Source organism: Lissotriton vulgaris, chromosome 4_1 (assembly GCF_964263255.1).
Source record: "Lissotriton vulgaris chromosome 4_1, aLisVul1.2, whole genome shotgun sequence".
Taxonomy (NCBI): Eukaryota; Metazoa; Chordata; class Amphibia; order Caudata; family Salamandridae; genus Lissotriton; species Lissotriton vulgaris.
The window spans coordinates 22963683-23035771 of record NC_141691.1 but is presented as its reverse complement, the minus strand read 5'-3'; positions in this window follow the sequence as shown (position 1 = coordinate 23035771).

The window sequence follows — 72089 nt, the reverse complement described above, 5'->3', positions numbered from 1 at the left end:
AGAAGTAAAGTTCTACCACCTTCAACAGCAGGACAGGTACAGGTACAAATGTGTTCTTGTCCACAATTGTCTCTCTGACCAGTTCCTCAATCTTGGGGATCAAATCAAGACAGAGGCTTCTTCTTTTTTTTTTTTTTTTTTTGTCCTCATTTGCCTTACCCACTGCTTAGGAAATGCCAACCACCTTGCGTGTCCCCGACCAAGAGAGGGAACCAAGAAGATGAAACCCATCTCTGGAACTGGACTCCGAGATATTTTACTGGTGGCAGAGAAGTCCCAAGGAGAAGGGAAATGTAACTTCTTAAGCTGACTCCATCTAGGTATGTCTCAACCTGCAGGACCAAAACACCGTATCGGGGCCAGACCCGGTCCAAGGAGTAGTGTTGGCATAATCATAGGACCCGGGGAAAAAAAAAAAAAACCCCGGAACACTATCTCCACTGTGTCAACAGATCCCAAAAAAGCCAGATTACGATTATTGCAAGCTCTAGCCATGTCCACCTTTGATGTTTCGTATAGTGACGTGAGCCAATCCGAATATATTGGAGCAGATTTTTCCACCCACCTTATGCAGATCTGTCTCCTAGCCAACAGAATAGCATAAAACAGAAAAGATCTTGCTTCGCCAGAAATACTGTCCTCGATTCCAAAGATGATTAGTGGCAATGAAATTACTAATGATGTGTTCATAATGCAATTTAAGGTAGACAGCACTTCCTCCCAGAACTGACCGATGTTGGGACATTCCAAGAACATGTGAATATCTGAAGCTCCTGGTAAATTACATTTGTTACACTTCTTGTCTGGGAGAAATTTGGAAAGTCTCTGCGGTGTCATATAAGCCCGGTGTGCTGTAAACAAATGGTTACGCCTCAGCCATGATGGTTTCACCACTTTATAGAGGAGCGAAAAAGATCTTAACCATATCTCCTCACATTGTAAGCCCATTGTCTCGCTCCACAATTCATCTGGAAGGGTGAAATCCCCATCGGTTTCCTCCAGAAGCTGCCAATACCAGAAGGCCACCTCCTTACCACCCCTAGGTCTTTCTAGTAGCAGCTGCTCCAGGGAGCTTGATTTCCCGAATAATGCATCTTTGCGCCGCTGGGCTCTCCCCCAGCTTTCCAGCTGAATGAATTTAAATCTAGAGAAAGCTGGACCTATACGCTCATGCAATACATCCCAGGGAAGTATCGACCCATCCACCAATAACTCTCCCCATCTAGTAATTCCTGCTTCCTCTAGTGAGGAAGATAAGCTGTCCCTGAGACACTCCGGTAAACCCGGGGAGTCCCATATGGGAGCGAAGTTGGAATAGTAGGACAGCCCCAATCTACTTCTAATGGCTAGCCAACCCCTAGCCCAAGACTGTATAATTTCAGTCTTATTTTCTTGAAGTATTTCTGACTCCCAAATTTAAATAAAAATCCGTCAGCTGGCAAATTTGCTCCGGTTAACATGGCTTTATACATTGCCACCTCCAGAAGACTCGATGGTGTTTTTAGTAACATCCTGGAGTAGGACAACTGAAAGGCCCAAGCTTAGTATACTAGATCCGGTAGGGCTAGGCCCCCCTTCTCCCTTCTCCTCCTCAACTTCTTCCATGCAATTCTAGTCGCCTTATAATTCCAAATAAAGGAGTTAAGCTCTCGCTGACATCTGTCCAACATCTTCACATCAAACCCCAATGGAATGGCACCAAATATAAATATAAACTTAGGAAGGATAGACATTTTTATTAAGTTGACCCTCCCCATTATGGAAAGTGGCAAGTGTGTCCAAGATTTCAATAGGCCCTTACATTCCCTGGAAACTCGATCTAGGTTAGTTTGGGCAATGGTCCCAATGTCTTGGGTGATTCGGATCCCGAGATAACGCATAGAAGTGGTGATATTGATGCCTAACCGTGGGTCCGGGATATTCCAGACCATAACCTCGGTCTTACTTGAGTTGATATTGTAGCCCGAGATCTTACCAAACTCTTCCGCCCTCTGAATCACGGCAGGGAAGGACAACACCGGGTCCGAGGTAAAGATTAAGATATCATCGGCATATAATGCCGTCCGCCTCTCCCAATCCTTAAACTTGAATGATGGTATATTTTCGTCTGCTCGCAAAGCCTGGGCAAACGGCTCAATGTACAAATTAAAAAGGAGGGGAGAAAGCGGACAACCTTGCCTCGTACCTCTAGTGATCTTAAAGGGGTCTGTCAATATTTCATTAATTAGCAGCCTAGCCGAAGGGGATCGATAGAGTAAGGCAATAGTTCTGCGAAAGCCCTCCCCAAAGTTAAACCTTTTTAACACTTCATTTAGGTAGGGCCAATTGACCCTATCGAAGGCCTTAGCTGCGTCGAGGGTTAAAGTGGCCAGTGGAAGGGAAAAAGCAGAGGCTATATCTATAGCCCCTACCAAATCATGTGTAAGATCTGAAAGATGTCGCCCTTTAATAAAGCCTTTCTGATCGTGATGAATAATGGTGCCCATTACCTTACCCATTCTTGCTGATAGTATTGCGGCAAAGATCTTATAATCGCTATTCAGTAAAGATATTGGTCTATAGGACCCACATTCTGATACGTCCTTCCCAGGTTTGGGTATAAGAACAATAGTGGCCTCGCCCCAAGATTTTTGTGGTGGCTTTCCTTCCCTGAGGATAACATTAAAAAGGGTTGTCATTACTTGGACGATGTTCTCCCCCAATACTTTATAGATCTCCCCAGGGAGACCGTCTGGACCAGAAGCTTTCCCTTTTTTTACCTGTCTTATAGCCTCCTTTACCTCTACCTCTGTTATTGCAGTCTCTAAACTATTGCTCTGTGTTGTTGATAAGGTTGGGAGCACTATTCCATTCAGCCACGTGTTTCGTGCCATCTGATCATCAGGCAGTTCTTCCCTATAGATAGTCTCAAAAAATTCATAAAAGGCTTTACCTATCTCGTGACTAGCTGTCCTAGGTACCGCCTCCCCTTCCACCTTGATTTCTCTAATATATTTCTGAGCTTGGTCCGATTTAGTTTTCCACGCCAGTACTCTACCCGCGGCCTCACCAAACTCAAAATGAGAGATCTTACTTGCCTTCCATCTTTTGTTAACCCTCTCTTGTAGTGTACTTTCTAGTTGGTGCTTTAGCTCGGCCAATTTTAACTGCTCCTCAGGAGATCCTAGAGACTGACCAAAATTGGATTCTATGCCCTTCATTTCTTGTTCCAAACTATTTACTATATCTTTGTATTTTTTACTCCGATATGAGGACCTATTAGTGATGCAGCCTCTCAAAAAGGCCTTAAAGGCCTCCCAAACCACCTCTGGAGAGGAGGACTCCATATTAATTTCAAAGAAAGCATTTGTCTCTGTGGCCAGGAATTTCACTTCATCTTCTTCAAGTAGGAGTGTCCGGTCAAAAGACCAAGAAGGATGTTGCCTCCTACTGTCTGATCTAATTGAAAAAACAAGGGCTGAATGGTCTGACAGGTGAGATGGAAGATAATCAATCGCTATTAAAGCGTCTTTCAGATTATAAGTAAACAGGGCATAATCAATTCTGGATGAGTACTTAAAACGACTATTCCGATATGAGATCCCCAATTTACTGCCTGCTCTTTCCCGCCAAGGGTCCGCCAGGCCTAGCTGGACCATAATAGCTAATAGAGTTCGCCTAGACTTTGGTGAACTACAGGCCCGCAAATTTGCTGATTTGTCTAATTTAGGGTTCAGCACAATATTAAAATCGCCCATCCAAATCACCGGGTCCTGAAAAAGTAGCAAATGGTTTCTGACGGCATCCAAATGCGACGGATCGTCTGAATTTGGTCCATAATAGCCCACCAGGGTGTACCGTTGACCCACCAACTGAACTCTCAATATCAGCTATCTCCCTGTATGATCCTCTATACACTCCAAGATTTGGGCTTTCGCGGCTCTTTTAAAAATAAATATAACTCCCCTAATGTTAGCATTGTGGTCGGTAGAGCTGAATTTATCCACCCACTTCTGTTTTTTAAGTATCTCTACTGCCTCTGATTTAAGAAGGTGTGACTCTTGAATTGCAATAATTTGCGCCGGGGAGTCCCTCAGATACTGCATTATACGCTCCCTCCTACTTCTCCCTCGTAAGCCATTGACATTCCAAGACAAATAGTGGAGAGCTGTCATTTTACCACCGCTACCCCCCTCGTATCAACCTTTCTCAGTAGCTCTTGCGGGAACCTTAATTTTTGCCATTTTTGATGTTGGACAGATGTCAGAAATAATCTTTCCGCAAAATAGTAGGCAGACTTATGAGGATTTTTTACTTTATTCCCCTTCCCCCCCCGCACCCACCCTCCCCTGGAAAACCCTCCCCTACTTACTCTGGCCTGGTGGATGGCCAGTTTTACACCCACTACGACTCTCCAACCTCACCTCTACCCTTTTAGAATAGTCTATTAGAGACCATGCCCAGGCTCAGGCTCAGTATATGGGATAGTGGTTATTTGGGTCTGATATAGGTGAACCGACATTACAAGTTACGTCTGGTCTATACCAATCCTAAATAGCCCTGTATCGCAATAGGTAATAAGCATGGTAGGAAGAAAAATGAATGGGAAAAAAAAAATATATATATATATATATATATTAATTAAAAAGCATCTTAAAAAAAAAAAAAAAAAAGGGGGAAGGGAAACAGTAAAGGGGGTGAGTAGGAATGAGTTATAATAAATAAATAAATGCAAATAAAAAAATAAATAAAAAAAAAAACACATAACTGCACCTGCTACTAGTAATGATATAATAACAAATTCCTTCTCTATCTTTTTCCTAACCTACCCCATGACAAGAGTGAGTGTAGGGGAAACACAAGTTAAATTAAAATCTAATAATGTTTGTGTGTATCCGAGTGTGGCCCTCTCACTGCATTCCTTTCACCTTGTAAGTGTCCCCTGACATCACAATACAAAAGTCTCTTCTTAATAGCGTATTTGTTTTGAATATGACTGCTGGTGCTTCTTCACTTATCCAGTGGTGGTGCATGTTATTTGGACATTGTTGTGCACGTCCTGGAAACTGTTGAGTTCCTGTAAAACAGCAACATGCTCATTGAAAACAGATGGTGTTTCTACCACCATTGTGCTGGGACTGTCAAGGTCAGGTACCAACATCTTACCCCTGAACAGGATCTTGTAAAAAGGCTGTATACAGGCAGATTGTTTAGTGCTCTTTGGATCCATATAGGTGATGGACACAACTGCGATCTGATCCTAATACTTGTGTTGTTAAAGACTGTCTGCAGTTTTGAGGGATGATTATCGCACAGATACATCCAAACTTTGTAAGCCCTGGAGGTGAATTCTGCCCCCTGTTCTGAATGGAATGTCCCATCTGGGTGTGTCCAGATGAAGACTTGGAAGTCTTTTGTAACAGTTCAGGAGTCAGCTGATCACTGTGGCCAAACCAATAGCAATTGAGAGCAGCAATCCACTGTAACTAAGATGTATTTGTAAGCTCCTCATGTTTGTAAGGGGATGCATGAGTCCAGATTAATACATGCCAGAGACGTGTCTGGGATAAAAAGAGGAGTCTCTGATAGCCAGGCTATGGTAGAACCCTTTGTCTGCTGGCACGTGTTGCATTTAAGGACAAAGTCCCTATATTTGTATATCTGGCCTCCAATTGCTTTGCTGCAGTAATTAAATAATTGTAGCTGTCACTCCTGCATGTGTAGATGCCAATCCCTCATGTGCTGCTAGGATCAAACCTAACCTGCAATCTGAATTTGGTATCACTCTATCTCCCACTCCGGGAATATGAGCAAATTGTATGTTTTGTGCACTTAACTGATAGGAATATGTGTCTTCAAGTCCAGTATTGCACTAGAACTCTCAGGCATACACATGGCCATTTTTAAAAGCATACATAGAGAGTAGCCTGCAGTGGTAATTGTAATATGTCTAGATTGGGTAAGCGTAAAACAGCTATCAAAATATTTACACCATGCTCCACAACCCTAGATCAAACGGATACTGTATAGGGCATGAAGTAAGAAATGAAAGAAGTAAAAAACACCTCCTAGGCAATTATATATGGCTGTCCAAACAAATGTGTGTGGGAGAATTAAGAAAACATATACATTTCTGTCTACATAACAATCATTTTAATAATTCATAAAAAATACAATTCAGTTAAAAATTGTGTAATAACACAATACATAATATGTATCAAGCAAACCAATCATAGCATTTCATTAAGATCTAACTAAAAAGAGTTAAAAATACATGTAAAAATATATAGAGGGAGTGGCAGTATCTATAGATATTATCGGTGCGTGTTTCGGCGTACTCTACGCCTTCTTCAGGAGTAGCCACAAATTACCTGGGGGGAAAAAAATATTCAGTAACAATTTCATCTTATATTTTTAACATTATACAATTTTTAACTGAATTTTATTTTTTATGAATTATTAAAATGATTGTTATGTAGACAGACATTTATATGTTTCATTAATTTTCCCATGCACATCTGTTTGGACAACCTGTCAAGCCTGCGGGAAACCGGAGAGTCTATCATAAAGTACCTTCCTTTTTCATACTGTAAGGTAAATTGACATAGATGAAAAATGATTAATTATCAAGTGTTTGCTTCTATTTTTAAATACAAAAAGTGAGTGTTTGAATTTGACCAGAGATAAATCATTGTAAAGTTACCTATTTTAAAGTGGCCGCAGAAAACTAAATGCTCCAAAATGTTGAATGTATCAGGATAAGACACTTTCAGGCGGAAGTAAACCTTTAAGTAATAAAAATAGGACCAGGCTGAAATGATATATTGTCCGATAGTTTAAACTAGGTTACTGCTGTATTTGTCAGTATCCTTAGTCGGATTACCTTGAGTCAGGTAGAGACGCCAAATAAAAAAGGTAGTATTCCACTATTTACGGCCTTCTGACTCAGAGTTACAATGACAAACTATTTAGAAAAAACTGAAGAAGGGGATAAATATAACAGAGGAAAAACAACCCTGTACGTTAATAGAAGCTTACAATAGCCTCCATTGTGAAAGAAACAACCTATTGCTCATTATCCCATATTTGTTAACCTGCAATAGCTTATATTTTTGTTGCTCCAGGACTATTGATGGCTCCCGGCAATCAATAATGGTGGCGATATTTAAATAATTACAGCCTTCCGATTAAAATTGTGATGACAAACTAAATAAATGAAAAAAGAGATAAAAAATGAAATCAAATCGTTGCATGAAACAATGTGGCTACTCGAAAATCTCCGATATTAAAAAATACAGAGTGCGTTAGCCTTAGTGTGTATTTACCTGTCGTGGCTTCGATATACGCGTAACTCTCGGCCTCTCGATTTCAAAATGTAACGACAGAATGTTAAAATAAAAACATATATTTCGAGAGCGAACTATTTAGAAATACAGAGGGCTATAACTATTCTATATTTCGCTTACCAGCAATTGTTTCTATATGAATATTGCTCCAGGGCGAACGATAGCCTCCGGCGTCTGACGTCACAGGAAGAGGAGGGATGCCCAACGGCTGCTCGTTTTCTGGATTCTTAAGTACTGACCGGGCCATTCACGTTCGTTCAGAAAAACTTAGTCAGTCACATGATCATCAGTCATGTGACAGGCATGCCGGCATCCAAAACGTTATCTGGAAATTACCGCTTTTAAAGATACCATACGTTACAGACCAAAGACGTTGGTTTTGTAAAACCCAATGATGATATAGTAGAAATCAGGCTATATGTATATATATATATATATATATATATATATATATATATTCAATGAAAAAACCATAGTTTATAGAGAATATATAGTTAGGAATTAGCATTTACAAAACCTTAAAAATTCACTGAAAAAACCATAGGTTATAAACCATATATAGTTAGGGATTAGCACTTTCAAAACCTTATTTTACTCGCACAAAACCATTGAAATTCCATATATAGTTAGTTGCACTAACTATATATCGCGCACCCGCAATCCACTGCCGATGATGTCACACATTACATCATTCATGACATGGTCAGTGACATCACTGATGACATCACTGATGCCATCTCAAATGACATCACTGATGACAACACTGATGACATCACTGATGACATCTCAAATGACATCACTGATGACATCTCATTTGATATTACTGATCACATCACTGATGACATTATTCATATGATAATTTGATGAACCTCTTCAGACTCTAATAAAACCTTAGATACAATCACTGTAAACAGACAGTCATAGACTGTCACTCATCCGTGGATTTACTCACACACCTAGTCAGTCATGCAAAGAATCATTCACACCTCCATTTCCTCAACTATACAGTTATACAAACTTTACTTATTCAAACATATACTAACACATATTTACTCTCTTATACAATCCCTGATTCAAGTTCACAATGATCCATACAGCCACTCGCACATTCACTGGCTCTTATGCACAGTTATTTATATATGTCAACTCTCACATGTACTGTGTTTTACATATGTACTTACTTTGATATGTAGCACTGAGATATCCATTCACTCACCAATACACTCATGCACACAGTCAACCGCCCATACAGCTGTTTCCACATGCACTTTTGAAACCATACATCTAGTGAATCAACTGCTCACACATCTATGCACAGAGTCATACACCTCCCAGCCACCCACACACACACTCAGTCTCCCATACAAATACTTGGGCAACCAATCAATAACCCATATAGTTACTCATATAGCTACCTATCAACACATGCAACAGTTTACAGAACAACAGACATAATGATGCACAAATTAAGACAGTTTAGTCACTAACCCATGCACTCAGTGAGACACATTTAATCACTCACTCATACAGTCAGTCATGCACCTACTAAATCCTTCATCCAGACACTTATACATCCACTCATTCTTCAATATGTAAGATATATTTTAACTTTACAGAAACAAACAGTCACTGGATGTTGTCATCAGTGATGTCATCAGTGATGTCATTTGAGATGTCATCAGTGATGTCACTGACCATGTCATGAATGATGTAATGTGTGACATCATCGGCAGTGGATTGTGGGTGCGCGATATATAGTTAGTGCAACTAACTATATATGGAATTTCAATGGTTTTGTGCGAGTAAAATAAGGTTTTGAAAGTGCTAATCCCTAACTATATATGGTTTATAACCTATGGTTTTTTCAGTGAATTTTTAAGGTTTTGTAAATGCTAATTCCTAACTATATATTCTCTATAACCTATGGTTTTTTCATTGAATTTCAATGGTTTTTTGAAAGCTAATATCTGTAGCTGTAAAATGTATTCTTCTTTAAATCTTAAAATATATTTTACATGTTTTTAATACATTTTTTTAAATATTTTTTTTTGTTTCGCTCCCAGTCCGCGAACCGGTCAGCTTCCCGTTAGCTCAGTTTAAAGCCGCGGCTCGGTCCGCGAACCGGTAAACGTTCCTTTAGCGTAACTGTTACGTTAGAATGACGTTTTGCCTTGTCGCGTAATACGTCATCGGACGCGCCAAGTTAGCGGACCCGGAAGCGGACTGGAAAGCAAAGCAAAGCGCGAAACGTAAACACAGCAGGTCATGTGACTCGGTAATAACACTTTTCATTGGTTCATTTCACTTTTTTTTAAATTGACATTATAATTAAAAGTTTTGGACCAATAATCTAGACAGCATTGCAGACTTACATTCCCTCTACTTGATGAACCTTTTGCAATTCCTCACAGGAAATCCCGAGATTCTTTCTTTAAAATTTTGGTTTTAAAAACACCAGGTAAGAATTTTTAAGGTCAAACGGCAATTTTTTTTTAAAAGTTACAACGGAATCATTGCAGAATGACCAGCCGTTTCGAGACTTTAAAAAAGCTGTATAATGTCCTGATGTTGTTGAAGGACCATCGTGATAGATAATTGCTACAGTTACAAAAGTCCTTCCTGATATTGACAGCTGAGAAGCCACAAATTTTTTTATTAAAGTTGACAATTTTGATCCATCAGGCCTACATCGTTGGATCATTAAAATAACATACTGGCCATATCTACGTATAAATAATGTTGACATCATTTCAGACTTACATTGACTCGGTAATAACACTTTTCATTGGTTCATTTCACTTTTGGTTTCCTAATGATGTAATACTAGGTCATATGATCTAAAATTAACACTTTTCATTGGTTTAGAACTTTGGCTTTTCCCAAATGATGAAAACCCCTCCTTCTTTCCTCACTCTGACTTTCATCTTGGTGAGAGAAAGACCATTTTACATTCCAGAGAAATGGCTTCAGTTGTTGCTTCTGGTAGTGTTCCCCCACCACCACCTCCACCTTCTCATGGAAAGAAAGGACCACCTACTCAACCAATCTTTCAAGAAGAGGAAGATGAGGAAGAGGAGGAAGTACCTGAATATTTGCCAGAGGAGCCCAGGAGGTACAACAGGAAGGAAAATTTCATCTGGCAATTTTTTAAATTTCCACCAGGTCAAAAGAAAGTGAACGCAAGATATGTTTTTTGCCGAATCTGTGATGATCGCCTTTCAAGGGGTACGGACAAAAAATATAGTTTTGGTAATTTTACAATGCACAGGCACATGAGTAGGTGGCACCCAAATAATTATAGTGCTGCTCAGCTTCGGGACGAACAACAAAATTCCCCAGCAATAGCCAGAAGATCGGTCGTGCCAGAAGTTTCGGGACCAGAAGCAAGGGAGTTGATCCCAAATATTCAAATGGACATGGGGGAAGTGAAACAAGTCTGCATGAGGTGCAATCAAATATTATGCTACCGCGAAAGTAGCATAACTCTTATAATCAGAGCAATCAAAAATCATGTATGTCCAAAACGCCCCCAAAAATAAATTCTTCTTTTTTTTGTTGCTCCTGTTGAGCCCTCTTCGATGAATCATTTTTGTTTCCCCCCTCCCCCCAAAAACTAAAAAAAAATACAAAATGTTCTGAAAAAAACAAAAAAATATAAAAAATGTTCAGAAAAATAATAAAAAAAATTCAAAACAACAAAAAGCCAAAAAAAAGTTCTTTTCAGAACTACCTCCCCATTATAAAAAAAAATTGGTAGAATTCTTGGAACTCTGCCAAGCTCTATTTTTTTTAGTTTGCTCCCAGTTCGCACTCCGGTACGCGAACCAGGAGCGAACCAAAAAATTTTTTTTTTTTAAAAAACAGTAAGTATAAGGAAAGGAAACAGACAGTTATATTACAAGAAAGACAGCTATAGGGAGTAAAGAAAAGATACTGTTAGCCGCAAATCACTTCTGATCATGTCATATATTACATCATTTTTGACATGGTCAGTGACATCATCAGCAGTGGATTGCCAGTAACAGTATCTTTTGTTGACTTCCTATAGCTGTCTTTCTTGAAATATAAATGTCTGTTTCCTATCCTTATACTTACTGTTCTTGTTTTAAAAAATTTTTAAGATCATTCAGAAACATTAACATTAATAGAGACAGAATGAGTGAATAAGAATGAAGAAGTATGAGAAGAGAGGGACTGAAAAAAATACTGGAAGGAGTAGAATAATTAAGTAATAGAGAAAGGAATGAGAGAAGTAGCAAACACAGGAAAGTAAGGATTAAAGAAATGAAGCAGTAGAACTAATAGATGTTAAATGTGATAGAGTAAATGATTGATTGAGGGTGACGATAAGATGTGTCCTCTCTATAAGTTTGTTTAAGGTGAGGCGTACTCAGGGTTGCTTATCAAATTTATGCTTGTTGAAGAATACAGAGGAGATAATACATGTAAAGACCTACCATTGTAGTAAAACATGCCCACTTATTACATCATTCATGACATAGTCAGTGACATCATCAGCAGTGGAATGCGGGTTAAAAAAGTAGAAAACATTTACCTTATAATTCTTGTTAACTTTTAAAGAAAAATTTTCATACTTTCAATCTGTAAAAGAGAGAATAAACATTTCCAAAAATATTAAAAGATGTATTTTAAAATAAAAAAAAGAAGGGAAAAGGTTCAAGAAGAAACAATTTTTAAACAACGTTGACACTTACAGAAGCCTCTGCTTCTCTACGACCCCTACACAATCCTAAAGATATTTATTTTAAACAAATAGTATCTTCATGCTGATGAAGTGAGGCCTATTTTGGAACATGGTGCTTTTTTTGCATTTCTGATGTCTCACAATAGTGATGCAATAGCAGCGCAAAAGACATGTAAAGCCATCATAAAATTGTGTGTAACATTGTAAATGATTGTTTCAGGATGCAAATAAGATATGTCCTTTCAAGAGGTTTCTTTAATGTGAGGTCTATTCAGTTTAAAAAAAAAAACAGTACCCAGAAGTACTGCACTGTATGCATTAAAATTGACACTTACAGAAGACTCAGTTTCTCCATATCTACCTCACATTTCTAAATGTATATCATAAGTACAAAAAGGAGAACATTAATTATACATGTTAAATGGTTTATTTTTGCTGTTCTCAGAATGCATCAAATTTCACTTAAATCAGTGACTTGAAGATATTCATCATGTAACAGCGGGGAAAAAAAACACAATCAAAATGATTGTGTTTAAAAAACCCATACAACCTAAGAAATCTGAATTCTAAACTCCTTAAAATTAACTTACTTTCAATGACGTCGAAGGATGTCCTATGAACAGCGTCCACTCTGTTGTGCTATAAATATTTTCAGCCCGCCACTTTCTGAAAGAAAACCTCCATCATTTTGAAAAATATGTTACATACAAGAAAAGACTTCTCACATTCTACCACATGTTTCCACTAGGCCAAATCATGTTGCAGCGATTCACAAGTCTTGTAATTCTTCCAATCAAATCCCGTCATTTTCTATTTTCGCAGCTTTCAAAAAGAAAACATTTAAGATTATTTTCACAATCCTGGACTACTAATATCTTACCCTTCTTTGTCACTCATGTTCTCCTTTTCATATGACACTGATACTGCTTACTATGAAGCAGACTTAGTTGCATCAGGTTTATATAGGTGGATTTTTAAATTGACATTATAATCAAAAGTTTTGGACCAATAATCTAGACAGCATTGCAGACTTACATTCCCTCTACTTGATGAACCTTTTGCAATTCCTCACAGGAAATCCCGAGATTCTTTCTTTAAAATTTTGGTTTTAAAAACACCAGGTAAGAATTTTTAAGGTCAAACGGCAATTTTTTTTTAAAAGTTACAACGGAATCATTGCAGAATGACCAGCCGTTTCGAGACTTTAAAAAAGCTGTATAATGTCCTGATGTTGTTGAAGGACCATCGTGATAGATAATTGCTACAGTTACAAAAGTCCTTCCTGATATTGACAGCTGAGAAGCCACAATTTTTTTTATTAAAGTTGACAATTTTGATCCATCAGGCCTACATCGTTGGATCATTAAAATAACATACTGGCCATATCTACGTATAAATAATGTTGACATCATTTCAGACTTACATTGGCTACACTCCATGTTGTGATCCGCTGCATTTACTAGCTTATTAAAGGAGACTGATTTACTGTCTGGCAAAGTTAAATATATAAATCTTTCTGAGTCTACACTAGTAGTACTTGATACCATACAGTTCACGCAGTCATGCTGCCATTGATAAGAAAGCCCAAACAGGTGATCTACATCTACACCCTCATCTTGCAATACATCAAGCATATACATTAAAAACTCCTGACAATCCTGCTGATTATTTTCAGAGAAGTCTGTTTGACCTGAACATTCATCTAACAGATAACGAACTTCAGACACACTTTCTACTTTTGTTCGATCAGTGCTACATTTCTCGAAAACAGAATTCAACAAACAGCATAAACTTTGTTCCGAATTCAACAGAATCTGTTCTTTTAAACTCTCTAGTGAAAAGAGAACATTAACCACTACATTTGCATAGCAGTTGACACCAGAACTGTTTTCAAATTGAAAACCGACAACATCTTCAACAGAATCCACTTTCTTTCTGCTAACAATTTTCGCTTCATTGACTTTTGGTCTTTTTGCTACCACCTCTCTACTATTACTGATATTTCTACGTTTCTGGCCTACCACACGTTTCTCAAACAAAGGATATTGAGGCAAATGTGGCGCATACTCTCTTCTTAACCTATTGTATTCCTTAACACAATCTAGATCCGCGCAAATGTTTGTGACATCACAGTCAATCAAGTACAATCCCGATAAAGTTCTAACTCGTGACAATGCCACATATGCCATACCCTCCTTGAACACAGAACTGCCAATATTCACCAATGCACTGTCTACACTTAAACCTTGCGATTTATGGATTGTCACCGCATATGCCAAGCAAACAGGAAACTGTTTACGGCGAACATATAAGTCTTTAACAAGCAAAAACCTAGCAGAACAACGACCAATTAGCTGTACTTCCTCAATGCCGTCAAATTTAATTTGTAAAAATTCTATTCCATCTCTATTTCTGTATTTCTCAAAATCAACCACATTACCCATTGATCCATTTACCAGACCTCTTTCAACATGTAAATTCCTTCTCAAAATGATTCGGCAATTTAAGCACACATTCAGAGTCTTTTCAAAACCCGCAGTTTTAGATATAGTCTTCTCTAATGAATCCAATTTTGATTTCAAATTCTCTGACAAAATAATTGTTGATCCCATATGCTCTATTTTGTCGATAGCTTCAAGTTTCACAATCTCTTGCTTTTCTAAATTCAACATTTTGTTGTTGAAGATGGCACATTCTGCAAGAGTTGGCATCAAACATATTCCGGATTTCTTCTCAGTAATTTTCTGAAAAATATTCTCAGGCACAATCTCTTGTTCGGGATATAAATTTGAAAGTAATCGTGCATTTAAAGCTTCTTTCCCATGCTCAGTCACTTTTCCAATTCTAATATCTTGTAGAATTTTCTTGTAATCGTCATCCTTCGCCTGACGCATATTTTCATGCAGTTCAGCATAATTGAAGTTTAACCATATATTGACGTTGCCAATGCTCCCTAGGCACTTCCTGGTATCTTCATGCGTGAGTATTTTGAACACAGGTTGACCTTTTACTGGTGTCAGCTGCAGAAGATCTCCGAAAACAATGATGTGTTTGCCACCTAATAACACATCATACTCAGTTTTAAGAACTTCTTGCATTCTCAAATGCACAAAGGCAAGCATGACATTGGAAACCATGCTTACTTCATCAATGATAAGAAGTTTCATTTTCCTCAAGACTCTTGAAACTTCACAACAAGCATCCCCAGATAACTTGTGATATTGTAATTTGTTGTCATGCTCCACCGGCAGCATCAGTAGACGATGCAAAGTAATACCTTTAATGTTATGTGCTGCCAGTCCAGTAGGAGCGGTGACAACACAGGACAGCGATGACTCAGTCCTTTCCTGCAAATAACAAGAAATTGCTTTAATGAGGAAACTTTTTCCAGTTCCCGCTTCTCCACTCACATACAGTCGGACAGGCTTCAACGATGTACATGAGCACTCTTTCTTCTCATGACTTAATCCATGCTCAATTTGCTTGGTAACTTCATCATATATTTTCCTCTGCTCAACGTTGAGTTGTTTTTCCAAGTCTTCTAAGTTAACTGAATCCTCCTGAGCATGTGCCATGGCTCTTTCCACTTCATTCATAGCAGTGGCAGCTTCATTTTCTATATTAGGTCCTCCAAGTGGATCTTGACTCAATGAAACAGAACTCTGACTGTCCTGAGAACTGTCTCTGGCAATCTCGGCTGCAATCATTGCTTCCTGCTCAATTTCCAAAGTTAGCATTTCTTTATATTTGGGAAAAGCAGGACATTCTATGGTCTCCTTAGCAGCAGAGAAAGAGTCTTCATAACAGAGGAAATCTCCAAGCAGTTCCTCTTCTGCACGCCAAGGCTTGAAAAGTTGCAAAAGTGCTAAATAGAAAAACTCCTTTTTTTCTGGAGATTCACCACTCAATTTTTGATGGTTTACTAATTGGCATTTTCTTTGCTTGACCAGGCATCCCTCACTTCCAATTACAGCATACACTCCTTTCTCGATATCTTCTTTGATGTTCCTCTTGAATATATAATTTTGAAGAACCTCATATAGGCAAACATTCTCAAGGTGACTGCTTCGATTTGGATAATATGTATCCAACATGTTGGTCTTCAAAATGTCGGTACTGTTTGGTTCCTTTTCTGCCAAATACTCAATTTCCCGGACAGGTTTTAGAACTCGATTTCGCGTTGCAGCAAGACCAAGACTCGCCCAAACGATACTCCTGGATTTGGCATAGAGACTTGCTGAAGACAATCGATCAGAACATTCGTAAGCTCCGATTTCTCGATGCGACAACATCTTCAGACTGAAACTGTACAACTTCTTGCTGAGGCTCTTTTCATGGGAAATGTCCTCCCACATATCCTTCAGTTCTGTCTTTTCTTTTTTGGTGATGTAAGATGTCACATACCGAGCCACAGCCATACAGTTGTCAGCCACAAACTGTATATCCATGTTAGCATTCCACATGGACAAAATCACTGGGTTGTAGTCATTGATGTACTTGGACTCTTCGTTCCTTTTCAAATTGTATGTATTCTTGGGTGATTTCCTCGTCACATTATGTCGCAGCGAAGACATCAAACTGTTCACTCTTCCTTTAGAAATCACCGGTCGTGGAAAGTTAAAACGACATTTGGTGTAGAACTTGTCCTTGTTTCTGAATTTACGACGACAGTACTTTCCACAACGATGGCTTTGGAAACGTAGAACTTGTTCTCTTAGGCTTTTCTTCTCCGTTGCGTTTGGAACAGCACACGTAGAATACTGTTCTATGAAATTCATCACTAAGTCATCCGGATCTGTTCCAAATTTAGGTGCATCCTTGATCCACAACAACATATGTATATGAGGAGCACCTCTTGCTTGGTACTCCTTTCTCCAGAAGAAATCCAACACCTCTCCAAGAGGTGGATTCTTCTTATTTGTGATGAAAGACATCATAGCTTCAAATCTATGATTGAAGTACCTGCATACATTCACTGGATCTAAAGAACACAGTTCTCCAGGTGTCTTGAATTCAATGTTTTCAATATTTCCATTTGCCTCTCGTAGAAATTCAAGTAAGTCTTCCCAGCCATACTCGGCACAGCTCAGAGTGAGGAACCATGTCGGAGTTCCTAAGTTCCTCAGCATACATTTTAAATCACCATGACGACGGTACCAGTACTCATTAGTACCACGCTGACACGCCATGAGATTAATTAAGTGAGAATCCAAAATACTGTCTTGGACATTGACTTTATGCATAAAATCACTTGCCGAGATGTTTCGCATCTGTATACCACTTTTTAAGATGTGGTTCACTGCATATGACAGTCCAGACAGATCGCTTTCAAACAGGAGATGAAACAAATAGGGAATGCATTGACGAAACCTAGGATCTTCTGCATACAATCGTAAAGTCCGGTATTCAGACGCAGGAATTTGATGAGGTCGCTCATCATATCTTCCTCCTTGACCTGTGGGAAATAGCTGTGGGAAACACCGAGCTTCCAAACTTTCCTCCCAAACACTAATGGGACTCCCTTTGGCTTGTTTCATTTGAAACAACTCAATAGCATTCCCCATGACTTCCTTGGAATGCAAAGGATGAACACTATAATGTTCATATATTTCTTCACTATTAGACGCCTCTACTTTCTCAATTTGGCCAGCACACAAAACGCTATCCTCTTCATCACTTACTTCCTCTTCTGCAACATATACATTCTTATAGTACTTATTATTTTTCTTCAAATACAAAGTTGCATTTTTCACTTTCCTAACATCCACTAAATCTTGCCATATTTTCTTATTCTTTGTCGGAACCCCATTAACCAAGATAACCAGAGGTTCCTCTTCCACTTTTTCTACTCCAATTGTGTTCATGTTTTTGTTCAAATCTAGAGGCAAATAAACAACTCTTCCCTTTAATCCTCTCTGTAAATCTGTTGGAGGCAACTTCCCTGTCTTTGGCTCCATTCTTACAATAGCCTGAAAGGGATGGATACTTTGAATCAAAATAGATTCATAAGTATTTAAATCCTTCAATTCTGAAGGAATCTCAACCAATTCCAGATTATTATGAACTGCCCTAGCAGGCATCTGGTTTTGGTTTAATTTATTACAACAATAAGTACACACACGTTGGTCCACTCCCAAATCAAAACAATTTTCTACCATCAAGTATGTGGCAAAATCCTTCCATTCACTATTATTTTCCCTTTCAGTTTTTGCATATAAATCCACTAACTTAGCCTGATTCTTATAATAAGTGCGTCGACAACATACACAAGTGAAATTAGGCCTCTCACTTGATTTCATCTGAAACGTGGCAATTTCCTTCTGAAAATTATCTGTACTAGAAACCTGTATATTATCTTCAACATAACCCTCTACTTCTGGGTCAATTTGAACATTCTCATCTCTACTACCAAAGTAACAAAACTCAATTTCTTCACAAATATTCTTCACATCTATTTCAGAACCATGCAAAAGAGCAGCACATAATTGTTTAAGCATAATTGCTGGACTCTTAGCATAATACAACATTCTCACTAATTTTCTCACTTTATTATGATGCACTGCTAGCATCCTGAAATGATGAAAAACACTCTGGCATACTCTCCTGGAAAGACAAGCCAGTGAATGACCACGCAAACCTGTCATTTGTCTCACTCTGCAAGGATCTAAATCTTGCAACAACTTTATTTTCTGCTTCAAACTTTTCTTATTAAATGTCCGTATAAAATCACAAAGCAAATTGATGGAAACCTGTCGCACACTGCAAATAGAACTACACTTCCAAATGTACACAGGACCCTTAGGACGTCTTCCTAAAACCTCATCACTTACCGCCTCTTCTGTCTCTGTTGTCACAAGTTGTTCTTTTTCAACTGGACAACCATCCTTCACTTCATAAGCTCGACCACTGGTGTCAACTGCAAACACCAAATCATTATCCTGAAAATAACTCTCCTCATTAAAAAATGCCTCACAACTTGAACTATGCATCCATTCTCCGGAAAAAACTTCACAAAAGTTAGTACGATTTACTACTCTCTTCCATCTACTATTTGATTTGAAATCAGAAATTACCTTGCTTAGTTTCCTAATTCTATTGATTACCAAAATAAACAACTTTCGCTTAATTTCAAAAGCATGATCAATAATTTTCTCTACATTTTTCTACTTCTTATAAAATGCCGCTTTCTGTTGGCCTTTTTTTAAATATTTTTCAATAAATTAACTATTATCCTGTTACGGAACATTCGATTTCGAATGTCCCTAAACTGTTGTTTCCTTCTACTATCATGCACAGAGTTATCTCTTCCTCTACCAGTAACATTTTTGATGGGTCTTTCCTTTCCATTTAAATTCATTTTCTTTTTCTGAACTGAAACATTTTTGGGATAAATACTTTTTTTACTAAAAATATTTCTTAAGAATGATTTTGTGCTCTTACCCGGAGCTTTCTTGGTGTTTTGAAAAGTATTTGGGGAAGAGGACTGCTGCAATAAAACATCATCCTGCTGTCTTTGACGTTTTCTAGCCTTTCTAATACGATTTTTCGTTGGCATTTTTCAAATTAAAAAAAGATCTGCAGTTGAATCTGTGGAAAAATATAATAAAAAGTGTTATTAACCACTATTACCAAACAGTAAATGAATAACAGTCATCTAAAACTTAATGCCCTACTTATCATTTAACATAGCAAATCTTTTGCACCAGCACTGCATCATAAAAATGACACTCAATGGTACAAAACAGGCATAGAACAATCATAAATCACTCCCTAATATTTTAAATGATTAATTCAGGATGACGATAAGATGTGGCCTATCTAAAGGTTTGTTTAGGCCAAGTTCTTTGGACTGGGGTGAATGTGTGTCATTGATCCACATTCGGTCCATCACCTGTTTTGTTTATTTGAGGTGAGGCCAACACATGGTTGCAGATAAGATTTTCACTGAAGAAAACAAAGGAGAAAATACATGTGAAGGCCTACCAATGAAGTAAGTCATTATTTGAAATCAATTACATTTCTGGATATGTACTGCTAGAGTTTCATAGGTTGTTTTGGGTCATATTTATAAGGCATTTGAGTGTCTATTATGTTATTTTACCCTTTTTAAATGGAAAACGTTCTTCATGGTGCAAATTTCTTGTAAATACGCTCCCACCTGCGGTTGGCAAATTTAGATTTTGATTATGCCCTTACACCATTTTTGGGACATTATTAACATGCCTATGTAACTCCCATAATCAAAATCTAAATTTGCCAACCGCAAGTGGGAGCGTATTTACAAGAAACTTGCCCCATGAGGTACGCTTTCCATTTAAAAAGGGTAAAATAACATAATAGACACTCAAATGCCTTATAAATATGACCCAAAACAACCTATGAAGCACTAGCAGTACATATCCAGAAATGTAATTGTTTTCAAATAATTGTTTATAAACACAGCATATAAATCAATTGTATACCTGCATTCAAGAAGAAATGACTGAAAATGTCCTTGAGACACATGAAAGCGTTTTCTGGAATGCCCTAGCACCATTTTTGGGACATTATTAACATGGCTATGTAACTCCTATAATCAAAATCTAAATTTGCCAAGCGCAAGTGGGAGCGTATTTACAAGACACTTGCCCCATGAGGAACGCTTTCCATTTAAAAAGGAAAACATAACATCAAAGACACTCAAATGCCTTATAAATATGACCCAAAACAACCTATGAAGCTCTAGCAGTACATATCCAGAAATGTAATTGATTTCAAAAATCGATTTAAAACACAGCATATAAATCAATTGTATACCTGTATTCAAGAGGAAATGACTGAAAATGTCCTTGAGACACATGAAAGCGTTTTCTGGAATGCCCTAGCACCATTTTTGGGACATTATTAACATGGCTACGTAACTCCCATAATCAAAATCTAAATTTGCCAAGCGCAAGTGGGAGCGTATTTACAAGACACTTGCCCCATGAGGAACACTTTCCATTTAATAAGGAAAAAATAACATCAAAGACACTCAAATGCCTTATAAATATGACCCCAAACAACCTATGAAGCTCTAGCAGGACATATCCAGAAATGTAAATGTTTTCCAATAATCGTTTTTAAACACAGCATATAAATCAATTGTATACCTGCATTCAAGAAGAAATGACTGAAAATGTTCTTGAGACACATGAAAGCGTTTTCTGGAATGCTCTAGCACCATTTTTGGGACATTATTAACATGGCTATGTAACTCCCATAATCAAAATCTAAATTTGCCAAGCGCAAGTGGGAGCGTATTTACAAGACAGTTGCCCCATGAGGAACACTTTCCATTTAAAAAGGAAAAAATAACATCAAAGACACTCAAATGCCTTATAAATATGACCCCAAACAACCTATGAAGCTCTAGCAGTACATATCCAGAAATGTAATTGATTTCAAATAATCGTTTTTAAACACAGCATATAAATCAATTGTATACCTACATTCAAGAGGAAATGACTGAAAATATATCCACTATAACCTATGGTTTTTTCAGTGAATATATATATATATATATATATATATATATATATATATATATATATATATATATATATATATATATATATATTCAATGAAAAAACCATAGGTTATAGACCATATATAGTTAGGGATTTGCATTTACAAAACCTTATTTTACTCGCACAAAACCATTGAAATTCCATATATAGTTAGTTGCACTAACTATATATCGCGCACCCGCAATCCACTGCTGATGATGTCACATATTACATCATTCATGACATGGTCAGTGACATCACTGATGACATCACTGATGACATCTCAAATGACATCACTGATGACATCACTGATGACATCTCAAATGACATCACTGATGACATCTCAAATGACATCACTGATGACATCACTGATGACATCTCATTTGACATTACTGATCACATCACTGATGATATCATTCATGTGATAATACGATGAACCTCTTCAGACTCTAATATAACCTTAGATACAATCAGTGTAAACAGACACTCACAGACTGTCACTCATCCATGGAGTTACTCACACACCTAGTCAGTCATGCAAAGAATCAATCACACCTCCATTTCCTCAACTATACAGTTATACAAACTTTACTTATTCAAACATATACTAACACATATTTACTCTCTTATACAATCCCTGATACAAGTTCACAATGATCCATACAGCCACTCACACATTCACTGGCTCTTATGCACAGTTATTTATATATGTCAACTCACCCATGTACTGTGTTTTACATATGTACTTACTTTGACATGTAGCACTGAGATATCCATTCACTCACCAATACACTCATGCACACAGTCAACCGCCCATACAGCTGTTTCCACATGCACTTTTGAAACCATACATCTAGTGAATCAACTGCTCACACATCTATGCACAGAGTCATACACCTCCCAGCCACCCACACACACACTCAGTCTCCCATACAAATACTTGGGCAATCAATCAATAACCCATATAGTTACTCATATATCTACTTATCAACACATGCAACAGTTTACAGAACAACAGACATAATGATGCACAAATTAAGACAGTTTAGTCACTAACCCATGCACTCAGTGAGACACATTTAATCACTCACTCATACAGTCAGTCATGCACCTACTAAATCCTTCATCCAGACACTTATACATCCACTCATTCTTCAATATGAAAGACATATTTTAACTTTACAGAAACATACAGTCACTGGATGTTGTCATCAGTGATGTCATCAGTGATGTCATTTGAGATGTCATCAGTGATGTCATCAGTGATGTCACTGACCATGTCATGAATGATGTAATATGTGACATCATCAGCAGTGGATTGCGGGTGCGCGATATATAGTTAGTGCAACTAACTATATATGGAATTTCAATGGTTTTGTGCGAGTAAAATAAGGTTTTGTAAATGCAAATCCCTAACTATATATGGTCTATAACCTATGGTTTTTTCATTGAATTTCAATGGTTTTTTAAATGCAAATTTCTAACTATATATGGTCTATAACCTATGGTTTTTTCAGTGAATTTCATTGGTTTTTTAAAAGCTAACATCTGTAGCTGTAAAATGTATTATTCTTTAAATCCCAAAATATATATAGATATTTATTGATAATTTTTTTTAAATATTTTTTTCTACGCTTCTAGTTCGCGAACCGGGAAGCTTTCCGTTAGCTCATCTTGATGCCGCGATCTAGTCCGCGAACCGGTCAACGTTACGTTAGCGGAACAGTGACGCGTCGCGGAAGCGCGACATATCACGTTATCGCGTAATGCGTCTAATGACGCGTCGCGTTAGCGCTCCCGGAAGTGCTCCGGACCGCGAACCGGAAGCGATCTGGGACGCGCCGCGTGCCGCGTAACGTAAGCGGAACAGGTCATGTGACTTGTTTATCAAACTTCTCATTGGTTCATTTCACTTTTGGTTTCCAAATGATGTATGACTAGGTCATGTGACCTAAAAATAACACTTTTCATTGGCTCAGAACTTTTGTTTTCCCCAAATCATGTAAACCCCTCCTTATTTCCTCACTCTGACTTTCATCTTGGTGAGAGAAAGACCATTTATTTGAAGATCCACAATGGCTTCCATTCTTGCTGCAGCTGGTGCACCCCCACCACCACCTCCACCTCCTCATAAGAAGAGAGGACCACCTAGTCAAATTCTGACTAACAGAGAGGAGGAAGATGAGGAAGAAGAAGAAGAGGAGAGAGAGGAACAACAATTTCTTGATGAGTTGCCCCGGGTTTCTAAACGAAAATCCAGTTTTATCTGGCAGTTTTTCACCATCCCTCCTGGAACAAAGAAAGTCAATGCAAAATATGCCACCTGCCTCATCTGTGACTACAGATTGTCGAGAGGCACAGAAAAGAAGTACAGTATGGGGAACTATACAATGCACCGTCACATGAGCAGGTGGCATCCCAATAACTACAGCCGGGCTGAATTAAGGGATCTTGTAGACAATCCGACGGCAACTCCTGTGGCAAGATCTACATCCACATTGTCTTTGACGGGAAGAGAGGCACAAGAGACTGTGCCCAACATCCAACCTAACTTCCAGCACATAAAGTTATCTTGTGTTTACTGTGGTGAAATGCTATCATATGGCAACATGAGTGTCAACCTCATGAACATTGCATATGAAAATCATAAATGCCCTAATGCACCCAAAAAGAAAGCCTGTTTTTTGTTGTCTCCCCACCATAAAAAAAACAAAAAAAACATAAAACAGTTCTAAAAATACAAAAAAATCAAAAAATGTTCAAAAAATAAAAAAAAATATAAAACAACAAAAACAAAAAAAACCAGTTCTTTTCAGAACTACCTCCCCTTTCAAACAAAATTGCTAGAATGTTTATCACTCTGGCAAGCTCTATTTCTTTTGGTTCGCTTCAAGTTCGCTGACCGGTTCGCGAACTTTAAGCGAACTAAAAAAATATTTTTTTAAAAAAAAGAAGAGTTAGTATAAGGGAAGTAATCAGAGAATAATGTAAAAAGAAAGACAGCTAGAGAGAGTAAATGAGAGATAGTGTCAATGACATCATCAGCAGTGCATTGCGGGTAAAAAGAGTGGAAAACATTTACCTTATAATTCTTGTTACCTTTTTTAAATATTTTTTCATACTTTCAATCTGTAAAACAAAGAACAAACATTTAAAAAAATATTAAAACATGTATTTAAAAATTAGAAAAGACAAGGGAAAAGGTTCAAAAACAAACAGTTTTTCAACAACTTTGACATTTACAGAAGTCTCTGCTTCTCTACGTCACCTACACAATCCTAAACATATATATTCAAAAGAAACTGTATCTTGATGTTGCTGAACTGAGGCCTATTTTGGAACATGATGTTTTTCTTGCACTGCTAATGTCTCACAATAGTGATGCAATAGCAGCGCAAAAAAGATGTAAAGCCATAATAAAATTGTGTCTAACATTGTAAATGATTGTTTTAGGATGCAAATAAGATGTGTGCTTTCAAGAGCTTTCTTTGAGGTGAGGCCTCTTTTTTTTATAAAAAAAAAAACACTACCCAGAAGTACAGCACTCTAAGCATTAAAATTGATATTTACAGAACTCAGCTTACCCATATGTACCACACATTTCTAAATGTATATCATAAGGACAAAAAGCATAACATTAATTATACATGTTAAATGGTTTATTTTTGCTGTTCTCAGAATGTATCAAATTTCACTTAAATCAGTGACTTGAAGGTATTCATCATGTAACAGCAGGGAAAAAAAAACACAATCAAAATGACTGTGTTTAAAAAACCCATACAACCTAAGAAATCTGTTTTCAAAACTTCTTAAAATTAACTTACTTTCAATGACGTCAAACGATCTCCTATAAACAGCATCCACTCTGTTGTGCTTTAAATATTTTCAGCCCGCCACTTTCTGAAAGAAAACCTCCATCGATACGTGAAATATGTTACATAGAAAAAAAACTTCTCTCATTATATCACATGTTTCCACTAGGCCAAATCATGTTGCCGCGATTCGCAAGTCTTGTAATTCTTCCAATCAAATCCCGACATTTTCTATTTTCGCAACTTTCAAAAATAAAATATTTGAGATTATTTTCACAATCCTGGACTACTAATATCTTACTCTTCTTTGTCACTCATGTTCTCCTTTTCCTATGACACTGATACTGCTTACTATGAAGCAGACTTACTTCCATCAGGTTTATATAGTTGGATTTTTAATCGAGACAGCATTGCAGACTTACATTCCCTCTACTTAAAATGTTGGTTTTAAAAACACCAGGTAAGAATTTTTAAGGTCAAACGGCAATTTTTTTTTGAAAGTTACAACAGAATCATTACAGAATGACCAGCCGTTTCCAGACTTTAAGTAAGCTGTATAATGTCCTGATGTTGTTGATGGACCATCGTGATAGATAATTGCTACAGTAACAAAAGTCCTCCCTGATATTGACAGCTGAGAAGCCACAAAATGTTTTATTAAAGTTGACAATTTTGATCCATCAGGCCTACATCGTTGCATCATTAAAATGACATACTGGCCATATCTACGTATAAATAATGTTGACATCATATCACATTTACATTGGCTACACTCCATGTTGTGATCCGCTGCTTTTACTAGCTTATTAAAGGACACTGATTAACTGTCTGGCAAAGTTAAATATATAAATCTTTCTGAGTCTACACTAGTAGTACTTGATACCATACAGTTCTCGCAGTCATGCTGCCATTGATAAGAAAGCCCAAACAGGTGATCTACATCTACACCCTCATCTTGCAATATATCAAGCATATACATTAAAAACTCCTGACAATCTTGCTGATTATTTTCAGAGAAGTCTGTTTGACCTGAACATTCATCTAACAGATAACGAACTTCAGACACACTTTCTACTTTTGTACGATCAGTGCTACATTTCTCTAACACAGAATTCAACAAGCAGCATAAACTTTGTTCTGAATTGAACACAATCTGTTCTTTTAAACTCTCTAGTGAAAAGAGAACATTAACAACGACATTTGCATAGCAGTTGACACCAGAACTGTTTTCAAATTGAAAACCAACAATCTCTTCAACAGTATCCACTTTCTTTCTGCTAACAACTTTCGGTTCATTCACTTTTAGTCTTTTTGCAACAACCTCCCTACTATTACTGCTATTTCTACGTTTCCGGCCTACCACACGTTTCTCAAACAAAGGATATTGAGGCAAATGTGGCGCATACTCTCTTCTTAACCTATTGTATTCCTTAACACAATCTAGATCCGCACAAATGTTTGTGACATCACAGTCAATCAAGTACAATCCCGATAAAGTTCTAACTCGTGACAATGCCACATATGCCATACCCTCCTTGAACACTGAACTGCCAATATTCACCAATGCACAGTCTACACTTAAACCTTGCGATTTATGGATTGTCACCGCATATGCTAAGCAAACAGGAAACTGTTTACGGCGAACATATAAGTCTTTAACAAGCAAAAACCTAGCAGAACAACGACCAATTTGCTGTACTTCCTCAATGCCATCAAATTTAATTCTTAAAAATTCTATTCCATCTCTATTTCTGTATTTCTCAAAATCAACAACATTACCCATTGATCCATTTACCAGACCTCTTTCTACATGTAAATTCCGTCTCAAAATGATTCGGCAATTTAAACACACATTCAGAGTCTTTTCAAAACCCGCTGTCTTAGATATAGTCTTCTCTAATGAATCCAATTTTGATTTCAAATTATCTGACAAAATAATTGTTGATCCCATATGCTCTAATTTGTCGATAGCTTCCAGTTTCACAATGTCTTGCTTTTCTAAATTCAACATTTTGTTGTTGAAGATGGCACATTCTGCAAGAGTTGGCATGAGACATATCCCGGATTTCTTCTCAGTAATTTTCTGAAAAATATTCTCAGGCACAATCTCTTGTTTGGGATACAAATTTGACAGTAACCGTGCATTTAAAGCTTCTTTCCCATGCTCGGTCACTTTTCCAATTCTAATATCTTGTAGAATATTCTTGTAATCTTCATCCTTTGCCTGACGCATATTTTGATGCAGTTCTGCATAATTGAAGTTTAACCATATATTGACGTTGCCAATGCTCCCTAGGCACTTCCTGGTATCTTCATGCGTGAGTATTTTGAACACAGGTTGACCTTTTACTGGTGTCAGCTGTAGAAGATCTCCGAAAACAATAATGTGTTTCCCACCAAATAAGACATCATATTCAGTTTTAAGTACTTCTTGCATTCTCAAATGCACAAAGGCAAGCATGACATTGGAAACCATGCTTACTTCGTCAATGATAAGTAGTTTCATTTTCCTCAAGACTCTTGAAACTTCACAGCAAGCATCTCCAGATAACTTGTTGTATTGTAATTTGTTGTCATGCTCCACCGGCAGCATCAATAGACGATGCAAAGTAATACCTTTAATATTATGTGCTGCCAGTCCAGTAGGAGCGGTCACAACACAAGACAGCGATGACTCAGTCCTTTCCTGCAAATAACAAGAGATTGCTTTAATGAGGAAACTTTTTCCAGTTCCCGCTTCTCCACTCACGTACAGTCGGACAGGCTTCAACGACGTACACGAGCACTCTTTCTTCTCATGACTTAATCCGTGCTCAATTTCCTTGGTAACTTCATCATATATTTTCCTCTGCTCAACGTTGAGTTGTTTTTCCAAGTCTTGTAAGTTAACTGAATCCTCCTGAGCATGTGCCATGGCTCTTTCTACTTCATTCATAGCAGTGGCAGCTTCATTTTCGATAATAGGTCCTCCAAGTGGATCTTGACTCAATGAAACAGAACTCTGACTGTCCTGAGAACTGTCTCTGGCAATCTCGGCTGCAATCGTTGCTTCCTGCTCAATTTCCAAAGTTAGCATTTCTTGATATTTAGAAAAAGCAGGACATTCTATGGACTCCTTGGCTGCATTGAAAGAGTCTTCGTAACAGAGGAAATCTCCAAGCAGTTCCTCTTCTGCACGCCAAGGCTTGAAAAGTTGCAAAAGTGCTAAATAGAAAAACTCCTTTTTTTCTGGAGATTCGCCACTTAATTTTCGATGGTTTACTAATTGGCATTTTCTTTGCTTGACCAGGCATCCTTCACTTCCAATTACAGCATACACTCCTTTCTCAATATCTTCTTTGATGTTCCTCTTGAATATATAATTTTGGAGAACCTCATATAGACAAACATTCTCAAGGTGACTGCTTCGATTTGGATAATATGTATCCAACATGTTGGTCTTCAAAATGTCGGTACTGTTTGGTTCCTTTTCTGCCAAATACTCAATTTCCCGAACAGGTTTTAGAACTCGATTTCGCGTTGCAGCAAGACCAAGACTCGCCCAAACGAGACTCCTGGATTTGGCATAGAGACTTGCTGAAGACAATCGATCAGAACATTCGTAAGCTCCGATTTCTCGATGCGACAACATCTTCAGACTGAAACTGTACAACTTCTTGCTGAGGCTCTTTTCATGGGAAATGTCCTCCCACATATCCTTCAGTTCGGTCTTTTCTTTTTTGGTGATGTAAGATGTCACATACCGAGCCACAGCCATACAGTTGTCAGCCACAAACTGTATATCCATGTTGGCATTCCACATGGACAAAATCACTGGGTTGTAGTCATTGATGTACTTGGACTCTTCATTCCTTTTCAAATTGTATGTATTCTTGGGTGATTTCCTCGTCACATTATGTCGCAGCGAAGACATCAAACTGTTCACTCTTCCTTTAGAAATCACCGGTCGTGGAAAGTTGAAACGACATTTGGTGTAGAACTTGTCCTTGTTTCTGAATTTACGACGACAGTACTTTCCACAACGATGGCTTTGGAAACGTAGAACTTGTTCTCTTAGACTTTTCTTCTCCGTTGCGTTTGGAACAGCACACGTAGAATACTGTTCGATGAAATTCATCACTAAGTCATCCGGATCTGTTCCAAATTTAGGTGCATCCTTGATCCACAGCAACATATGTATATGAGGGGCACCTCTTGCTTGATACTCCTTTCTCCAGAAGAAATCCAACACCTCTCCAAGAGGTGGATTCTTTTTATTTGTGATGAAAGACATCATAGCTTCAAATCTATGATTGAAGTACCTGCATACATTCACAGGATCCACAGAACACAGTTCTCCAGGTGTCTTGAATTCAATGTTTTCAATATTTCCATTTGCCTCTCGTAGAAATTCAAGTAAGTCATCCCAGCCATACTCAGCACAGCTCAGAGTGAGGAACCATGTCGGAGTTCCTAAGTTCCTCAGCATACATTTTAAATCACCATGACGACGGTACCAGTACTCATTAGTACCACGCTGACACGCCATGAGATTAATTAAGTGAGAATCCAAAATACTGTCTTGGACATTGACTTTATGCATAAAGTCACTTGCCGAGATGTTTCGCATCTGTATACCACTTTTTAAGATGTGGTTCACTGCATATGAAAGTCCAGACAGATCGCTTTCAAACAGGAGATGAAACAAATAGGGAATACATTGCCGAAACCTAGGATCTTCTGCATACAATCGTAAAGTCCGGTATTCAGACGCAGGAATTTCACGAGGTCGCTCATCATATCTTCCTCCTTGACCTGTGGGAAATAGCTGTGGGAAACACCGAGCTTCCAAACTTTCCTCCCAAACACTAATGGGACTCCCTTTGGCTTGTTTCATTTGAAACAACTCAATAGCATTCCCCATGACTTCCTTGGAATGCAAAGGATGAACACTATAATGTTCATATATTTCTTCACTTTTAGAGGCCTCTACTTTCTCAATTTGGCCAGCACACAAATCGCTATCCTCTTCATCACTTACTTCCTCTTCTGCAACATATACATTCTTATAGTACTTATTATTTTTCTTCAAATACACTGTTGCCTTTTTGACTTTCCTAACATCCACTAAATCTTGCCATATTTTCTTATTCTTTGTCGGAACCCCATTAACCAAGATAACCAGAGGTTCCTCTTCCACTTTTTCTATTCCAATTGTGTTAATGTTTTTGTTCAAATCTAGAGGCAAATAAACAACTCTTCCCTTTAATCCTCTCTGTAAATCTGCTGGAGGCAACTTCCCTGTCTTTGGCTCCATTCTTACAATAGCCTGAAAGGGATGGATACTTTGAATCAAAATAGATTCATAAGTATTTAAATCCTTCAATTCAGAAGGAATCTCAACCAATTCCAGATTATTATGAACTGCCCTAGCAGGCATCTGGTTTTGGTTTAATTTATTACAACAATAAGTACACACACGTTGATCCGATCCCAAATCAAAATAATTTTCTACCATCAAGTATGTGGCTAAATCCTTCCATTCACTATTATTTTCCCTTTCACTTTTTGCATATAAATCCACTACCTTAGTCTGATTCTTATAATAAGTGCGTCGACAACATACACAAGTGAAATTAGGCCTCTCACTTGATTTCATCTGAAACGTGGCAATTTCCTTCTGAAAATTATCTGTACTGGAAACCTGTACATTATCTTCCACATTACCCTCTACTTCAGGGTCAATTTGAACATTCTCATCTTTACTACCAAAGTAACAAAACTCAATTTCTTCACAAATATTCTTCACATCTATTTCAGAACCATGCAAAAGAGCAGCACATAACTGTTTAAGCATAATTGCTGGACTCTTAGCATAATACAACATTCTCACTAATTTTCTCACTTTATTATGATGCACTGCTAGCATCCTGAAATGATGAAAAACACTCTGGCATACTCTCCTGGAAAGACAAGCCAGTGAATGACCACGCAAACCTGTCATTTGTCTCACTCTGCAAGGATCTAAATCTTGCAACAACTTCATTTTCTGCTTCAAACTTTTCTTATTAAATGTCCGTATAAAATCACAAAGCAAATTGATGGAAACCTGTCGCACACTGCAAATAGAACTACACTTCCAAATGTACACAGGACCCTTAGAACGTCTTCCTAAAACCTCATCACTTAGCGCCTCTTCTGTCTCTGTTGTCACAAGTTGTTCTTTTTCAACTGGACAACCATCCTTCACTTCATAAGCTCGACCACTGATGTCAACTGCATGCACCAAATCATTATCCTGAAAATAAGTCTCCTCATTAAAAAATGCCTCAGAACTTGAACTATGCATCCATTCTCCAGAAAAAACTTCACAAAAGTTAGTACGATTTACTACTCTCTTCCATCTACTTTTTGTTTTGAAATCAGAAATTACCTTGCTTAGTTTCCTAATTCTATTGATTACCAAAATAAACAACTTTCGCTTGATTTCAAAAGCATGATCAATAATTTTCTCTACATTTTTCTTCTTCCTATAAAATGCCGCTTTCTGTTGGCCTTTCTTTTTAATATTTTTCAATAAATTAACTAATATCCTATTACGGAACATTCGTTGTCGAATGTCCCTAAACTGTTGTTTCCTTCTACTATCATGCACAGAGTTATCTCTTCCTCTACCAGTAACATTTGTGATGGGTCTCTCCTTTCCATTTAAATTACTTTTCTTGTTGTAAACAGACACATTTTTTTGAGCAAAATTTTTTTTACTACAAATATTTCTTAAGAATGATTTCGTGCTCTTACCCGGACCTTTCTTGGTGTTTTGATAAGTATTTGGGGAAGAGGACTGCTGCAATAAAACATCATCCTGCTGTCTTTGACGTTTTCTAGCCTTTCGTATTCGACTTCTGGAAGGCATTTTCCAAACTATGAAAGAATCTGCAGTTGAATCTGTGAAAAAATTTAATATAAAATGTTATTAACCACTATTACCAAACAGTAAATAAATAACAGTCATCTAAAACTTAATGCCGTACTAATTATTTAACATAGCAAATATTTTCCACCAGCACTGCATCACAAAAATGACACTCAATGGTACAAAACAGGAATACAACACTCATAAATCACTCCCTAATATTTAAAATCATTAATTCAGGATGACGATAAGATGTAGCCTATCTAAAGGTTTGTTTAGGCCCAGATCTTTTGACTGGGGTGAATGTGTGTCATTGATCCACATTCAGTCCATCACCTGTTTTGTTTATTTGAGGTGAGGCCAACACATGGTTGCAGATAAGATTTTCACTGAAAAAAAACCAAGGTAAAAAAACATGTGAAGGCCTACCAATGAAGTAAATCATTAAATGAAAACCAATACATTTCTGGAAATATGCACTACTAGTGCTTCATAAGATGTTTTGGGTCATATTTATAAGTTATTTGAGTATCTAGTATGCTATTTTACATTCTTCATGGTGCAAATTTATTGTAAATACGCTCCCACCTGTGGTTGGCAAATTTAGATTTTGATTATGGGAGTTAGATAGGCATGTTAATAATTTCCCAAAAATGGTATATAACCCCAAACAACCTTTGTAGCAAATGCTCTTAGCCATGTTATCCACCTCCCATTGGATAACATGGCTAAGAAGTGCTTGCAAATGTGATAAAAAAAGGCCTGCAATGCATGAATATCGCAGAAAAATCAGCGATATTCATGCATTTTCCAGCAAATGCTCTTAGCCATGTTATCCACTTCCTATTAAATAACATGGCTAAGAACTGCTCAGGGCACCATGAGGAACGCTTTCCATTTAAAAAGGGAAAAATAACATCAAAGACACTAAAATGCCTTCTAAATATGACCCCAAACAACCTATGAAGCTCTAACAGTACATATCCTGAAATTTAATTGATTTCAAAATTCGTTTTTAAACACAGCATATAAATCAATAGTATACCTGCATTCATGAAGAAATGACTAAAAATGTCCTTGAGACACATGATTGTGTTTTCTGGAATGCCTTAGCACCATTTCTGGGACACTATTAACATGGCTACGTAACTCCCATAATCAAAATCTAAATTTGCCAAGCACAAGTGGGAGCGTATTTACAAGACACTTGCCCCATGAGGAACACTTTCCATTTAAAAAGGGAAAAATAACATCGCAGAAAAGTCAGCGATATTCATGCATTTTCCAGCAAATGCTCTTAGCCATTTTATCCACTTCCTATTAAATAACATGGCTAAGAACTGCTCAGGGCCCCATGAGGAACGCTTTCCATTTAAAAAGGGAAAAATAACATCAAAGACACTAAAATGCCTTCTAAATATGAACCCAAACAACCTATGAAGCAATGTGAAAAAAAACGGCCACAATCCATGAATATAGCAGAAAAATCAGCGATATTCATGCATTTTCCAGCAAATGCTCTTAGCCATGTTATCCACTTCCTATGAAATAACATGGCTAAGAACTGCTCAGGGCCCCATGAGGAACGCTTTCCATTTAAAAAGGGAAAAATAACATCAAAGACACTAAAATGCCTTCTAAATATGACCCCAAACAACCTATGAAGCTCTAACAGTACATATCCTGAAATTTAATTCATTTCAAAATTCGTTTTTAAACACAGCATATAAATCAATTGTATATCTGCATTCATGAAGAAATAACTAAAAATGTCCTTGAGACACATGAAAGTGTTTTCTGGAATGCCCTAGCACCATTTTTGGGACACTATTAACATGGCTACGTAACTCCCATAATCAAAATCTAAATTTGCCAAGCACAAGTGGGAGCGTATTTACAAAACACTTGCCCCATGAGGAACACTTTCCATTTAAAAAGGGAAAAATAACATCGCAGAAAAGTCAGCGATATTCATGCATTTTCCAGCAAATGCTCTTAGCCATGTTATCCACTTCCTATTAAATAACATGGCTAAGAACTGCTCAGGGCCCCATGAGGAACGCTTTCCATTTAAAAAGGGAAAAATAACATCAAAGACACTAAAATGCCTTCTAAATATGAACCCAAACAACCTATGAAGCAATGTGAAAAAAAACGGCCACAATCCATGAATATAGCAGAAAAATCAGCGATATTCATGCATTTTCCAGCAAATGCTCTTAGCCATGTTATCCACTTCCTATGAAATAACATGGCTAAGAACTGCTCAGGGCCCCATGAGGAACGCTTTCCATTTAAAAAGGGAAAAATAACATCAAAGACACTAAAATGCCTTCTAAATATGACCCCAAACAACCTATGAAGCTCTAACAGTACATATCCTGAAATTTAATTCATTTCAAAATTCGTTTTTAAACACAGCATATAAATCAATTGTATATCTGCATTCATGAAGAAATAACTAAAAATGTCCTTGAGACACATGAAAGTGTTTTCTGGAATGCCCTAGCACCATTTTTGGGACACTATTAACATGGCTACGTAACTCCCATAATCAAAATCTAAATTTGCCAAGCACAAGTGGGAGCGTATTTACAAAACACTTGCCCCATGAGGAACACTTTCCATTTAAAAAGGGAAAAATAACATCGCAGAAAAGTCAGCGATATTCATGCATTTTCCAGCAAATGCTCTTAGCCATGTTATCCACTTCCTATTAAATAACATGGCTAAGAACTGCTCAGGGCCCCATGAGGAACGCTTTCCATTTAAAAAGGGAAAAATAACATCAAAGACACTAAAATGCCTTCTAAATATGAACCCAAACAACCTATGAAGCAATGTGAAAAAAAACGGCCACAATCCATGAATATAGCAGAAAAATCAGCGATATTCATGCATTTTCCAGCAAATGCTCTTAGCCATGTTATCCACTTCCTATGAAATAACATGGCTAAGAACTGCTCAGGGCCCCATGAGGAACGCTTTCCATTTAAAAAGGGAAAAATAACATCAAAGACACTAAAATGCCTTCTAAATATGACCCCAAACAACCTATGAAGCTCTAACAGTACATATCCTGAAATTTAATTCATTTCAAAATTCGTTTTTAAACACAGCATATAAATCACTTGTATATCTGCATTCATGAAGAAATAACTAAAAATGTCCTTGAGACACATGAAAGTGTTTTCTGGAATGCCCTAGCACCATTTTTGGGACACTATTAACATGGCTAGGTAACTCCCATAATCAAAATCTAAATTTGCCAAGCACAAGTGGGAGCGTATTTACAAGACACTTGCCCCATGAGGAACACTTTACATTTTAAAAGGCGAACATAACATCTTAGACACTCAAATACCTTATAAATATGGCCCAAAACAACCTATGAAGCTCTAGCAGTAAATATCCAGAAATGTAATTGATTTCTGAAATCGTTTTTAAAAGCAACATATCTGTTTCAGCTTACATAACAGACCATGAAATGGCCTCCATGTATTACAATATCTTGTGTTACAGCATGCCAGAATGTTACACCAAATATGCAATTATAATTTCTCTATGAAACTAATTCTATTACTATATCACTAGAGACAAAACCACATTTTAAAAACACAGCTTTCTTCATCATTTTCTCCTTAAATCATACTATTCTCTATCTAAATTAAATAAATCTTTTCTCACCTTAGCAAATATTGTTTGAGTTTTGAAAACAGTCTCAGAAATACACCAAATTGTCTTCAGCAGAAGAAAAAGGATGCACTCCAAAGGCTGCAGCTATTGAAAGCACAGAAATACAGATATTCTTTTCACATATCTCTCATATTAGCCAATCATACCTCTTCCCTCACTTTTTTCAAATCAAAACCCTTCCCCCCTCTGCCCTGTCTGCCTTGTTTCCATAGCAACCACCTCCTGGAAGACCTCTGATGTTTGCAAATTCACACAACAATGTTTCAATTGAACTCTGAACTCTCAGTGCACCTGCGTATCCAGTGCAATCTTTCATTAATTGTTTCTTCCTTGACCATTCAAATTACATCTTTCAAAGAACACATCCATGCACCCTAACTTTCTGTTTTCAGAAATGGAAATGCACCAATCACTGCTAATGAATCATTAGCATTGTAAATCCACAGTTTTTTTTCTTTAGAAACTCCTACTGTTTCAACTGCCCTTTCATTACCACACTTCATCTGACTGCAGAACAACCTTCTTCCACCATGTTTAACGTCTGGATTGTTGGACATAGTTACATCCACTGGGCTCAAAGGTATGCTGAGAGCAGAAATTTACACAACCTCAATTTACAAGATGTGGAAATTAACTGGTTGGGCCAAAGAGGATTAAAATGTCACCAATTGATACCATTGGTGAAAACCTTTATGCATTTGCCAAAACCTGACCTGTTAATAGTGCACTGTGGAGGTAATGATTTGGGCACTTTGACAGGGGTAGGTCTGGAAATGCTTTTAAAGGACACCTTGGAGCAATTAATGGCACTTTTTCCTCAAACTGCCTTGGTATATTCAAATATATGCCAAAGACAGAAATGGAGGTGGTCCAACCAATTTTGTCCACAAATTGAGAAAGCGAGGAAGCATGTAAACAAATCTGTTTCAGCTTACATGAGAGACCATGGAATGGGCTCTCTTTACAACAATAACTTGCGTTACTACATGCAAGATATCTACAGAGGAGATGGAGTTCACTTCTCAGATGAGGGCAACAGAATTTTCATTCTGAATTTAAGACTGTGCATTGGTACCTACTTATAAGTACCTAAATGTACCATAAACCCAAAAGCTCTTCTCAGAGCTACCCTACATCTGATCACTCACAATTATTATTTTTCTCTAACTTTTTTCACTAATTTTCCACAAAATTCGCTCCCCGGAGCGCTACCCGGTTCGCTAACCGAAAGCTAACCTCGCGGAATTTTTTTAAAAAAAGTTTTTTTTTCCGCACATATAAGCCTCCTCAGCCACCCTCAGAAAACCTAGAGGGTCAAGATAAGTCTACCATGACCCCTTCTACCCATTCTAAACATTATTTGCCCTCCATCTTGTATCTTAATGCGAACGAAACACAAAATGGTGGACTCCCGTGACGCTTAAGGTTCGCTAACCGGGCAGCTTCCCGGAAAGCGGTCCTAAAAAAAGGCGGGAAAGTAATTTACAGAAAAACGACTAGAGACACTCTCACCAAATATAGATTAGCTCATACTACATAACATTCCCTTCCATTCTCACAAATTTAATTGAAATTCCATTTAGCCATTTAGCCTGTAGACCTCTCCAAGTACCATGAGGTAAATTACTTCACAAAACACATCTGAATTGTTGGAATTGACAACCAATGAAAATGTTACTTTCATTTTCTACTTTTATTACCTGACATTTAATTGGTTATATACCTGTATATATATAAAGGGAGAGAAGGAAACACAGCCATTTTGACTACTACTTCTTGTTGTACCTCCAATTTCAATAGCTTCAAAAAACTTCAACTTCTTTGTGAAGGTAAGTTATAATTTAATATATTGTGCACTATGACTTAATATAGTAGACTTTTTCTGCTAGATATACACTATCCCTCTGTAGTAGTAATGTATTTAGATAGACTTCTCTGTTATAGTTATCAATGGAGTAAGGCTTGTGTTGGTTAAATCACATACACTTTTTTATAGTCCTATTTCCACTCTCATACTATACACTGCCAAAAGATAAATTCACTGATAAAAACTGCCTATCTAAAATTAATCCCAACAGTGCCCTATCTCTACTAATATATATTTTTTTAATCCAAATTTCAGGCAAAATGGAAGGCGAGCAGCAAGTTTCATTTGAGATGGACCTGGAAGAGAGCAGCCAGGAATTAATAGAACCAATTGACATCGAATTTATGGATGAAAGCTTGGATAATGAACTGCTGCAATGTGTCCAAGCAGTAGATCTCCTCCTTGCAAATGAGGACATTTTGCAACCTCACAGATTGCAAACAATATTTCAAGAAAATAATGACATTTCAGACACTGAAATGTTAGAAAGTTTAATAAATTATGAAAAAGAATCAAAATAAAAAAAACACTTTAAAAAAAAAGAAAACAAAAAAAAACAAGAAAAACAACAAACAATTAACATACAGAATTAGAAAAGTCTTTCATTCTTTTATCCATAAAGTTCGCTGCCCAGAAAGCTATCCGGTTCGCGAACTTGGCGCTTACCACGCAAAAAAAAATTTTTTTTTTTGGACCCTCCTAGGCCCTTTTAAAACCTCCACATAAAACCTAGGGGGTCAACGAGGATCTACTATGCCCCCTTATGGTAATTTCCCCCTTTGTTTTGGCCTCCTCTTGTCTCTCGATCCTACCGAGAGACAAGATGGCGGCCGCTCCGGACTGTTTAGAATGTTGACAGACACCGGAGGGCCAATCAGCTTCGCATCGCAAAGTTCCGATACGCGAAAGGTTCGCTAACCGGATCGCTGCCCGGAGCGCTGTTACAGATATATATCTTGATTTAAACGTTAATTTCTCAAAATCCACTGAAGCACATATATTGAGACCTAGCAAAGGCACATCGGGCTAACAGTCCCTACAATTTTGCCAAGTTTCGTGAAAATCCATTCAGCCGTTCGGGCTAAAAGTGAGTCCAACCGCCCTATGGAAATTAACATGGGAAAAACGCGTTTTGGGACCCCCCTTTTTTCTCGGCCCCCCCTCCACAAAACCCCCCCAAATTTTCAAGGGCTGCTCAGAAACAAAATGTGCCATTTTCCTGAAAATTTCAGCCAATTCCGTCCACAAACGCAAAAGTTATTAGGCATAGAATTTTCAGAAATCCCATAGGGAAAAAATCCTAACTATATATACCTACTGGCGACCGCCAGTAGGTAATATATATATATATATATATATATATATATATATTACCTACTGGCGATAGCCAGTAGGTATATATAGTTAGGATTTTTTTCCTATGGGATTTTTGAAAATTCTATGTCGAATAACTTTGGCTTATGAGGACAGAATTGGCTGAAATTTTCAGGAAAATGGAACATTTTGTTTCTGAGCAGCCCCTGAAAATTTGGGGGGTTTTCGTCAAGGGGGGGCCGAGAAAAAAGGGGGGTCCCAAAACGTGTTTTTCCCATGCAATTTTCCATAGGGCGGTTGGCCTCACTTTTAGCCTGAACGGCTGAATGGATTTACACCAAACTTGGCAAAATTGTAGGGACTGGTAGCCCGATGTGCCTTTGCTATGTCTCAAGATATAGGCTCCAGTGGTTTTTACGAAAATTAACTTTGAAAAATATAAATTGGGCTACATTGGGCTATATATATGTTGGAGCCCAAATGTAGCCCAATGTAGCCCAATGTAGCCCAATGTAGCCCAAAGATGGCCACCAGAGACAAAAAACCAAATGTAGCCCAAATATCAGCCAGATGTAGCCCAACTATAGCCCAATGACAGATTGTCCCAGAGTGTTCTAAAGAACAACTAGAGTGCTAACAGTCCTACTTATTACAAAGGTATGGCACACCTGAAGCCATCTTGATTGGAATAAAGTGGTAACTCTTAAAACATTTAATTTAAAAAGGAACAAAATGAGGGGGTTCATTTTGCCATAGAAAGTATGATTAGCGAATATATGACGAAATCCCGCATACCATCAGTCCGCAAAAAAAATCCCGCATGTACTATTAGGCCGCAAATTAAAATAACGAAAACTTTTAGAACGAATATGCCTTTAGCATACACTAAACAACTAAACTACCCTAAACCCTAAAACACTACCCCCAGCATGACCCTACACTACACAAACAGTACAACACTACCCTAAACCCTAAAACACTACCCCCAGCATGACCCTACACTACACAAACACTACAACACTACCCTAAACCCTAAAACACTACCCCCAGCATGACCCTACACTACACAAACACTACAACACTACCCTAAACCCTAAAACACTACCCCCAGCATGACCCTACTCTACACAAACACTACAACACTACCCTAAACCCTAAAACACTACCCCCAGCATGACCCTACACTACGCAAACACTACAACACTACCCAAAACCCTAAAACACTACACCCCAGCATGACCCTACACTACGCAAACACTACAACACTACCCTAAACCCTAAAACACTACCCCCAGCATGACCCTACACTACACAAACACTACAACACAACCCTAAACCCTAAAACACTACCCCCAGCATGACCCTACACTACGCAAACACTACAACACAACCCTAAACCCTAAAACACTACCCCCAGCATGACCCTACACTACGCAAACACTACAACACTAACCTAAATCCTAAAACACTACCCCCAGCATGACCCTACACTACGCAAACACTACAACACTACCCAAAACCCTACAACACTACACCCCAGCATGACCCTACACTACGCAAACACTACAACACTACCCTAAACCCTAAAACACTACCCCCAGCATGACCCTACACTACGCAAACACTACAACACTACCCAAAACCCTAAAACACTACACCCCAGCATGACCCTACACTACGCAAACACTACAACACTACCCTAAACCCTAAAACACTACCCCCAGCATGATCCTACACTACGCAAACACTACAACACTACCCTAAACCCTAAAACACTACCCCCAGCATGACCCTACACTACGCAAACACTACAACACTACCCTAAACCCTAAAACACTACCCCCAGCATGACCCTACACTACGCAAACACTACAACACTACCCTAAACCCTAAAACACTACCCTCAGCATGACCCTACACTACGCAAACACTACAACACTACCCAAAACCCTAAAACACTACCCCCAGCATGACCCTACACTACGCAAACACTACAACACTACCCTAAATCCTAAAACACTACCCCCAGCATGACCCTACACTACGCAAACACTACAACACTACCCAAAACCCTAAAACACTACACCCCAGCATGACCCTACACTACGCAAACACTACAACACTACCCTAAACCCTAAAACACTACCCCCAGCATGACCCTACACTACGCAAACACTACAACACTACCCTAAACCCTAAAACACTACACCCCAGCATGACCCTACACTACGCAAACACTACAACACTACCCTAAACCCTAAAACACTACCCCCAGCATGACCCTACACTACGCAAACACTACAACACTACCCTAAACCCTAAAACACTACCCCCAGCATGACCCTACACTACGCAAACACTACAACACTACCCTAAACCCTAAAACACTACCCCCAGCATGACCCTACACTACGCAAACACTACAACACTACCCTAAACCCTAAAACACTACCCTCAGCATGACCCTACACTACGCAAACACTACAACACTACCCAAAACCCTAAAACACTACCCCCAGCATGACCCTACACTACGCAAACACTACAACACTACCCAAAACCCTAAAACACTACCCCCCAGCATGACCCTACACTACGCAAACACTACAACACTACCCAAAACCCTAAAACACTACCCCCAGCATGACCCTACACTACGCAAACACTACAACACTACCCAAAACCCTAAAACACTACCCCCAGCATGACCCTACACTACACAAACACTACAACACTACCCAAAACCCTAAAACACTACACCCCAGCATGACCCTACACTACGCAAACACTACAACACTACCCAAAACCCTAAAACACTACACCCCAGCATGACCCTACACTACGCAAACACTACAACACTACCCAAAACCCCCAGCATGACGCTACACTACGCAAACACTACAACACTACCCAAAACCCTAAAACACTACACCCCAGCATGACCCTACACTACGCAAACACTACAACACTACCCAAAACCCTAAAACACTACCCCCAGCATGACCCTACACTACGCAAACACTACAACACTACCCAAAACCCTAAAACACTACACCCAGCATGACCCTACACTACGCAAACACTACAACACTACCCTAAACCCTAAAATACTACACCCCAGCATGACCCTACACTACGCAAACACTACAACACTACCCAAAACCCTAAAACACTACCCCCAGCATGACCCTACACTACGCAAACACTACAACACTATCCTAAACCCTAAAACACTACGCCCAGCATGACCCTACACTACGCAAACACTACAATACTACCCTAAACCCTAAAACACTAGCCCCAGCATGACCCTACACTACGCAAACACTACAACACAACCCTAAACCCTAAAACACTACCCCCAGCATGACCCTACACTACGCAAACACTACAACACTACCCTGAACCCTAAAACACTACCCCCAGCATGACCCTACACTACGCAAACACTACAACACAACCCTAAACCCTAAAACACTACCCCCAGCATGACCCTACACTAAACAACCACCACAACTCTACACTACACTAACACAACACTACACTACACAACACTACACTACACTACACAATCACTAACCCACGAAAAAATTAACACAAACCCACTTACCTCTCTCGTCATCGTGGTTTTCACAACGCAAATGCATTTACCATACATGCCTTTAAAACGTAATTCTTTGTAAAGGCATGCGCGATAAATGCACATGCGTTTTGAAAAAATGCGGGATAATGGTATGCGAGCTCAATGACCTTGCGGGATAATGGTATGCGGACTGAAAGTCTGCGGGATAAAAAATGCGGGAAAATGGCTGCAAACCATGATTAGCAGCAGACTTCCCTGGTGAGCACTAGCTTTACTACAGTGATCTAATGAGCAACTAGAGTGCTAACATTCAGAATTTATGGCAAATGTGTGACACATCTGAATGCCTTCTTGATAGAACCAAAGTAAACAAGCATTGAAAATGCAATAGATCTCGCCCTCGTTTAAGTTAAAGCCATTCTGTTTGTAATGAGGTGGCTTTTTAGCTTTGCTTTTATTAGTGTTTTTAAAACTTTCATGTAAATAACATGCATATGTATGCATATATGTATATGTATGCATGCATTTATATTTATATAGATATGCAGATTACATATGTTTATATATGTATATTACCTACTGGCGATAGCCAGTGGGTATATATAGTTAGGATTTTTTCTCTATGGGATTTCTGAAAATTCTATGTCTAATAACTTTGGCGTTTGTGGACGGAATTGGCTGAAATTTTCAGGAAAATGGCACATTTTTTTTCTGAGCAGCCCCTAAAAATTTGGTGGGGTTTCGTCAAGGGGGGGCCGAGAACAAAGGGGGGTCCCAAAACGCGTTTTTCCCATTCATTTTTCCATAGGGCGGTTGGACTCACTTTTAGCTCGAACGGCTGAATAGATTTACATGAAACTTGGCAAAATTGTAGATATGGTTTGCCCGACATGCCTTTGCTATGTCTCAATATATGTGCTCCAGTGGATTTTGAGAAATTAACGTTTAAAAAAATATATATATCTGTGACAGCGCTCCGGTTAGCGCCCCGGTTCGCGTACCTGACGCGTAACGGAACTTCGCGAAGCGAATCTGATTGGCTCTCCGGTGTCTGTCAACATTCTAAACAAACCGGAACGGCCGCCATCTTGTCTCTCGGTACGATCGAGAGACAAGATGTGGTGAAAAACGAAGGGGGAAATGAAGGAAAGGGGGCAAGGTAGACCACTCCTGACCCCCTAGGATTGATGAGGGGGATATTAAAGTGCCCCGCGGGGCAAAAATTTTTGCGATTTTACGCCGTAGAGGCGCGTCCCGGTACGCGAACCGGGCAGCTCACCGGGCAGCTAACCGGGCAGCTAACCGGCAGCGTAGCTGTCAACATTGTAAACAGTCCGGAGCGGCCGCCATCTTGTCTCTCGGTAGGTTCGAGAGACAAGATGTGGTGAAAAAAGAAGGGGGAAATGAAGGAAAGGGGGCAAGGTAAACCCCTCCTGACCCCCTAGGATTTATGAGGGGGATATTAAAGTCCCCCGCGATTTTTCGCGGTAGAGGCGCTTCCCGGTACGCGAACCGGGCAGCTAACCGGCAGCGTAACGGGAGTCCGCCATCTTGTGTTTTTGGAGCGTCCGGTTCGCGTACCGGGTAGCGTCCCGGTAAGCATAACAAGGGGAAAACCAAGAGAAACAGTAAAAAAAAAATTAAGGGAATAGATTTCCAGCAAACTTGGCAAAATTGTAGGGACTGTTTGTTTGATGTGCCTTTGCAAGGCCTCAAGATATGTGCACGTGTGGATTTTGTCTAATTAAGGTTAAAAAAAATATATATATCTGTAAGCGTGCTCCGGCACGCTTACGTTACGGGTTTTGTTTGCGTTGCAGAACCGATACGTCACGGTTATGCGACGCGTCATGAGGCGTCTCACGTGGCTACGTGATACGTCACGTAATAAAGAATATATTTTACAGCTATAGATATTAGCTTTTAAAAAACCAATGAAATTCACTGAAAAAACCATAGGTTATAGACCATATATAGTTAGGAATTTGCATTTACAAAACCTTGAAAATTCACTGAAAAAACCATAGGTTAGAGACCATATATAGTTAGCTGGACATTTTATTGACAAAAAACCAATGAAATTCCATATATAGTTAGTTGCACTAACTATATATCGCGCACCCGCAATCCACTGCTGATGATGTCACATATTACATCATTCATGACATGGTCAGTGACATCACTGATGACATCACTGATGACATCTCAAATGACATCACTGATGACATCACTGATGACATCTCAAATGACATCAGTGATGACATCATGACACACCAATACCAGTTACTACATACGCACTCACTGATTCCTACGTCTACACACACATTCACTCATTCACCCATACAATCACTCATACATACAGTCACTCATTATTACACTATCATATGCACTCATACACCTATGCAGACACTCACACACTGCCACTCATCCATGGAGTTACTCACACACCTAGTCAGTCCTGTAAAGAATCAATCACACTTCCATTTCCTCATCTATACAGTTAAACACAGAACACCGTACTCCAGTGACATCACTGATGACATCACTGATGACATCTCAAATGACATCACTGATGACATCTCAAATGACATCACTGATGACATCATGACACACCAATACCAGTTACTACATACGCACTCACTGATTCCTACGTCTACACACACATTCACTCATTCACCCATACAATCACTCATACATACAGTCACTCATTATTACAACACTATCATATGCACTCATACACCTAGTCAGTCCTGTGAAGAATCAATCACACTTCGATTTCCTCATCTATACAGTTAAACACAGAACACCATACTTTTCACACATATACTAACACATACTTACTCTCTTATACAATCACTGATACAAGTACACATTGATATGCACAGAGTCACACACCTCCCAGCCAGCCACACACACACTCAGTCTTCCATACATCCACTCATTCTTCAATATGTAAAACATATTTAAACTTTACAAAAACACACAGACACTAGATGATGTCATCAGTGATGTCATTTGAGATGTCATCAGTGATGTCATCAGTGATGTCATTTGAGATGTCATCAGTGATGTCATCAGTGATGTCACTGACCATGTCATGAATGATGTAATATGTGACATCATCAGCAGTGGATTGCGGGTGCGCGATATATAGTTAGTGCAACTAACTATATATGGAATTTCATTGGTTTTTTGTCAATAAAATGTCCAGCTAACTATATATGGTCTCTAACCTATGGTTTTTTCAGTGAATTTTCAAGGTTTTGTAAATGCAAATTCCTAACTATATATGGTCTATAACCTATGGTTTTTTCAGTGAATATATATATATATATATATATATATATATATATATATATATATATATATATATATATATATATATATATTACCTACTGGCTATCGCCAGTAGGTATATATAGTTAGGATTAATTCCCTATGGGATTTTTGAAAATTCTATGTCTAATAACTTTGGCGTTTGAGGACAGAATCGGCTGAAATTTTCAGGAAAATGGCACATTTTGTTTCTGAGCAGCCCCTGAAAATTTGGGGGGGGTTCGTCAAGCGGGGGCCGAGAAAAAAGGGGGGTCCCAAAACGTGTTTTTAACATTGAGTTTTCCATAGGGCGGTTGGACTCACTTTTAGCTCGAACGGCTGAATGGATTTGCACGAAACTTGGCAAAATTGTAGGGACTGTTAGCCCGATGTGCCTTTGCTAGGTCTCAATATATGTGCTCCAGTAGTTTTTGAGAAATTAACGTTCAAAACAAGATATATATCTGTAACAGCGCTCCGGGCTGCGCTCCGGTCCGCTTACTTTTCGCGAAACGGAACTTTGCGCGCAGAAAGCTGATTGGCTCTCCGGTGTCTGTCAACATTCTAAACAGTCCGGAGCGGCCGCCATCTTATCTCTCGGTAGGATCGAGAGAGAAGAAGAGGTGAAAAACGAAGGGGGAATTTATTGAAAGGGGGCAAGGTATACCCCTCTTGACCCCATAGGAATGTTGTTGGGGTTATTAAAGGGTCCCGTGGGGAAAATAAAAAAAAAATGATTTTTCACGGTAGAAGCGCTTCACGGGCCGCGAACTGGGCCGCAAACTGGTAGCGAAACGGGAATTCGCCATTTTGTGCTTCGTTTTAATTAAATTACTAGGTATAAGGGGCTGCGGGAGACGTATCCTAATCCCCTATGTTTCATGAGGGTGGCTGAGGAGGCTCATATATGTTGATACATCTCTTCCAGCGGCTGTGCGTGAGCTTTTTTTTTTTTTTGCTGCGTGACAGTCCGGAGCGGCCGCCATCTTATCTCTCGGTAGGATCGAGAGAGAAGAAGAGGTGAAAAACGAAGGGGGAATTTAATGAAAGGGGGCAAGGTATACCCCTCTTGACCTCCTAGGAATGTTGTTGGGGTTATTAAAGGGTCCCGTGGGGAAAATAAAAAAAAAATGATTTTTCACGGTAGCAGCGCTTCACGGGCCGCGAACTGGGCCGCAAACTGGTAGCGAAACGGGAATTCGCCATTTTGTGCTTCGTTTTAATTAAATTACTAGGTATAAGGGGGTGCCGGAGACGTATCCTAATCCCCTATGTTTCATGAGTGTGGCTGAGGAGGCTCATATATGTTGATACATCTTTTCCAGCGGCTGTGCGTGAGCTTTTTATTTTTTTTGCTGCGTGACGTCTGTTAACGTTCGATTCGATGGAAATCAGGAAATGTGGACCGCCAATTTGTCACTGCGATAAAATATTTTGTTATAAATGAATCCTTATTGATAAACATTGTCTGCGCCATCTTGCCTTTTTTCCAATGCCACAATTTTGTCGTGCACGGCAGCCATTTTAGATGCCAGGCTGGTCCCAGGCTATCACCTACCCCTGCGGATGTAGTTTATGGCCCCAGCTAAAGAGAATCCAGACATGCCAACCCTCCCGATTCAGGCGTGAGACTACTGATTTCAGTGCTAGTCTCCCGCCTCCCGATTTCTGCAAGCAAAAACCCGGGGGCATATTACGAACAACTAGCGATAATTTTTGTCTCTAACTTGTTTAGAGACAAAAATTTTCGCCGCACATCGGCGATTTTTATCGCAGATAAACCTTGCTATTATCGCAGAAAAGTCAGCGATATTCATGTATTATCGAGCAAATGCTCTTAGCCATGTTATCCACCTCCCATTGGATAACATGGCTAAGAACTGCTCAGGGTAGGTGTTAGCTTTTGGAGATATTCGCGTTTAGCGCGAATATCTCCAAAAGTTGGTAATAGGAGATAGCGATGTTAGGGACTGTTTCCAGTCGCTAACATCTTGGCACGCCCACTTTGCATGTCATTAGTGATAAGTATCACTGACATGCAAAGCGGGGCCCAAGATGGTCGCTATCTCCTTTTAGCTGTCACTAACTGGTGTTAGCGACAGCTTGGTAATAGGGAGATAATTTTATCTCCGCTTTCATGGCTTTTAAAGCCAAAAAAGCGGAGATAAACCCCCTTGATAATATGCCCCACGATTCCTCAGGGGTTTCAGCTGACAAGGCTTGGTATTGTGTTACGTGGTAATTTTTCCAGGAAACGTCAGAGGGTCGATGCAGGTGTTCTAGAAGAGGTGATAAACCATTTAAGTCTCATGAACAAGCGCATGGTCTTTTAAAGATTTGTGAAGTACTCGGGGCGGCGGTGTGTGTGTGCCCTCTTTCAGGAGCGGGCGGGGGGGCACTGCCAGCAACTTGCCGGGTCAGGTAGTGTTCAACACGTGCATCACCCTTTCTCTGCCTGCTATTGCGCTCCATGCTTCGGAAAGGTAAGAAAAAGAACGTGCATTTGAGTTTGAAATGTCCGATCCTGTAGCAGTACACTTGCAAAGCCCACACATGACAATAACCCGATTCAAGGCCCCATTCACCCGTTTTTAAAAACATTTATAACACTCCAACAAAGTAACATTATATAAAACTTTATTAACTTTTAAATATAATGAACGGAACAAAAACTGTAAAAACATTTAAACATTTTTCACCCAAAAAAGCAACAATGGTCAGAAGCTGTCTTTTGTGCGAATAGTCCCAAGGCAGCACAACGTGCAGAGTTCTGGACGGCACCCAGGTGATGTCGCCTGGGTGCCGCACTGGTTTTGGGATCCTACAATGCTGCTCCGAAAATTGGCGTGGGGCGTCCCGGGTGGTGCGGGGGGAGGCCTCGTCAGTAGCGGTCTGTTGTGCGAATAGTCCCAAGGCAGCAGAACGCGCTGAGATGTTGATGGCACCCAGGTGATGTCCAGTAAACTGCCGCACTGGTTTAGGTATCCTACAATGCTGCTCCGAAAATTGGCGTGGGGCGGCCCGGGGGGGGGGGGGCGTGGGGGAGGCGGCGTGAACGGGCCTCCCCAGGTGGCGGCCATCCAGCTGAGTTGCGCCCGCTCTTGCGGCTACAGCGTCTCGCTCACCATGTTGTTGAGTTGTTCCCACTCTTGCAGTGCAGCGATAGGCGGCTGCCACATGACTCTTAAAATGGCGGACGGCTCTTCGGTTTTGGGCCTGGTCCACTGAAATGGCCCTGGGACACGTTGGAACTCGGACGCTTGCCTGCTAGGGCTTGGGCTCCATTCTCGAAAAGCGTCCCCTCAGCCGTGAAGATTCTACAAAAGTCTTGGGGGCCCCCGACTCCCGCAGGCTTCCGGTGGGGAGCGGCTGCCATGATTGCTCGCGGAATGACCACGACGGAGCCACGAGATGGTGGTGCTCTCATGCTGACGCCAGCTTCAGTCTGAATGATCCAGAAACAAGGTGGGGCTTTCATCGTTTGGGAAAAAAAAATGTTCTAAACCAATGAAAAGTGTTATTTTAAGGTCATATGACCAAGCCTTCCATCTTTAGGAAACCAAAAGTAAAATGAACCAATGAAAAGTTTTATAAACAAGTCACATGACCTGTTATGCGGCATAGGGCTACAAAAAGCGTAGAAAATCCGTTGGCACGTGAGGCGGCGTCAGTAGCGGACCGATGTGCGAATAGGCCGAAGGCAGCACAACGCGTCGAGATCCGGATGGCACCGAGGTGGTGTCCAGCAAATTGCCGCACTGGTGTGGCCATCCTACAATGCTGCGCCGAAAGACGGCGTGTCCAGCTGAGTTGCGGTCACTCTTGCGGTACAGTGAATCGAACGCGCCGAGATCCGGATGGCACCGAGGTGGTATCCAGCAAGTTGCCGCACTGGTGTGGCCATCCTACAATGCTGCGCCGAAAGACGGCGTGTCCAGCTGAGTTGCGGTCACTCTTGCGGTACAGTGAATCAAACGCGCCGAGATCCGGATGGCACCGAGGTGGTGTCCAGCAAGTTGCCGCACTGGTGTGGCCATCCTACAATGCTGCACCGAAAGACGGCGTGTCCAGCTGAGTTCCGGTCAGTTTTGCGGTACAGTGACTCGAACGCGCCGAGATCCGGATGGCACCGAGGTTGTGTCCAGCAAGTTGCCGCACTGGTGTGGCCATCCTACAATGCTGTGCCGAAAGTCGGCGTGGGGTGCCCCGTTGGCTTATGAGGTGATGTCAGTAGTGGACCGATGTGTGAATAGGTCGGAACCAGCACAAGGCGCCAAGATCCGAATGGCAAGTCCTGGATGTTGAGTGCCTCAGTTGAGAGTTCTGAGCAGTGCTTGTAAGACTGTCTGAAGCTTATTTGCACCTGCTGCAGCTTCACTATTGCCCTGGTGTGGCCAAAGGTCGCACATGACATAGGCGGCCGGCTCCCGAGGTCCGGCGGAACTTTTTTCCTTTTCCTTTCTGTTTCTTTTCCTACAATCCGTTTCATCTGAAGACACGACCAGGTCCCTGAATGTTTGCAGGGGGACGCTATTGATTGAATGAAAATGGCGGCTTGACACAAAGCTGACTCAAGCGTTGCTGTTGATGCTATACAGACAAAATATGGTTTTCAGTTTGTACATTCTTCAGGATTTTTTTTCCCATCCAAGGCTGATTGAGAGTTTGTAGAAAAATGGCTTCAGATTTTCCACATACTACTCTTCAACATTCTTCCTAAATGTAACAATGTGAAACTCACTAGGAGAACGGCTGTTTCTGTTTCCTTTCAAAATGCTGCCAACAATATTTTCTGAATGGAAGACACCATCTTGTAGCATACAGGGCCGAAAGGGGTTCTGGTCTGGCCGATGGTTGGTGGAGACATTTTGACTATATCTTGGACCTGCCCGGGCTCGCCCAAAATGGCGCCGGTATAAATGGGACTCGTAACTCCTTGCCCGCAAATGTATATCTAGAAAATTTTATTGTAAGTGGCCCTGTCTTATTTTAATTACAAAATGTACGTCCACCGATTCCGCAACTGTTAGACACCTTAGTTCTTCCAACCTAATGGCCCGCTCGTTACGTTCCTCTACAGTGTAAATGTCTCCTCATCATATACGATTTCAGTTTGCTCCGTGGCCGGCCCACGTGGTTATAGGCCCGTATTTGTATACTGACATTTTCACAATAAAGGTTTTTAAAACAAAACACGGTAGTAGTATTTACATTGGTAAAGTTTTTACTTTTAGTCACTGTTTTCGAATCAGTAAAAGGCAAGTGAAATAAAGCAGTCCAATTAAATGACTGCTAAAAGGTATAATATGTAGGAACGCAGTAAAGATAAATGGTCAAGGGCAGTTTTTTTTTTTATTTCTGCAACATAAAGTGATCGATAAGAATCTGATAATCAGGCGTATCGGCGACTAAGACAGCAGGCCGAGTCTCTTTTACTCAACGGCTCCGTCATGGAACGAAGAAACGCCCTTTTTCTCGAAAAAGGAATATATTTTACTTGCAGGACAGTTGTAAATTTTCCGGGAAAGTACATTAGCCTGGAATATTATAACATATGTTTAAAAAAAAATAATGTTCGAAAACAATAAAAAGCGTAATTTTTAGGTCATATGACCAAGCTTTTCATCATTAAAATAACAAAAGTTAAATGAACCAATGAAAAGTTTTATTAACAAGTCACATGACCTGTTATGCTTACGTTACGCGCTGCGCGCCGCGCCTCGGATCACTTCCGGGTGCGCTAACGCGGCGTGTCATATAACGCATTACGCGACAACGTAGGTCAAGAATATAGTCAAAATGTCTCCACCAACCAGCGTTCGGAACACAACCCCTTTCAGCAGCCCAAAAAGTTCTGTTAAATGACAACAGAGGGGACAGGCAACAAGAACCATCAGTCAAAGAGGGGAGGGCAAGTTCTTCTCTTCCGGGTCATGTTGGGGCGCTACCGGAACTGATCGAATTGGTAGTCTACAGTGTTTCTGGATGTTTCAGACTAAAGCTGGCGTCGGCATGAGAGCACTACCATCTCGTAGCTCCGTCGTGGCCATTTCACGAGCAGACATGGCAGCCGCTCCCCACCAGAAGCCTGCGGGAGTCGGGGGCCCCCAAGACTTTTGTAGAATCTTCATGGCTGAGGGGACGTTTTCGAGAATGGGACCCAAGCCCTATCAGGGAAGCGTCCAAGTTCCAAGGAGTCCCAGGGCCATTTTAGTGGACCAGGCCCAAATCCGAAGAGCCGGCCGCCATTTTGAGAGTCCTGTGGCAGCCGCCTATCGCTGCACCGCAAGAGCGGGAGCAACTCAACTACATGGTGAGCGAGACGCTGTAGTCGCAAGAGCGGGCGGTAAACAGCTGAATGGCGGAAGAGGCACAGTGTAGCAAAAGCGGGCGGAATGGCAACTGAAACGGTAAAGGGGCGCCCCACTACAGCGTGTCTTCAGGTCAAACGGATTGTGGGACAAGGTCCAGAATAGAAGAGTCATCAAAAGGCAAAAAGTTCCGCCGGACCCCGAGAGCCGGCCGCCTATGTCGGGGGCGATCTCAGGCTACACCGGTGCTATAAGACTTGGGGAGGGGGTCGGAGCCAAGTGTCTTCTCCGAGTCTATGGCCATCACACCGCCCCTCGGGGGCCTCCGTCAAGCTGTTTAGGAAGGTTTCATATGACATTGTTTTCTAATGCAGTCAGGTCCACAAACGACACTCACTTACTTTGAGAATAGTGAAGCTGCAGTAGGTGGAAATAAGCTTCAGACAGTGTTACAAGCGCTGCTCAGAACTCTGAACTATGGCACCCAACATCCAGAACTTATGCCATTTGAGAATGGCAGTGACATTGAAGCAACTCAGGGACCAAAACCATTAACGTACTTTCACGTATGAAAATCTTACTTGGGGAGGGGGCAGGAGCGAAGCGCCCCCTCCCAGTCCGCGCCACCACACCGTATGTTGTAAATCTGAAGCCATCGTTCTACAAAGTCAACCAACCTTGGATTGAAAAATCTAGAAAAATGTACAAACTGAAAACCAGTTTTGGTCTGCATAGCATCAGTAGCAACGCTTGCTATCAGAGTGCATGAGTTTCATGCTCGATCGATTGAGCTAGCCGGATCGGGCAATAAAAAGTATAAAATAGTTATATAAATAGTTATTTAATAAAATGTTTTACCCTGTTTCTTTGCTGGTGTGTTGTCTATATTTTTAATATTTGCATAGGGTTTGTCGTTATTTTGGGCGGGGTGGGTGACGGAGTCGAGCTGTCTTGCAGCCCTCATGGTGTGGAGCTAAGTTCATCTCACTATTTTCGTATTTCTCATGAAGGGTTGTTCCTAATATTTCTATTTTAGCGAGGTCAAAAAGAGATCCAATTAGTGGCCTACTGATTTTGCTCGATTACTTTTATTTTTTTACACAATTTTTCACTATCTGCAAAGACTAAACAGAGTATTGCGACTTTGTGCTTGTTTGTAAATAGATAATGAACCAAAGAGAATCAATTGTAAATGCTTGGATAACAATCAATCAAATGGAGAGACAAGCAGGTACGACAGATTACAACAGGGGTAAAGGTCTGCGTTAACTACCGTTCACTATCTGCAAAGAGAGAGTACTACTAAGAGAAAAGAGGGGAAGGGGGGGTGCAGCGTTCAAAGCACATCAGCGTGCATAAATACAAAAATGTTTTTATCTATCACGTACTTGACATTTTAAAGCTTTTCATATTTGCTATTAAAAAAACATTGAAATTCACTGAAAAAACCATAGGTTATAGTCGATACATAGTTAGGAATTTGCATTTACAAAACCTTGAAAATTCAATGAAAAAACCATTGGTTTTAGGCCATATATAGTTAGGGATTTGCATTTACAAAACCTTATTTTACTCGCATAAAACCATTGAAATTCCATATATAGTTAGATGCGCTAACTATATATCGCGCACCCGCAATCCACTGCTGATGATGTCACATATTACATCATTCATGACATGGTCAGTGACATCACTGATGACATCACTGATGACAACTCAAATGACATCACTGATGACATCTCAAATGACATCACTGATGACATCACTGATGACAACTCAAATGACATCACTGACAACATCACAGATGACATCATTCATGTGTTAATACGATGAACCTCTACAGACTCTGATATATCCTTAGATACACTCAGTGAAAACAGACACTCACAGACTGTCACTCATCCATGGAGTTACTCATACACCTAGACAGTCATGCAAAGAATCAAACACACCTCCAATTCCTCAACTATACAGTTATACACACCTTACTTATTGAAACATATTCTAATACATATTTACTCTCTTATACAATCCTTGATACATGTTCACAATGATCCATACAGCCACTCACACATTCACTGGCTGTTATGCACAGTTATTTATATATGTTAACTCTCACATGTACTGTGTTTTACATATGTACTTACTTTGACATGTAGCACTGAGATATCCAATCACTCACCAATACACTCATGCACACAGTCAACCGCCCATATAGCTGTTTCCACATGCACTCTTGAACTCATACACCTAGTGAATCAACTGCTTACACATCTATGCACAGAGTCACACACCTCCCAGCCACCCACACACATACTCAGTCTCCCATACAAATACTTGAGCAACTAATCAATAACCCATATAGTTATTTATATAGCTACTGAGCAACACATGCAGCAGTTTACAGAACAACAGATATAATGATACACAAATTAATACAGTTTAATCACTAACCCATGCACTCAGTGAGACACATTTAATCACTCCCTCATACAGTCAGTCATGCACCTACTAAATCCTTCATCCAGACATTTATACATCCACTCATTCTTCAATATGTAAGACATATTTTAACTTTACAGAAACTTCCAGTCACTGGATGTTGTCATCAGTGATGTCATTTGAGTTGTCATCAGTGATGTCATCAGTGATGTCACTGACCATGTCATGAATGATGTAATAATATGTGACATCATCAGCAGTGGATTGCGGGTGCGCGATATATAGTTAGCGCATCTAACTATATATGGAATTTCAATGGTTTTATGCGAGTAAAATAAGGTTTTGTAAATGCAAATCCCTAACTATATATGGCCTAAAACCAATGGTTTTTTCATTGAATATATATATATATATATATATATCATATGATTCAAGCTCTGCCTGCGGAGCGAAATGCGTCAAGGAGAGCACTTGCTCTGTTTATGCTGCTAATAAACATACAAAGATTCAACCGTGGTCAATTCTTACTTGCTTACATGACAAAGTTCATCGAGTTAATCCGTTAACCTTCTTAATGACATAGGTAAGGCGACATCAACACTTTCATTTTACATAGTTTATTTATTTTCTTTTTTTATAGTGTATCAAAAAATATATTTTTTTCTTTTTTAGATCATTTCTTGTGTATACATCAAGTTCATAAATATCAGTTCCAATTCAGTTAATTTAAAATTTAGTGCAAAATACCATGATCTTAACAGTGTTACTAAGACTTGAATCTTTTATATAATACAAAACAAAATAACCCTGCCAATCACACATCAACCAACAAACACACTCATACATTCATACATCTGCACATTTATTCCAATCCTAACAAAAAACTGTTTCTACGGTTGAGGTTACACAGATAGAATTTGTGTCTTATCCACGCCAGGTCTACACACTTTTTGGTGGGTTAAGACCACCTTCCTCTGGACCAGATCAGAAAGATTTTAATCTCTCTTCCACATGTGTGTGCAGGGTACCTTAAATTGGATAGTAACCTGAAGTATCTGGATTCATTTATATATAGGTATGGATTTATCTTCGTAGTAAATTGACTAGGCAAACAGAACCCCAAAATATATCATCTTTAGTCCTCCAAAAAACTGAATATCGATCATATAAGGGCTGTCAACGAAAACCTTGATGAAATAAATATCGGTGTCATTTGCCGGCTACCTGGTTAACTTATCAGGACTACATATAACAAAAAAATTCTAATTTTGAGACGGAACTACAGCAGGATGTATAGACAATAGTATACCATTTCAACGATATGTATATGGGGATAAGGGATATTCTATAACAAAAATCGCAAAACATCAAAGAAATGGATCGAGGTGCACTTGTCTTGATGTTTAATACTTTTAATGTCAACAAGTGTTCAGATGATAACACTTATCCACAATGTTTTTTTTAAACATTTATACATCTCAAATTAAGTCATTTTATTCCTATTTGAAGGGGACTAATAATCAATTATGAGGAATATTTCCTGGCTAGCAAGGAGTAATTCTACAAGAGGGATAAAGAAAAATAGAGAATGGACAAGTGAAAAGTTAGCGGTCAAAATAATCTAGATATATCCTGATATATATCCGCTCGTCAACTTACAGCCAATGTGATTTAATCAAAAGATGAAGTACGGCATAACACCAAATGTATATCAGATAAAAAAAGAAAGACATAAATGGATCTCAAATCGGTTCCCTTCTTATTTCATAATTTTAAATGTCCCCTTTTATATTAGTGAATTTCTCATAAGAGATGTCACAAAATAATAATAATAATAATAATAATCCACATTTGTAAAGCACACAATCACCCTTAAGGGTCTCTAGGCGCTGGGGGCTGTTGGGAAGATTAAGCAAGCTATTGCCCAGAGTCACATGGTGCTGGGCTAATCTGCTGCCGGGGATCGAACCGTGGTCGCCAGATTCCGGAGTCAGTCACCCTAGCCGAGGTGCCACACCCCTTCTCCCATGGTATCTCGCTGTTTATTCCATTTCTGAAGGTATCCAAGGAGAAAATCCCAAAAACGTCATGTTTTTTGCTTATTTTGAGACCCCCTTTGTTATCTGGGGTCTTGATTTTCTCTAAAATTCTCCATCAAAAATCATCAGGTTTATGATTATTCTCAATGAAGTGCTTAACCATAGGTGATAGCAGTTTCTTTGTTCTGATAGCAGAACGGTGTTCAGTTAATCTAGTTTGGATAGGTCTCGAGGTTTAGATAGTATTCTGAGTTCTGCAATTCCACATTTTTTGTGGCATGGGTGGTGTCTAAGTAGAGTGTCTAGTGATGCAAACATGTTGCTTCTTTTCTTTCACTGCTTTAGATCTTAAAAGATGGTCTCTATTGAGGAATCTCGCTCTTTTGTAGGAATCCCTCACCAGCTGGTGGGGATATCCTCTGTCTATAAACTTCCTTCTCATTATCGCTGCTTGTTTATCAAAGTCACTCAAATCTGAACAATTTTGTCTTACTCTCAGGAATTGGGAAAATGGGATACTCTGTCTTTGGTAATGAGGATGAAAACTCTGAAAATGTAACAGTGTTCCTCGCTGTGGCTTTTATATATAGGTCTACTTTTAATCTACCTTGATCGTGTAGAATAAGAATATCCAGAAATTCCACCTTGTCCGCACTTATATGGGCTGTAAATTTAAAGATCCGTGACATTAAGCCAACAGAGGAACTCAGACAGGGAGTCTCTCCCATTGGTCTAGATAAAGAGAATATCATCAATGTATCTGGACCAATGGGAGACGGACTCAAAAAAAGGGGTGATCTTGTTATATATGAATTTTTTCTGAAAAGCTGCCATATATATATCCGCTACGGAGGGTGCAACTGATGCGCCCATATTTATGCCCTTCATGTGACGATATAGTGTTTGTCCGAATTCAAATATATTTTCAGTCAACACTAAATTGAGACATGCAAGAGTAAATGTTTTTGGACAAGGTATATTGTATTCTTCAATAAACCTCTCTGTGGCTTCCTTTGCCTCTTTCAGAGGAATATTGCTATACAGCGATTCTACATCAAGAGTCACTAGTAAATCGTTCCGAGAATCAAATTTAATGTTTTCAACTTTATTGATCATTTCTCCAGTATCTTTTATACATGAAGTAATCTCAGGGATATAAGGACGGAATTGATGATCAATAAATTTAGACACTGGCTCTGTGATAGTACTTATTGTGGATGCTATGGGTCTATAAGGAGGAACTACAATATGTTTCTGTATTTTCGGCAGACCATAAATACATGCTGTTTTGCCTTTAATATATTTAAGGAAACAATGTTCTTTCTGTGTAATTTCCCCTGAAACTAAAGCTTGATGGCTCAGATCCTGGATTTTTTTTGAGATTTTTGTCAGAGGATTAGATCTAATGTTGGAATGGAAAGTGGCATCATTAAGCATAGTTTTGATATTATGCTCATAGTCATTGGCATCAATGACAACTATGCAGCCTCCCCTATCACAACTTTTTATTACCAGGTCCTTGTTATGGGCCAGAGAGCTCAAAGCTGTGTGTTCATCTCTATATAAATTATATAGAGGCTTAGGGATAAAGTGTAAGGCTTGTTCTAATCTGGTAGCACTACTAATTCAAAGGCAGCCACTTCTGGTCCTAGTTGGTCTAAAGAAGGACTAAACAAGGATGGTAAGGTCAAATGTCTTACTGTGTCAATAGAAATATCTACGTATTCATTTAGACCAAATAACTTTTTTAACCTAATTCTACGGAAGAAGGAAATAATATCTTGATGTAGTTCAAAGATATTCACATGTGAATGAGGAACAAAATATAGACCTTTGGATAAAAGACTAATGCTATTTATGTCTAAATCCGCAGATGACAAGTTGAAAATCCCAGTTTCCAATATTGTCCATTACGTGTATCTAGCAGGAATTGAGGGTCCTGCTGTTGCTAGTGATGCTGGGGTTTGTAATTCCCTCTGTTCTGAGTTTGGAATCTTACTCTTTGGCATCCCCTGTGTGTCCCTCGATTGGCTAAAAAAGCCTGCGATTGGTTGCGTTTAGCTTGAAAAGAGTTTAAATTACTTTCAGGCACATAGTAGGTATTGCCATTACCTCCTTCTGAATCTGATGTGTCTGAAAATGTTTTGACTCTCTGTTGTTGGGTTCTATTTTCATCTACATAGTGATTTTGTTTATGGAAATCCTGTCTTAAATATGGATAAGTATTTTCTATAATTTAAGTAATTCGTAAAAGATCATGGGCCCGATGTAGGTAGCCCTTTACCAATCGGAATCGGCCGAAAATACCGATTTTCGTCCGTTTCTAATCGGTAAAGGGCTATCGAGGTGTAGGGGCACATTTTCGGTAATTTTACCGAATCGTTATCATTACCGAATCGGTAAATTTACCGAATCGGTAATATTTACTGATTCGGTAATGATAACGATTCGGTAAAATTACCGAAAATGCAACGTAGGTAGCCAATGTTCCATCAGCACATGGCTTACAGAATCGGTATTTTACCATGGAATACAAATCCATGGTAAAATACCGATTCCTGTGTACATGCACATCTGTGCATGTACACATGTGCCACATTGCACACATGCCCGTTTTGGGGGTGCTAGAGGGTGTCAAAGTGACACCCCATGCACCCTTGCCAAATTCGGTATTTACCGATTCGATAAATACTGATTCGGTATTTGACTTTAATCCTTTGGGCTTCAAAGGCCCATAGGATTCAATAGCAAATACCGATTCGGTATTTACCGAATCGGTAAATACCGAATTTGTAAGGAATCGGTAACAATTCCAGATGTTGGGACCTACATCCCATTTACCGATTTTGAAATACCGAATCGGTAAAATTCGGTATTTCAAATTCGGTAAATGGGATTTACCTACATCGGGCCCTCTAACTCCTTATTTGACTCTTCCAATTTTTTTAAGGCTTCTTCTACACTGTTTGCTTTTTTGATCTTATCTTCCGATTCATCTACTTCCGTTTTAATGTTGATAGCTAACACTTTAGCCGTTTCGACATGAGGATCATAAGATCTCGGGAGCGTCTGCTCGCAATCATGCTCCACTTCTCGAGAAAAAGTTTATAGTGTATAAATAATCCAGGGACGTTACGCACGCGAAAACTAGTTGGTATAATACCTGCTCTTAAATAAGCCAACATGAACTCACTGTGTGCTTCCATCCGTTTGAATTTCTTTTTACGGTCTATCAACTTTTCCATGTCATCGTGATTTTGGCTTTTGTCGTTAGTACTGTTGCCAAATTAATTTTTAATTCCTACTAGGAGGGAAAACTCTTCATCTGTGAAGCCAAATGTCTTTAATTGTGCTCTCCTAGATGTGTCCAAACAGGGATAAAAATAATCAGTGACAGAGTGGTCTATGGTAGATGCAATATGAGCACTCAAATGAACAAAGCTAACTGATAAACAATCGCAGGATGCAAAAAGAACAGCCCTACACAGACAATCTGTGGGTAAACCTAATGTGGTTATCAAAGACCCCCTGAACAGAAAATTGTTCAATTCCTAGGACAGGGAAACTGAATGAAGTAAAAAACACGTCCTACGCAATTATATATGGTTGTGTCAGAGACTATCGTGAAATATTACCACAACTTGCACAGGAACAGGTTGATGCCTTTTTCCCAACTCCACCTCCAAGATAACAAGAAACTGTTATATAAAACTCAACTCTCTAGGACCTCAAAGGGGGAAGAAGGAATGGATAAAATAACAAACAAGAAGAGACTGCTCCGGAATGTTCTATTCGGCTTCCTAGGTCTCGTCTATTGCCTGATGAATCTTAAGGAATCCTAATGCATGGAAAAAGAAAACACCAAAACATTTCCCTTCCTTGCTCTCTCTTATCTTCTACTGATTATTTCTATATCTTACCTAACCCTCCAGAACGTGTGCTACTCTTCTGTCTTTTCTGTTTAATTGCCTCTAAGAACTATATCTGCAAGATGAGTATACAAGTCAACCTATTTTCTTCTTCAATAACTGTCCATATTTCCCTTACTATTCCTATTCTTACCTCTAATAGTTCTTTAGCTGTTCTATTATTCATTAAAGTATTTTCCACTTCAAATTCTCTTAAGTACTCTTTTTCTTTTTATCACATTTTCATGCTGGAGGATACCTGTCTATAAGGTGAGTAATATATGTATTTTCTATAGTCGCTCAGTATTGCATTTTATCATTCTCAGCAAACTCCAATGTCAGTACTTTAATATTGCTCTGGCTTTAGTCACTTATGTGTATCTTTTGTATTCTTCCACAGGAAACTGCAAACGATGACTCTGGCCCCCTTGCCCTCCTCCCACTCTGTCTCCCCCCTGCTGCTGCATGTCCGGACTGAAATCCTACTGCAAAGGAGGCGTCAGGCGCAGCGCCGGGAGCAGACCCGGGAGCAGGAGTGCCGGAGCCCTTGAAGGAAAAGCCTAACAGGAGCCGAACGGCAGAAGCCGCAAAAGTCATCACGCAGCAGGAGCGGCAGGAAAGCCTCCCGGTGGCGGCAGGGGGGGCCACGGTGGTCATTCAGAAGGCAGCCGGTGCCTTGTTTTGCTGCCGTGAGGGGGGCAGCCCAAGAGAGCAGAGAGTGCAGAGAGTACCTCACCTGTGGCGGCGAGAAACGTAGGAGACGGGCAAGTGTCTTCTGCCTGGCGGTTGCCTTCCAGTGTTTTCCCGCATTTTGCAGTGAGCTAGAGCGCAGGCTGAACAGCAGGTCGAACAGAGAAGGGCGGAGGTCAGGACAAGATCGGGTGAAACCTGTGAGCTATCAGTGGTTGGAGGTACAGGGGGTCAGAGCAGTGCCAGTCTTAACAACCTGCACAAGGCACTTCGCCCCTGGCAGGGGGACACGCACGCTGCACTTTAGTGCAGGGATTTCATTGACCAGTAGCCTCAGTGCACTCATCACTTCCCTAACGCCCAGTGGTGCTTATTATCTGCTGAGGGGCGGACGCCAGCCTTAATAAGTTGCACAACTCACTTTCGCACCTGGAAAAACTGATTAAGTACTCGCCAGTGACTGGTACCGTATTTCGGTATTCACTGCACATGCTTTGCTTCCCCATCTCAGCTAAGAAAGAAGAGTGAGAGGGGGTTCATGGGGCTGTATGGGTGAGTGGTGTACAAAGTATACTTAAAGTATTTTTCTTTATTAAGCTGCTAGTGGGGAACTATATTGTTTGATATAATCATTTACACATCATGGGATTCACAAAACATATTTTTATTTGTCGAACTTCAGGAATAAGAACCTTGGAAGCACTTTTGAGGAATACATACGCGGAAGCAAAAATAACGCTGGTCTCCCCTGGTCTCCCCTGGTCTCCCCCGCTGTCGCTGCCTTCCTTGATCCAGTGCGTGGCCGCTGAGGGGGGAGACTACATCTCCCAGGGGTCCTTGCAACTGGACCCCATTCCCATTTCGCTCCAGGTGCCGCACAAAAGAACATCGGAGCTCCCGCATTGCAGGACGCATGTGGGTGACGCCGGGATAAGCCTGGGCAAAGAGCGGTCGTCTGTGGCCATCAGGGGCCAACGGAGGCCGGGCCGAGCCGCTCCTCTAGGTTGGACGGACAATATTTGGACTGGGACACTTTTCTGGGAATCATTACTATGTTGTTTAGTCAAAGCTAGGCTTTAAAGTGATTATTCTAAATGATTCACTGTTATAGTGTTTTTAATGGTGTTATTGATAATTCTTAAATGATCAGTTCCCTTTTCAAATTGTGAATACTGGGGTACTGCTATCCTAAACGATTAAGCATTGAACGCGTAGCATCATGGGCAAAACTAATCCTCCAACCTCTCGCCCTCTCACACGACAAAAATCAGCACTAATACCCCCAGTCCCTAGTTTAACAGCTATAGACAAAATGTTACAAAAAACAATAGGGGTGGTAGCATTGGCTATTGAGAACACCGAAAGACGCCTTTCCCTTACTCCAGCGATACTTCCCCTTTTGCCGTCTGGGAATATATCTTTAGCCACTTGTATCTCACCTGATTCACTATTAGCTTCCTTTTTGCTGAGCTTCCATGCGTACAGATAGTGCAAAATGGTAGCTATTCCATCAATTCGGCACCTGTAGCATCGCCCCAGAAACAAGAAATTAAAAATTAAAAGAAAACCACCTAAGATAACTACATCTGCCCTAGATACCTCCTAGGATGAGCGTGGCACCCCTTTTTTCCACTCTAGCACTCCGGTCTGGGCCACCTACTTATTAATCGATCTTCAAGCCCAAATGAAACAGCTTATCACATCTCAGTTTAAAATCTTGATGAGTAGAATTGATAAGGTTGTCTCATTGATTAACAATAAGAGTCGAGGAGGTGAACAGATGCCCATATCTACCGGGAATAACCCTGTGACACTGGTTTCAGGAAACACTAACCAGGTGGTTCAGGGTCCTAGCTCTAATGAAGGGTTTCAACCTGAGGTCCTGGCTCAAGGATCCGTTTCAATGAACAAGTGTAAACGTACCCCTAATAACACTGGTCCTGGCCCTGCTATCCGCCCCAGGGTGCACCCTGATAAAGCTACTCTTTCCACTCTAGACCCATCCAAAAAGCCATTAGTAAGCAGTAGCAGGAGCAGGGTCCGGAGCCTCAAAAGCAAAACATGAATTCTTCCAACAATGGAATCCGACAATCACTACTCTGCCTCCAGCTACCACCCGAGGCTTCTCCGTACGTGGTGGTACTAACCGGTGTCCCTCCGCTGTTGGGCAAATGAGGCTAAACATACACCGAGCCAAAGAATAAAATCATTTTTTGGCTAAACAGACATAGACCATTAATGAGATCAGGTCAGGGCGGAAATTTTATTTGCTAGAAGAGTTACCTGACTGGGGACCAAACCAAAAGACATTGGAGGGGACTGCATGATTGTTAATTTCAGAGATCCCGTAGTGATCAATCACATCCTCGACTGGGGAGGACCCTGCCAAATGGGTGTAATCAATCCATTCCTTTTGGGGTATTTCTACTCTGGGGAAATAGTACCTGGTGGATTTGGACCAACTCATTTCCACCAAGATGGCCTGGAGGGGGAATATAATATACCCATAGCCAATGGATTTAGCGCCTTGAATAATGTAGATTGATTATTTTATTCATTGGGGTCCAATAAAACAGATTCTAATGTAGCTGGGTGCCACGCGGAGGTGGGCGCAAAGGGATGAGGAGGGCCCATCCCAGACTGCTTCTAGGGTTAAGGAAGATGGACTAGTAATAACCCCCTTAAGCCCAAGTGCAAAAACATGCTCCCCAAGAGAGGGATCTAAATTGGATAATCTTGCTGGGTCCCCTTCTATTAACACGCCCTCTTCTATCATACCCAGTCCTCTAAGGGCGGAATCCCCTAGATCATTAATAGGATCCTGGAATGTAGCAGGGATCTAAGTTATCTAATCCAGAATGGGGTGAGTTGATGGACCAGTATGACCTGTGCTTGTTTCAAGAAACTTGGATGGTGACTGCCCCCATAAGGGTGGGATTTGCAACATTCCATCTACCTGCTGTACAGGGACCCAGGGGAAGACCTTTGGGGGGACTGTGCATCTGGGTATCTACGCACTTGGACTGCTCAGTGAAAGTAATAGATTCTCATTCCCTGGACGTCATCTCTGTCGCCCTTAAATATATGGATGGTTCGATGGTGGTGGTTGTTAACATATATTTGCGACCTACCGCCCACTAGCAGGGGCTATCTATGTTAGAGGCTCTTGACGAACTCCTCTCATCTTTTTCTCCATCGGCACATAGAATCATTGGGGATGATTTCAACTGTCACTTTGAACCTCTGGTGGGGATCCCCTCTGGAACCTTAGAAGAGGATTCCATTTGGCATATCCAGGAGTGTTCCATGTACCCGGCTGAGCGCTTAACGCCAGTGGCCCTATCGATCAATAAGCTTCTAGTAACTCACTCTCTCAGAGCCTGCAACAGCAGATTCCCTCCTGATGTCCCAGTGAATTGTACATATCATAGAGTGGGAAAAAGCACAACCATTGACTATATCATGGTCAATGTAGAATTTTGGTCTCAAATAAGGGCTTTTTGCGTAATACAAAGGGTAGATAGTCACCACAATTTTTTTGTCACTAGAACTAAAACACACACTGGGTCACCTACATGGATAGAGGGAGATGGAGACTTGTGCTGACAAGAACTTAATCTCAGTACCTAGTGGCAGACGCATTAAATGGGCTAAGTTTGTGAAAAAATTGTTGAGCAAATCAACATGCAGCCTGCTCCTTAGCCTAGGCCTTTGATCTTCCGGTTGTGAAATATGATCTTTCCTATTTCCATGCACTCAACCATATTCACACTAACCTAATCTCCACTATGGCCGACTACTTTTATACCACAGTTAATAATAGGACACAACCAAAAAAACAGGCCCAACGGTTAAATAAAATTTATAGGGAGGCTAAATGTGCACTTGTCAGGGAGGTTAAAACTGGTTCTGTGCAGAGCATCAGAATGGTCAGATCTGCATATAAAATCATACTTGTGGCAGCCAAGTTGGGCAAGTATAAAAGAAGCATTGGACAGGCGTGATTGTAGGGAGTTTTGGAACCTAGTGAGAACAGGCTCGTTAGAGGGGACGCCCGCTTTAAAACCTAACTTGAGCGAAGAGGTTTGGATAGCCTACTTTAAGCCCTTATACTCCCATACTGACACTGCTCTTTCGGTAGATCTAGGTTCCCCAGTAAAGAGCACACCCCCTTTAGTATTATCGGAGGTGAAGGACTCCGATTGCCAATCTTGCACTATGCAGGAAATGTAGGTGGCCCTCAGAAGTTTGTCTTCTGGGAAGGCTCCGGGCCTGGATAGAATCCCAGGAGATTTATTTTTGAGCGAGCAGAAGGTATGGGTCCCTTATATCTGGTTATATTTTATCGCCATCCTACATGGCATGGAAATCCCCCCAACTTGGCTGGGGCCCGAGATCATCCCCATCCATAAAAAAGGCTTCCCCACTTGATCCGGCTAATTACCGTCCCATTAGTCTCATTGATGTCTTGCAGAAACTGTTTGGCCGCCTTTTACTAATGAGGTTGCAGTGCTGGATGGACGAACAACACATCCTGACCTCCCTCCAAGTGGGCTTTCGTTCAAAGGTCTCTACCATCGACCAACTGTTCAGACTTCAATTGGTCTATTGGAAGACGGTGACTCTGGGGGCTGGTATCCTGTATTTGATCTTTGTAGATTTTCAATCTGCATTTGATTTGGTCCAGAGGGATAAGCTCTGGGCCATATTGATAGAGATGGGTGCCCCAGCATACCTGTGCCAATTGGTTAAACGTTTACACCAAGGCACCTTTGCGAGGGTGAGGTATGGGAGGTATCGGGAGCTCTTGGCTCCCTTTCCGGTGGAAAGGGGAGTGAGGCAGGGGTGCGTGTTGTCCCCTACTCTCTTTTCTCTGTTCCTCAATGGACTAATTGACCATCTTTAGGGTGTGAGGGATTTAGATTCTCCTAGCTTAGCAGCCCGCAAGATACCAGCCCTAATGTTCGCTGATGATACCCTTTTGATATCAAAATCTTCCATGGGTATTCAGCGAACACTGGAGGCATTCTGCTCTTTTTGCAGAACAAGAAATCTGGAGATTAACCTCTCTAAAACCAATCATCCAATTGTCCCCACCCTCATTTGGATGGCACGGTGCTGGAAAGAGTTTCCACTTTTGATTACTCAGGATTAACACTTAACGACAAGATGGGATGGGGGTCGCAGATGGCCAAGGCAAACATGAAGTTGGCCCAATCCTCTGGCGGTATCCTAAAGGTCCACAATGAGTGTTCACTTAAAACCCTGGGACCACCATCAGAAATCTACAAGGACCAGGCGAGAGGTGGGGCGCATTATGGGGTAGAGCTATTGGGCCCTGTTAGCGCCACCTCTCTGTCTAATACTGAGAACATCTTCATAGGTGCCTATTGAATCACCCCCAGAGTACACCTTTGATCCCTTTACGGTTAGATCTGGGTCTGGCTCCCATACAGGGGGTCATTTTGAACCGACCTCTGATGTCCTGGAGGAGACTCTGGGCTACCCCAGAGTTGCTAAGCTACAGGGAGGACCTAATCTACTGACCATAAGGGGTGTAGGGAAAATTCCCTGGCTAAAATATGTTAAGCAGCTCTACCATGCACTGGGTAGGGGAGATATTTGGTTCTCTCCAGAACAAACATGTGCCCTGATGCCCACAAGGGTGTTGGTCAACCTACTCAATCAATATCGGATGGATTCTGTATTTTCTAATCCAACCCTGGGCAAGTTGACCAATAGATTTCTGGAGGTGAAGGATACTTACCGTTTTGAGAAACTCCTGGATGACATTCAGCTCCCACTTGCGAAGAAACTATATGTCCAATTTAGACATGTGAGGGCATGTTTCTAGCTCATGCCCAGGGTGTGAGTTTGTGAAGAGACGGATCTGCACGGTCTGCTCTTCTGTCCTTTATACTCCAAGGCTAGAGCTAAATGGATTGTTCAACTCTGTTAGTCACTGGGACTCAGGAATTACAGGAAAGTATTTAGAAAATTAAAATATGACACCACCCCCTTGATTCTGTTTGCGACCTCTAGATACCTCTGGGGTATGTGGTGCACCAGATGCGCAAAAATTAAAAAAACAATCATCTGTTACACCTGTGCTACCACACACACTGTACCCTACAGGGATTTTCTAATACTACCATCTGAAGGGACTGATTGTATTCTTTTATCTGTTCTGTTTTAAATTGTACAGGATTCTTTTCCTGGTTTTAATCTTGTATTTAAAAACTATTTTAGGAGTATCCCTCTACATCATGAGTATTTTGTACTTTGGGATATTGGTATGTTTAATTTAAATCTTTGTAAATATGTGCTTTTATGGTTTTTAGCCGATAATAAAGCTTTTGACTGACTGACTCTGGTTGGCTCATATCCTTCAAATTCCAAGATTGAACTAAAGACTTAAATAAGACTCTCTGGTAATTCTCTTCACTCTCTGCCTTGCCAACTTAAATTTGTTTTGAGGTTAAACTTGGGATGGGACATGGGCTAAGAGTTTTCTGACTGAAGAACTGGGACTCAAGGTAGGAAAATATGCGACGCTGTTGGCAGAAAAAGGGGAACAGGGCTACACACGACTATCGCCTCAAACAGTTTTAGTGAAGTGCAGACTTCTGTTAGTGCTCGCGCTTCACCAGCTGTCAGGAATTACTAGCAGGCAACAACTAGACCGCCAACTCGCCAACCGAGTCGGTGGCCATCTTGGAATTCCCCTCCCGAGTTAGCAAACTCCAGCGGTGGTTCCAAGGTGAGTTTAGGTTTCCAATTACACATACAGAATGTTTTGGTCTTGCTAGAGTTTTGGTAGGCCTGACAGTATCCCCCAACAAAGGAGGTTCTTTCTCTTTTGGCTTTGTCAGAAATCTCTTGTGAAAAGATCAAACTAAGCGAGGAGCATGAACATCTGAAGCCATTTCCCATGACATTTCCTCAGGGCCATAGCCCTTCCAATCCACCAGGTAGTACAGTTTTCCATTCTGATTCTTCAAATCTAGAATTTCCTTCACTTCAATCTCCACCCCTGACTGAAATGGGTTTTGGTGGTGACTCTTTCTGTAACTCTGGGGAAGCTTTCTTTAATAAAGAGATGTGAAAGACCGGATGAATCTTCATCTTGACTGGTAATTTCGGACGATAAGTAACTAGGTTTATTTGCTTTTCAACTTTTCTTTAACAATTTAAAGGCCTCTTCTGCTTCTTGGGCCCATTCAAATTTAACACCCTTTCGCAATAACTTGGTGAGAGGCAGGATTTTCTTGGAGAACTCTTCAATGAATCTCCTGTAGAAGTTTGCAAAACCTATATAGCTCTGCACTTCTTTTACACTGGTGGGAGATTTCCAATCGATCACTGTTTCAATATTACATTCATCCACGTTTATGCCTGTTGGAAAAAGGACAAATCCCGAAAATTCTACTTTTGAAACACCAAAGGCACATTTCTCCAGTTTTACAAACAGTCGGTTCTCTCTTATCTTTTGCAAAACTCCTCTTACTTGTTCCTTTGCTTTCTGTGTATCAACGGAGTAGATTAGGATGTCGTCAATGTATACAATGGCACATTGGTCTGTAAATTTGCTCAGTATGTCATTGATAAAATGTTGGAAAGCTGCCGGGGCTTTACATAGGCCATACGGCATGACCTGGTATTCAAGCAGCCCAAAACTTGTCCTCTAAGCCGTCTTCCACTCATCACCTTCTTTCATTCTGATCAAATGATAGGCCCCCCGAATATCCAACTTGGTATAGATCCTTGCATTCTTGACCTGATCTAATAAGAATGAGATGAGGAGAAGCGGATAACAATTTTTTCTTGTAATCTCGTTGATGGCGCGATAGTCTTTACACGTCCTTAAATCCCTTTCCTTCTTCAGCACAAAAAACAGGGGCAGAGATACTGGAGATTCGGATGAAGCCATTTTCCAAATACTTATCCAAATATTCTTTTAAATGTTGATGTTCTTGCTCGGTTAGACCATAAACTCTACTGCAGGGTAAGTTTGCCCCAGGTTCCAATTCTATGGCGCAGTCATAGGTCCGATGTGGAGGTAATTGTTCCGTCTCTTTTTCACTAAATACATCTTCAAAATCTTGATATTCTTGAGGTATTTCTTGCGAGTTGATCACGCATACTGATGCACCTCCCATGCACAATAAATAAGCGGGGTTAGATTCATAGCCTTCTTATTTTCTTCCCAAACTCTTCTCTTTACAATATTTCGACTCCATTGCTATCGTTCTGGCACTCTAATCAATGGTAGGATTGTGTTCTGTCAACCATGGCACACCTAAGATGAGCTGGAATTGAGGTGCATCGATTAAATTAAATTGAATGACTTCTTCATGTCTGTCACCTGATTTCATCAGTACAGGTTCAGTATGACTTACAATCGGTTCCGACGAAAGATTTGTGCCAGCTACTGCTCGCACTGGCTCACTTTTAAGTTTTTGTATGGCCTTCAAACCCACACTTGCTGCAAACTTAAAGTCACAGAAATTTCCTGTGGCTTCGGAGTCCACCATTACCGACACGTCTGTAAGTGTCGTTTGCTGAAATTTCATTATCATTGACAGAACCAGATGAGGTGAAGAGGACTGAAGTGTATTCGCCAACTTGTGCTCCCTCAGAGTTGATTTTTGATTCGCATTGACCGGTTCAACTCCCTCTACAGGTGGTGCTGCAAGTTTTCCTTTTTTCGGACAACCCCTCACTAAGTGCCAGTTCAAGCCACAGTACATACAAAAATGTCCAATTCTTCGCTTTTCTTTCTCTTCTTTAGTCAATGGACCCTTTATGGTTCCAATTTGCATCGGTTCTGGGTTTGCTGGACTTTCAACTGTTCGATAATAATCTGACCGGGCTCTATCAAATCTGGGTACGATAGGTCTCTGATCCTTCCTTCTTTATTATTATTTATTTTTTATTTATTTAAACTTATAAGGTGCACAGCTACCTGCAGTGGGTTTCCCGGCGCAAAGGGACAGACTAAAGAAGAAAAGAACTGCCAAACAAACCATTAGAAAGAACTGTTCTGATCACTGCTGGAAAAGCCAGGTGTTTAGTCCCCTGCAGATGCGGAAAAGATCTGTCTCCAACTCAGGGTCGCGGGCGAGGCATTCCAAGACTTAGGACCTAGATGAGAGAAAGAGCGGCCGCCCATCTACACCAGCTTAAATCTAGGAACAATAAAATCGCCTTTTCCCGAGGATCTCAAGCAGCAGGTGGGCATATAAGCCTGAATGAGACCCTGTAGGTACTTAGGGGCTGTGCCCTGTTTAATCTTAAAAAAGTGGCATAAGGCCTTGAATTTAATTCTGCTCGGAATTCTAAGCCAATGAAGGTCCCGGAGGGCTTGAAAGGCAGATGTTCTCCGAGCAAGATTACAAAGGAGCTGTGCGGCCGCATTCTGAACAACCTGGAATTTATTCACCGTTGTCGAATCAACACAAAGGAAGAGGACATTTCATAGTCCAGGCGGAAGACTATCAATGCCTGGACCACAGGCCTATGTGTGGAAGTGGGGAGCATCCACAGGATTTTTTTAAGCCATCTTAAGGTGGCAAAAAAGATGGAGGCCACCCTAATTGCCTGTTGCCACATCGTAAGCTTTTCATCAATGAGGAATCCGAGATTGCAGACCTAAGCAACTGGTTGAGGGGTAGGGCCCATACTCTTGGGCCAGTGTTGAGAACCCCATAGATCTTTACCCTTGCCCAGGATCACAACCTCAGTCTTATCCCCTATAAGCTTGAGGAAGTTACTCTGCATCCATTCAGAAACTCTGGTCAAACCCTGCTTCAAAGCCGAGATGTTGTTACCTTCCATATTGGAGAGGGAGAAAATAATTTGCGTATCGTCGGCGTAAGAGAATAAAGTAAGACCAGCGTCCTCCACAATAGTGGCCAGGGGTCTAACATAGATGTTAAATAGTAATGGACTGAGGATAGACCCCTGGGCAACGCCGTACACCGATGAACACATTGTAGAGGATGCTTTAGCTGAGAAAACTTTAAAAGTGCGACCACTTAGAAAAGAGGCTATCCAAGCCAAAGCAGGGCCCTCAACTCCCAAGGATCAAAGAGTTGTGAGAAGGATGGAATGAGACACGGTATCGAACGTCACACTTAAATCAAGAAGAATGAGTGCAGATGTTTCTCCACGATCGATACCATGCCGTAAACTCTCAGTAACTCCTAAAAGTGTGATCCCAGTAGAATGGTGTGCTCTAAAGCCTGATTGAGACGGATGCAGGAAGCCCAAACTCTCTACCAGGACAGTCAGCTGTGAGTTGATATGTCTTTCCAAGATCTTAGTAAAAATGGGCAGTAGTGAGATAGGCCTAAAGTTGGATAATTTAGAAGCATCAGCTCCAACCTTTTTAAGCAGAGTGATGGTCATCGCATGTTTCCACTCCTGAAAAAAACATATGACTCTATCAAGGAGAAGTTGAGGAGTTTCATCATAACACGATGGAAGTCCAGATCAAGTTGTTTCAGGATTTTGGCTGGTAAAGGGTCTCGAGGAGAGCCAGATTCAATGCTCTTCAAGCAGTGAGCAAAAGAGGCATCGTCAAAAAGTGACCAATCAGTGAGTTTGACTGCCAAGGAGGGCTGACTATTATGGACAGGCACTGACATAGACGGTAATT